At 34.7% G+C, this 72,089-nt stretch overlaps 1 protein-coding gene and 1 long non-coding RNA gene across 9 annotated transcripts; both read left to right on the forward strand.

The window, feature by feature from the left end:
* Positions 1-14,118: 14,118 nt before the first annotated feature.
* LOC116138845 lies at positions 14,119-46,144 on the forward strand. Its single transcript, XM_031424504.1, has 24 exons — positions 14,119-14,436; positions 15,747-15,808; positions 16,287-16,374; positions 16,473-16,534; positions 16,615-16,711; positions 17,186-17,602; positions 18,367-19,038; positions 19,205-19,321; positions 19,411-19,527; positions 19,617-19,703; positions 22,182-22,264; positions 22,359-22,425; positions 22,482-22,524; positions 26,090-26,285; positions 26,386-26,460; positions 26,599-26,681; positions 27,149-27,321; positions 31,506-31,605; positions 31,707-31,804; positions 31,916-32,057; positions 41,232-41,480; positions 44,743-44,945; positions 45,767-45,844; positions 45,962-46,144. Exons 1-24 carry the CDS (start codon positions 14,341-14,343, stop codon positions 46,142-46,144), a joined length of 3,588 nt encoding a protein of 1,195 aa, XP_031280364.1. The 5' UTR covers positions 14,119-14,340.
* A 17,489-nt stretch (positions 46,145-63,633) lies between these two features.
* Positions 63,634-68,226, forward strand: LOC116138936. 8 transcript variants are annotated; one of them, XR_004129365.1, is made up of 12 exons: positions 63,634-63,653; positions 63,974-64,081; positions 65,250-65,336; positions 65,431-65,612; positions 65,695-66,034; positions 66,219-66,316; positions 66,510-66,572; positions 66,650-66,950; positions 67,221-67,314; positions 67,539-67,687; positions 67,795-67,892; positions 67,998-68,226. It is a non-coding gene; the product is annotated as an uncharacterized LOC116138936 (long non-coding RNA). The 8 variants fall into 8 exon arrangements; XR_004129368.1 differs by having other exon boundaries at positions 67,268-67,314; XR_004129361.1 differs by having other exon boundaries at positions 66,650-67,314.
* Positions 68,227-72,089: the final 3,863 nt, after the last annotated feature.

Below are 72,089 nucleotides of genomic sequence, written 5' to 3' on the forward strand. Positions count from 1 at the left end.
AATAGGGTTTTAATTGTTGCACTATATAAGTGCAACTTAAAATTAAAACAAAAAAAAAGGAATTATTTATTCAATTAAAACCCTAGCCACCCTATATCTCTCTCTCTCAAGAAGAAAGCCTTTCTTGTTCTTCTTTCTTGATTCTTGAAGCCCTTGATTATTCTAGCAAAATAATCAAGGGTTTTGCGGATTATCTTCGTGTGGACTTCCGTGAGTGCGATCCTACTTTGGATTGATTGGCAAAAAATCATGTGAACGGTAGACGGTGAACAGTAACTGTGAATAGTAATGGTGAACAGTAACCGTGAACAGTACCGTGAACAATGTTCCTGTCCAAAATCAGAGATATTTGAAGCAGTCTCCAAACGTATGTAAGTATTCTAATCCTTGAATGGATTTACTTTATATAGATTTTTGTTTATAAACATGTAAACGGTATAATCTATACTTGGATCTAGGCAAAGAAAGGTAATTGATTTACCGATTGAATTTTTGTTTTCCTCTGTGTATGGTAGATCAATAACTTACAGTATTGACCACTAGGATGCAAATTATGTTGTAAGAGAAATACACGAAGGAATTTGCAGAAACCATGCAGGGGCAGATCTCTAGCTTACAAGGTGCTCCGCCAAAGATACTTTTGCCCAACAGTTTATGATGATGCAGCAAATTATGTCTGCAGATGTGATAGATGTCAGAGATTTGCAGATATTCTGCGAGCTCCACCACAAGAATTGACCACTCTGACAAGCCCGTGGTCGTTCGCGATCTAGGGCATCGACCTTATCGGCCCATTGCCTCAAGGAAAAAGGGGCGTTAAGTTTGCGGTAGTTACCATGGATTATTTCACCAAGTGGGTAGAAGCCAAACCACTGGCAACAATAACGTTGAACAGGCTAAAGGATTTTGTCTATAAGAACATAATTTGTCAGTTTGGGATTCTTCACACAATAATAACCGATAATGGGAAGCTGTTTGACAGCGAGGATTTCTGGACCTTCTGCTAGCAGCTCAACATCAAGAAGAGTTTCGCTATCGTCTATCGGCCTCAAGCCAACAGACAAGTAGAGGTTGTGAATAAAGTAATCAAGCATACCATAAAGAAGAAGCTCGACGACCTCAATGGGAATTGGGCTGACGAGCTGCCAAAGGCTTTATGGTACTACAGGACGACCGCCAGAAGCTCGACGAGCGAAACCCCGTTTTCTTTATCTTATGGATGTGAGGCGATGATCCCGGTTGAAGTAGGAATCAGTTTGTTCCGAAGAGAAGTCTTTGACGAAGAAGCAAACAAAGACTTTTTCCGCCTAAAGCTAGACCTGAATAAAGAACATTTGGCTAAATCTCAGCTAAGGCTCGCCTCGTATCAATAGCGAGCCAAGCAATACTTCAACACCAAGGTTAGAAACAGAAACTTTGAAATGGGCAATCTAATCCTTAGAAAGGTCGTCTAGGGTATCAAAACTCGAGCTTGGGGGCACTTGGGCCCAAATGGGAGGGTCCCTTTAGGATATCTGAAAAGCTCGCACCAGGGTCTTTTCACCTGAAACGCCTCAACAACGAAGCAATAATGCGAGCATGGAACACCGACTACTTGCGAAGGTATTACCAATAAGAAGCTCGGGTTTCACTCGTTCTTATGTTCAGTATTCATTGTAAGGCCATTCACGGCCAAAACACTTGATTAATAAACGAGGTACTATTCATTATTTTCTTCGATTCATTATTAACATCTTAAGATCGTTAGCGTTTTACTAAATTGCGACCTAAGCAATGATATGCTAAAAACTCGGAGTCAAGAATCTAGGAAAGGTAGCTTATCTCAAACAAGCCGCTCCAAAATCCAACTCACTGAGGGTGAAACACCCCCAAGTCGACGAAGTTAAACTTGAAAATAATTTCAAGGAAAAAACACATCGAAGGAAATTGACCCTAAGCTGGCGACCAAAGAACTCGAAGGGGACAATAAATCTAAGATCGAAGTTTATCGTCGCATTAGATTTTCTCGCAAAAATCAGGATTAAAAAATCCAATTCAATGAGGTTAAACTTGGAAAAATCCAAGAAAAAGCACGTCAGGGAAAATCGTCCTTAAGTCAGTAATGAAAGCTCGAAAAGGACGACAAATCTGAAATCAATGCTAAACATTACATAAAGATTTTCTTGCAAAAATCTGAAATGCTCCTAAAGAAGCGAGCTACGCACAACTTGGAGCAAATTCAAATCCCAAAGTTCGACTAATGAATTAAATGACTCCGCAAAAATATAATAGCCATTGCTCGAAAAAGAAATGATGAAAAATTTTCTTTCATTAATTGAAGCTCTATTACAAATGGGCAATTATAAAAAAGAAAACAAAAACAAAACAAGGAATTCTTCAGGCTGATGGAAGAGCCGGAGCTTTATCCTCGACTTGTCTAGGAAGGTCGACAGCTTGAGGACGAGATGACTTGTCAACAGGAGGAACAGTGACTTCCACTTCGAGATTAGAAACCTCAGTTGGTGGCATCGTGTTTAGGGGAATTTGATCCTCGACCTGGAGCTGGGGTTCGACCTCCTTCTCGCCTCCTTCGGCCTCTCCTTGGACTTTGTCTTCTTCCTCGAACTCGTCCGAGTAAACATAGGTCTCCCCCAAGGCTTCGATCCTTATCCTGTTAAAGTAGGTGCCCTAGAGCTAATCAATTATTGTAGAATTGACTCTTTGTAATAATGTTCATTGATCAATAAAAATGCATGTTATTCTATATCGCGTAAATCATATTGTATATATTGATATATGTCCGTAGAATGGTAAAACTGTGATAAGGGTATCAAGCGTCTCAAATCTTGATAGTGAGAATAAAGGTGGAAAAGTAACCCGCCCGGCCCGGCCCACGGCGGGTTACTTTGTTTGGTGGGCCGGGCCTAACCCGCTCGCCAGCAAAGGCAGGCCGGGTTAGGCCAGCCATTTTCTTCAAAATGGCTGGCCCAGCCCAGCCCGGCCCGCCAACCCTAACCCGCCGAGTTAGGTGGCGGGCTGGGCCGGATTAGCCCGATTTTCCTTTTTTTTTTTTTGTTTTTTTGTTTTTTTATTTAACTTTTCAAATAAATAATTATAAATATAATTGTTTTTAATTAACTTTTCAAATATCAATAATTCAATTCAATTTTTTTGTTTGTTAACATTTCAAATATTAATTCAATTTTGATACAATAAAATTATAATATAAGAAAAATTATTCATTTATCAAAAAATAAAATAAGAAATTATAACAATTATTGCCTCGTTAAAAACCTCACCAAGAAAAACCCAATGGGAGAAAAACTTGGTAAAGAAAAAAGAGTGCAATAATTGACAATTAATTTACAAATTACATTTTACAAAACAACTAATTTGGGGGTGGTTCACTAGGACCTCCCTCATCTGTATCATCTATATTACAAAATTGAAACGATTCTACTAAAGTATTGTCGATAACCTCGTATTGATCTTGATGGCGCGATCGTTCCCAATCTCGAAGACATGTGAGGACTTCAATCATTTTTGGAGCAAGTTTAGTCCTCCTTTCATTTAAAATCCTTCCACTTGCACTAAATGTTTGTTCGGATGAGACGGTTGAGACAGGAACAGCGAAAACATCCAAGGCAAGTCTTGATAATACCGGAAAAATACATTTTCTGGCTCTCCAATACTCTAAGATATCAAAGTGACCTGTTGAAAACATTTCGGGGGTTGCCAAATATTGTTGAAGTTCATTACTCTGCGACTCCATGGAGGACAGTATATTAGTTGTTGTTGTTGTTGTTGTTGGTGGTGGTGGTGGTGGTGCTTCTGAAGAGGAGGTTGCGGCTGTGCTTCGGATTCGGGTCCTCTTCGGCCTATTCAGTGCATTCCAAGAGTATAAGTCTTCATTTGTTGTTTCTTCTGCTACAACTTCTCTGGATATTTCGCTTCTTTGCGACTGCGGGTTCCCATACCTGTTTTCATATTGGAAATATACTTCGAAAAGACTATTTTTTACCTCTCCTATTTGATTGACATATGATTCGGTTTGTAAATTTTCACTTAAATTGTCAAAACCATTTTCTAAACGTGCTAATTTAATTCTAGGATCAAATATAGCACCTAAACAATAAAGAAAAGGAATGGGTTCCCAATATTTCAAAAAAAAAATTTCCATTGCCTTTATTGGTGCATTTAAAATTTCATTGTCTCTGTTTTTTGTAAATAACTCGGAAATTTTTATAATTGTATGTATTACCAATGGACTAGTAGGATAATACACACCAGAAAGTTGTAAAGTGGCTTGGTAAAAACATTTGAGAAAAGAATGAAATACTTTAGCTATCTTCCAATCATTTTCTACCAAATGATGAGGACCTCTATTATTTGCTACAAAATAACTAATTATATTAGCATAAGGTAAACATGAATCAAGCATTAAATAAGTACTATTCCATCTAACAGGCATATCTAATGCAAAAGTTCTAGGAGACATATTTGATTTTATACAAGCTTCTTGAAATTCAGCATTTCTTTTATTACTACTAGTAATCCAAGCTAAAGATTCCCTAATTCTATCAATATTTTTTTTAATTGTTTTCATACCACTTTTCACAATTAAATTAATAACATGACATGCACAACGTTGGTGAAAAAACTTCAAATTATTATATAAAAGATAATTATTTTGAAAAAATTCTATAGCTTTACTATTAGAACTTGCATTATCTAAAGTTAAACTTATCACTTTATCAATAATATCATAATCTTCTAAAACTTCAATAATTTTATTATAGATTTCTAAACCACTATGATCCACATCCATTAATCTAAATCCTAATAAAGATTTATTTAATTTAAATTCATTATCAAAATAATGACTAGTCACACAAATATAATCTTGTTTAGCTCTACCACTCCAAATATCAGCAGTTAAAGCCACACTAATATGACAAGTATGAAATTTATTTTTTAATTCTAATTTCATTTTTTTAAACAATTTTATTAAATCATTTCTAGTTGCAGTTTTAGAATAACTTTTAAATCCTGGAAAAAATGAATTTTGAACAAATCTTTCAAAATATTTATCTTCTGCCATATTAATAGGTTGATCAGATGCAGCAATATATAAAGCTAACTGTTCCCTATATACATCAGAATTATAACGCCAAGTAGTACCCATATTAGTTATTTGAGTTTGATTGCTTTCTCTATTTCCATGTTGATTAATATGTTTATTAGCATGCCTTTTTAAAGTACTAGTACCATTACCTGAATCAGCTTTATAAACATTTGCACAATATTTGCATCTTGCTTTCTTGACTTGAACGCCATTTTCTGTCTCGTAAAACTTGTCGAAATGCGCCCAAACGTCTGATGTGTGTCTGTCTTCGCTTTCGACAGCAGTTGATGATCCCGTTTCAGCTTGAGATGAAGTTGGACGAGGACGACGATTACGAGGACGACTTCTAGAACCACCGGGAGCTGTTGGAATCGACGGCATATTTTGAGGTGTATCGGATTCTGAGACTGGGATTGTGACAGCGGGACTATTTGAATCTCCTACATTCATAGTAAAATCAGCGGGACTAGGACTAGGATAGTAGTTTTCTTCATCATTGAAATTGAGGGGAGAGAAATATCTATCCATTGTAGTTGAAAAAAAAATTGATGTAGAAGAAATAAAAATTAAAGAAAGAGAATTGGAATATGGAAATTGGAATTTGGAAAATTGGAAATATGAATTGAAAATTGCAAAAAGTAATAAAAATTAAAATAAGAGCAAATTGATAACAAAAAGATTAAGAGAATAAATGAATAATTGAGAGAATAGAGATTAGAGAATATGAGAGAATGAGAGAATTTGAGTTGTGAGAAAAATATGAGAGTTTAGGACCAATTTATAGAAAAAAATAGGGAAAGAAAATGACGAAAAAGACCCCTCCAACGGCCATAAAACGGCTATATTTTAAGGGTAAAAGTGTAATTTAAAAAACTAAATTAATTTTGCAGTTTTTTTTTAATTTTTTTTTTTTGCCCAACCCGCCGGGTTGCGGTCCTCCTGCAGAGAGGACAAAATAGCAACCTGCGGGCTGGCGGGTTGCCATTTTGCAACCTGGCCCGCCCGGGGGTTGCTGGCGGGTTGGGCTCAACCCTCTTTTTTTCGGGCCGGGTTAGGGTTGACCCGCCTAACTCGGCCCATTTTTTCCACCTCTAAGTGAGAACCTTATAAGCATATATGGTGGCCATTCCAGAAACGTCCGTAGCCCCAATATTGTTCTGAAGTAAGGGCACATATAATACGGTAAGGCTATCATAGTGTTAAATGACCCTATCGAAAGGCAGTGACTGATCTCACTTGTCAAGGTTGTTTGGTGACAACCTAGTGCAACACATGGGTGCTTGTTGTAGGCAAGTTCACTGGACTGACCCACCAGAAGATTCCATATGGATGGTAACCCTAGTGTCTATGGAACAAATCTTCTAGCGAATGGTGATGCATGTGATCCTTAGACTTGAGATCATCGAAGCGCCTTGTGCACCGATTGGTGTAGTTTGACACTAGCCCAACGCAGTTCTATTCAAAGCTATCAATACGGTAGTGATTAGCTGCATCAAGGAGTGTATCAAGACTATGGTGGATTGAAAGAGGATTCATCACTCCTGAGTACGGGAGAAGTTATCTCACGACGCAATTTAGTAAATGACAATGACATTAAAACTGTGGCTACAGTGGGATTGAGTTATTGCTCAATCCAGTTTATAATTCCGGTCATTAGTCTAGTAACTGAATACATATATATCTAGAGTAACTGAGGTTAACACTATTTCTGTGCCTCGGTTTCGAAGAGATAACAGATAATGAAAAGATTGAATTGTACAGTAACTATATCGTTGATAGATAGCTACTTCATTGAATCCGAATCTATCAAGTGGCCATGATACCTTGCTAGGGGCCAATCTTGGTCTGTGTGTAGTGAGACGATTAATTGGTATTAATTGCGATACTACACACTATCGGTATGATGAGGAGCCTACGAGTCACACACATAGAAGATAATTTAATAATCAATTTGTGTAAGGGGCGTTTACATCTTTTTAGGCAAAAGGGTATTTTGGTAATCTCACAATGTAATTAAATTTGCTAAGGTTGTTGCCTTTATTTAATTTGATATTAAAATTAAATAGGTAAGATTATATTTAAATATGTGTATGCATATATTTAAATGAATTATTGTTATTGTCAAATGTTAATATATTTTTATGTATATTAATTGAATTGAATTGAAATAATATAATTAAAATAAAAATATCTAAATGGGGCTGTTTGGACTTAGCGGCTGTTTCGGTTGGTGCCTAAGCCTATTCCTAAGTGGAATAGGGTTTCACATGCACTATATAAGTGCATATAGTGCGTGTGTTCTATGAATTAAATAACAGTTTTCTTTAAATCATTTTATATTCATTTTATTGAAAAGCTCCAACCCCTTTCTCTTTACCCCACACCACTTTATTTTGATTGAATCAAATTTATTTGATTCTTGAGGCTAAAGAGGATCTAGGAAATCCCTCTTTAGCTCTTAAGGTTATTTTCGTGTGGACTACAGCTAGTTCGATTCTACTTTGAATCGGTAGCGAACCTAGTCAGAGACAAGTTCGAAAGAGCCTCCAAACGAGCGTATGAACTCTTATCTTTACTCTGATCGTTCATATTACTACAGAATATTTGATTTAACATATTATCTGTAATATTTGTATCTTGATCTTGGCTTAAAATGGAATCGATCGCTGTTTTATTTTTGTTTTCCGCTGCCATGGGTTTTGATTGTTTCCTAACACATCCTTTCAACTTCCTTCTGATAAACTCGGGGAAGGAAAGAGAAGTCAATTGAACGATGGACTTCCTACAATTTCCAGACAAGGAAGACGGATGTTTCCCAGGCCTGAGTAGTGATGGCCTAGTTCATTTCGTCAACCTAAAGCTTGAGCTACCTAGTCTCAGCTTTGGCCTCCTAGCGACCATCCACCTTTCGGCCAAGGTCGAGTGAAGACTTTTTGGATTTGGCCTCCCAGCTCGCGGCGGCTTTTTGAGCCAAGGATAGCTCAGAGTTCAGTTTGTTGTTGGCACCCCACTGTTGCGCCAAAGTCTTCATGACCTCTACTGCCTTAGCCTCCGCCTTGGCTCGGGCAACCTCGCTCATTTTGAGCTTGTCAAGGAATTCCCTTTCCTTGACCTGGAAGGTCGCGACTTCCCCCTTGAGCCACTCGAGCTCAGCAAGCCTAGCTTCTTTCTCCTTCTCTGCAAGCTCGACCCTGGCCATAGCATCTTCCTTCACTGTCTCCGTAGCCTTCCATTTTCGGTGGTTCGCCTATAAAGTGTCATTGCATTTCTCATACAGAAGTCTGCTCGCCATGGTAACCAAAGAGGAGACGAGGAATCAACAAGAAACAAGAATAACCTACAAAAAAAGGGGGTGTGAACTATCGGTACCTTCACCGCGTAGCTGCAAGTTAAAGCCAACATCTGAGAGGGAGACGAGTCCCTGATGGCCGCGAATGTTCGCGGGGTGACACAATCCCTAGCCACCGCGACCCCAACACCAATATGGTTAGGAAGTTGGTCGATTAGCCCATCGATCGCGGCCTGGACCGCTTCATCTATTTCCTTATTGTTTGGCTAGGACGAGCCAAGTTTGCTTGCCCCAGAAGCACCTGCCTCGCCAACAGGAGCAGTTTTCTTCTTGGCCAAGCCTTTGGCTGCTTCCTTTCGAAGACCGCCAGCTTGCGTGGCGACCTTTTTACCTGAGCCAATTTCCTACTCAGGTGCTTTATTGTTTCCTGAACCTCCAGTTGGTTTGGATGCCTTCTTCGCTGGCCCCTTTCAGGGCTCCGTAATGCTTTTCCTGCTAACTGCCTTTATGGTAGTTGCAGGCTTCTTTGCGCTTGGGCATCCCCCAAGCTCACCACCAGCATGCTTTGAGCCGGCAGTTTATGTTGGCAACTTTGTCCTCGAAGCAACCGAAGCCTTCGTAGCAGCTGCGGGGGCAATTGCTTTCTAATTTTTCAGTTTTTTGGCCTATATTTCTACAAGGAAAAAAGGCAAGATAATTAGCAATCTATTTTGCGCAAGCAAACAACAACTTATCTTTTCTCCAAAAGTGCTAAGAAATTGGCTTCGTCTTGACAAAAGCCATACGCTTTCAGGTGAGGAAGCGTAAGAAGCTTGTTGACATTGAGCTGATTGTCTAGAAGATCGCTAAAATGCTGCATCCTTTGTGAGCTCGTGGATGGAAGATAACTCTGCTTGGCGTTAACTGCAAAAACAAAACATGACAATCAATTAAAATGTACAACTCGAGAATAATCCTCGTATGTACACGGGAAGCTTGAGCCTTACTCGCTTCTGCAGCGAAGACACCGGTCTCCCAGGCTTTGTAGAAAAAGAAATGTGAATCCTATTGTGGAACTTTTTTCTGAACATCGATCAATCCATTAAAACGTACTCTCCTCGCTTTGGAAAGGTAGTACGTCTGGTCTTGCCCTTTTTTGAGCCTGTACAAGTGGACGAGCTCTTTGACGGATGACTTGCCTAATTCAGCGATCATGTACACAATATACATCGCGATAATAATCATGTAAGAGTTGGCCATCAGCTAAAAAGGAACAATGTCGAATCGCCTCAGTACGTTATTGATGAAGTAATGCAGGGGAATGGATACCTCACACTTAAGGAGAGTCTCGGAGGTAGCTACCCATCTAGGCGGGGGGTTTTTCCGAGAATATTCCCTCATAACCACCAAGTTAAGTTATAACGCGTAGACCGCTCTTATGCGTTCGAGATCCCCGAGGGTAATCGAGGATTGTGGTTTTCTTCGTAGCCTATGGACTGGAGACGGCGGAGATTGGGCTAGCTAAATCAAAGCACGATCGGTAAGCCCGCAACGTCGGGGTTCGAGCTTTGAGTGATGAATTCTTCAAAGACCTCGGGGGACACATCCCCAAGGGCTACCGAGCCTACCTGCAAATCAAACATTCAATCTATTGTGTGACTGCTAGATGACGACATGGTTGTAACTCGACTCTGAGTACCTTAAAAAAGAAGCGAACATGTGTTAGAGCTCGAACAAATCGGCGATCATTCCACATTCGCTTCTATTTTAGGCACCCGAGATAGCTTGCACGATACGGCAAAAATACACAACCAACCTGAGATCACCAGAGATACACCCAAAAAACCCTACTAAAACCTTAAAACATCCAATATGGCCATACAGTAGCCACCCTTGGACATAAAAATCAGAAAAACAAAAGAGTATAAGGGAGAGAAGCTTTACCAGAATGGGGAAAGTGTTGAGAACTCGTAAGAAAGACCACCGCAATGACGCAAGAGCAATAGCGGAGAGTAGTAAGAGAGTCAGAATAACTTTTGGAATGACTATTCTGAGATTTTTCACCACCTTTTATAGTGGTTTGCATGGGAGACGAAAGGGCAGGGTTTAATCATGACCGTCGACTTAAAGTCGATCCCCACCCTTCATTTATTGAGCAAACTTGGCCTTTAGACGTAGCCACGTGTTGACCATCCACGGGGAGTGACAAACCATCAGATTGTAGTAATGATAACTATCATTGCACGTCACCTTGACTTCGCACGTGAATAGCTGTTGTTGCCCACGCGCGACGAAATGTAACTGACAAAGGTTGCCGCATTTAATGCGACACGACCACACATAAATTACCTTTATAACTTGACTTTTCATATTCTAAATTTTGACAGGTACCATGGCGAGATCCAAGTATGAGGTACGTCGGTCAAGCATAAGGTCGACCATAGGAGCCCGTTTGGACATGGACTCAGAGATTCACTATTGAAGTCGAGCTTGACATCAAATTGAGCAATAGTCTTCGAAACCCGAAGCGAGCATTTTACACTAGGGGCAAATGTTGTGTGTGGCTTTTCCGCCAAGCTCGGGCCAACGCGAGGATATAGCTCGACCCAGAATGAGCTCGGCAACAATGATTGATTGACCCAGCATAAGCTAGTCGCGGACAGTTCAAGGAATCATTCAATCAACCTCCAAATTATTTCAGATCCCAGATATTACAGGAATGACTAAATCAACCGTGATCACTACGCAATCATAGCGCCTAATTGCGAGAATATCGGAATTGCGATTAAGATCAATTGTAATCTCCTTGATTTCGCTCTTTTCTTTGTACAAATCTTGTCTATAAACCCCCTCAAACGATGAGGAAGGGGTTACGAATTTCACATAGGAACTATATTGTAAGCTGTCACAGCAAATACAAAAACAGTGGACTTAGGCTTCAGAGTTAACCTCGCCGAACCACTTTAAAACTCTCATTGTCTTCACTTTATTGCAATTTTTACATACATTGTTGATTATTCTTAATCACGCACACATCAGTTTCGATCTCGGTAAGGTCGATCGGATCTCGCTGGTTGGTGCAGATTTATGTATCAATAGTATCCTGCCCAAGCCATAGGTTGGTGGTTCCTCTTCAAGTTTTTCCAAAATTTTAAATTTTTTATAAAATTATTATTTAAATTAAAAAAATATATTGATTAAATAATTTATATTTAGAAAATAATTTAATTTAATTTAACATTGTTATAATATAAAATAATTAAAATTTTGAAAAAATTGGATTCAGACATCAAAAGAATTTTATTTTGAAATAGGGTCAAATTATACATTTGAGTCCATTCTTTGCCTCTAGAATGACATTCGTCCCCAATCTTGGAATCCCATTCCTTACTCAAGTCATTTAAACTAAACAAGAGAATGAGAATCTCATTCTTATTCCCTTGTTCGTTCCGTCAAACTAAACAAATAAACAACACCTTTGTCCAATCTTATTTTAGAGGATGGCGGAAAATCCACTCTACTCATAAACACTGCTCCGTTTGGTTCGGTATTTTACACTTTTGAGAATAGTTTTCTGAAAAAAGTTGGTTGTGTTGAATTGAGTTGTATTTAATAGTTTTCTGAAAAAAGTGTTTGCATTTAAAAATGTTGTTTATTTATTAGAATTTCTTGTGGGGTCAGTAGGTCACTTTGGTTTCACTTTGGCATCTGTGCGCCTGCGTCTAGTGTTGTGTATTACGTTTATGAACTCCCACGTCACTCGCGCCGTCAGTAAGTTAGCTGAACGCAGGGGTATTTTTGGTTGTATCTGGATCTGAAAGGAACTGGAAACGCAGCAGCGATTCTTGACGGCAGGATGGAGAAAGTGTTCTATGGGTTTGGGCTGAGTCTAAAACTTTGTTGTATGATCTGAAATTTTCAGTGAAGAAGGAGAAGAAGAAAAATGGGTGCTTTGTGCTTGGTTGATGGACTGAGAGAGGGGAAGGGATTCACGGCTCTGCTTTGGTGGAGAATAGTGGAGTAAATGAAGAGAAGAAGGAAATAAAAAGCTCAGTAGCAGTTGGGCGAGAAGGAGGAAAAGTTATTTCAGTGTGTTTTGTGCTTGGTTGATGGATTGAGCGAGAGGAAGTCACGGGTGTGTGCAGTAAATAAAAAGAAGAAGATGCATTAAAGATGTCAGTTGTTGTTGGGCGAAATAATAGCAAAAAATTCACAAACAGTCAAAAAAATACTGAGTAATATTAAGAATCTTTGGATGGATATGTGAACCAAACGCAACTTTTACTGTTACCTTTATTGAGAAAAGCATTGATAGTTTTTTAAAAACTAAACCAAACGGAGCCTAATGAATTTGGAATGAAGTGTGAAATTCCCAATATAAAACTTTTCTGTAAGGCCTAAAGTTTTACAAACCTTGTTTAGGGCATGTAAACATGACAGTCTATTTTGAAACTTCTCAATTTATTTATTTTTTAACACTTTTAACAAAGATGAATGATTTACAAGAAATGTCAAAAAATTAATGAATCCCAATTTTCTTTTTCTATTATTTATTTCTTAATGCTCATTACAAATCCAACAAATGGCAACAAGAGTCTTAAGTACCTATGGGTTTTCATTTAATTTGTATTCATGAATAAAAAAGACTCAATTGTCTTTTGAGTTTGTAGAGTGATCAATAAATCCTATAATTAATTGAAGTACATATAAACTAACATAAACATCTTGATTACTAGAAAAAAAAAAAAAAAAAAAGACTCAATCGGTTTCATTTATTTGAAACATTTTTAGAACTTTTTAAAAATAATTTTAGATATTTATCTCAAAATATCCACACGAAGCATGCTTAAAAAGTGTGCCATAATATATGTTTAATAATATTATCGAAAGGTTATCTTTAAATTAGTTAAATGATTTATAGTATGCATTTCAGATCCAAATGCCTTCACTGTCATACTCAAGAAAAAGACCTGTAACTTCCACACTGCAATAAAGAACAAAAAGCAATTTCCAAAGTTATAATTAACTATTTTGAAAACAATGAGCCTTCTTCTGTTTTCATTCTTTGGAAAAGCAACAATAATAACTCATTACCAATTTTTTTTTTTTTTTTTTTTTTTTAAGACAGAATATTACTTGGCCAAAACTTATTATGCACATATATTCCTAGTTTGAAATACAAGTAAAAATCTTATTAAAGTTACACTTATTTTTAATTTGAACTTTTAAATTGAATAATATTGTAATGTTATAATAATTTTGGTTTAAATTTCCATCAATCTATTGGCTTAAGTTCTATTGGTTAAAATCAAACATCAAAAAAAAAAATAAATAAATAAAAAAAAAAAAATTATATTGAACGGTTGAAAAGGAGAAGCTAGGGGGCAATTACAGGTAAGCAACTTCTAACTCAATAGATTATTTTAAATCAATGGATAAAAATCTGTGTTATATATTTGCGTAAAAAAATTGAATTACAGTATAAAGTTGATATATTAACATATTTTTCTTATTTCAATACAATATTAGTTTAAAAAAATTTCAAAATATTACTTTAATTTTAATTAAATCAGGTGAATGGGGTGGGAGAAAGAGTACACTAAGTCAATCTAAGAATAGAAAGTTATGGTAACAAAATTTGAACTGAAAATTATGGGATGAAATCGATGTGATGTTAATCAAGACTTTGAAATGACATAAATCCCAAAATAAAAAATTCTAAAAAGAAAAAAAAATATTAAATTCAAAAAACTAAAGGCACTCAGCGTTTTTGTCCCCAATTGAGCTGATTGAGCTTCTCCTAGACCCAGTCTGCTCCTCAACGAAATTCAAAAACCCCAAAAAACCCTTCTCCTTTCATCGAAATCTTTGATTTTTCCTCAACTGGATTCTGGTCTTTGAGGTCGAATTTCACGAGGAATTCCTTAAAATTTGAGCTTGATTTTGAAGGTCTGGGTTTGTTTCAGATATGGGAAGTAGAAAAGAAGAAGAGAGGAATGAGAAGATTATAAGAGGTCTCATGAAGCTGCCTCCTAATCGACGTTGTATTAACTGCAACAGCTTGGTATTTTTCGTTTTTTATTTTTATTATTTGCTCTTTCTTTTTGTTTTTGTTTTTGTACTTTTCAATATTTTTGAACTGGTAGCTGAAGGGTTTGGTGCTCAAGGTCTGTTTGGTTGCTGAGAAAGTGTGGAAAGATGGAGGGATTTGGAGTATTTTGAAGAGAGAGATCGTGATTCAGTGTTGTTGAATTTTCTTGGAAAGTAGTTTGATGAAATGGGTTTTTCATTTTGTGTTGTTTTGAAGTGAGAGAGAGAGCTTGTGAGTTTTTCTCTGACTTGTGATATCAAAATTTGTAAAAATATGATTTTTTGGAAGTGTAAATCTGTTTTATTTTTTTAGGCATGTTTAGGATGAAATCACTTGGCGAAATTTTATTTCTGGTGTCATGTAGTATGAATGATGAAACCATGTGAGGAATTTATCACAAGTTGAATTGTTGGGGAACACTTTTGGAGTCCAGTGGTTTGAGTTTATGGAGTACTTGAACATAAAATATGGGGTACCATTTCTGCGACACTATGGTTATAGGGGAGAAAATGATGAAAAAATTACTTTGCAGAAAGCAAGCAAGAGTAACCGTCTTCGGTATCTCTGAGATTGAGGATGATACCTATTAAATTAGAGTTGGATGAATGCTATGCGATTGTGGGAATGTCTGCCAAGTTGAGAAATGTACAAATTGTAGAACAAGTATTAATGTTAACTTAAAGACTAAAGAATGTTGGGAATAAAATGAGTATTGCTGAAATGCAGATGTTAGAATTGATGTGTAATAACATAAGAAAAAATGAGGCAAAAAATGAATACCTTTGTAATTTTGTTAGAAGGTAGAGGTAATACTTGGCATAAGTTGTAGAGAGAGTTGATTGAGATGGTTTTGTCATATGTAATATAAAGCTATGAATGTGCTAGTGTTATAGTGATTTGATAGAAGTTGTACGGACTAAAAAGTGAAGGAATAGAAAAACAATTACGTTAGAGAAAATTTTAATTTTAAGCTTCTTAGACAGAATATGAATCTGTGACCAACCTGTGTAGCTCAGGATTGAGGCTTAGTTTATTTGATTTGTCTTTATGGTTGCTTAATAAGGTAACCGCAGTAGTTCTGGAAATAGTTTAAGAATGGGCATTTGTTATTTGGAGACAATTGAATTAAAGTCATCACTTAAATAAGCCTAATATTATCATTTCCCTTGTGTTGAAGATATTGACCATATTTATTTGGTCTTCTTGCCCATTGTTTTCCATTTTTATTTTTTTTTATTTTCTCAGAATGTTTATTGATTTACTGTATAATATCATCTGTGCAGGGTCCGCAATATGTTTGTACCAATTTTTGGACTTTTGTTTGCATGACTTGCAGTGGGATACAGTGAGTACTTTTGTGTTGATTTCTTAATTTGTTGTTTTTTTTTTCTTTTCAGTTTTTAGCAGTTTCATTGCACAGGTACTGGTGTTTTAAAATATGTATTCTCATGTTCTGAGATAGGAGTAGTCTGGTTCTTCAAGTTAAATGAACTAGATTTATCCATTATTTATAATAAACTATTATATTCTGACATTGTTTAGATAGGTGTTTCATATGCTTATATGTGTACAAACTTGGGTCAATTTGTTATATATTTTACTTTAGCCTACCTATGAAATGGAAGTTGGACTAGAGTCAGAGGAGTGACATTGACCAATATGAACAGTTCCATACACATAGAAAAGGTGACATGTTGATGGGTTGGTTTGCTTATCTTTTCTTTTTGGAGAGGGAAATTGTCAGCAAATGTTCCATTAATCCTTTTGAATCTTCATGTTCTTTTTCTTACATATATTTTTCTTATATTTTTGGTGACATACAGTCGTGAGTTTACTCATCGTGTGAAGTCCGTATCGATGTCTAAGTTTAGCTTGCAAGAAGTTGAAGCACTTCAAAATGGGGGTAATCAGGTACAAGCAACAACAAAAAAAAAAAAAAAAAAAAGTATTCTTTCTTGGTGAAAATGTGATGCTTGTTGTTACTTTGATAAGATGTTCGCTTTTTTCAGCGTGCAAGGGAAATATATCTGAAGAATTGGGATCCACAAAGGCAAAGATTACCTGATAGCAGGTGCAGGATAAATAATTTGTTGCTGAAGGCATGTAAATGGAAAAAAATGTAATTTTTCTAACCTTATTTTCTTCTTGCAGCAAAGTTGATAAGGTCCGAGAGTTTATAAAGAGTGTGTATGTTGATAGAAGATATGCTGGAGGAAAGACATCTGAGAAACCTCCAAAAGATATGCAGGCAATATGATCTTAAACACACATCTCTCTTTATTAAATATTTGCTTTTATAAATTTTAGCTGAACCTTAGGGAGTATTCGTCTTGCTTTCTGAATCTATTTTTCTTATCATGAAGTGAAAAATAGAATCGATGCTGTGAACTTGTTCTAATTTTTTTTTCATGAACAGCCTTCTTAAGTCCTTTTTCTTATGATATGAAGAAATACTTGCATTGAATGTTGTGTTTTTCATTTATCTTTATTATTAGTATGATTATTAATTTTGAAAAAAATTTCAAATGTACAATCTTTGTTTTTGTAGCTATTTGGATGTTTAAAAGACACTTTGAGAATTCCTAAAAGAAAGGGTACTTTCAGAATGGAATCAAAAGGCACTAAATCATCTATGCCATTGTCCTTTTGTTCCATTTCAAATTATCTCACTCTAACCTTGGGTGGAACTGTTACATTTAGTATTCATAGATTAATTTTACAGGGCCTAGGAAGTCGTGAAGATGAGACCAGGCGTGCCAGTTCTTATCATTCTTATTCCCAAAGTCCACCTTATGACTATCAATATGAAGATCGGCGTTATGGAAAGCAAAATGCTTCACTTACCAGGAAACCTGGTTCAGATAGAGGCCACTATGTTGGGAAGATCTCAAGTTTTGTCTACAGTCCTGGTCGGATGAGTGATCAAATGTTTGAGGACAGGTTTGCTAATGAGGGCTCTGGTTCTAGGGTTTCTGACTTCTCTGTGTCTAGTGGAGGTGATCCATTCAGGTCTGGTACAGAATCTCCTAACTTTGAGAAGGATGTGGGATTTAACAGCCCACCTGTTCAGCCTTCAAGGGATATTTCATCCTCGATGGCAAATTTCAGGAGAGAAGTAGATGGCATTCCACGTCCACAGGTCATATATCTTACAATTGCTTCAGTTAGTAGCAAGATGCAGTTTTCCATAGTTTTCCAATTGTTTCCATATGGAAGTATCCTAATTTAAATGGTGCATTGACATGGCATATATTACTTTTAACACTTAATGTAGTTTGTTTTTCGGTGGGTGTTCTGTATAAAGTGATTGTCAGCTACTGAACATATGAATCGGGTGAATCTTTGAATTAAGCTTTGCTGTAATGTTAACTGTAATGTTAATTTTGTTTGATATGCACATATTTTCACTATCTTATTGAATTTATTAAATATGTGTGCTCTTTGCTTGAAAGAAGGAGATAGAATTCTGTCCACAGGTTCTAAAGGCTTGGTTTACAATTGACTAAATGTGAAAGTGAAGCATCAATGCCATGTTTGATACATGTCTCTCCTATCATGTTTCCTAATCCGCATGACCGTTGCTTAGTGATAGCATTAGTGAATTTTTCATGTTAATATTAAGGTTTTATTGACTTCTAGCAATGATTAAATTGTAATAATACATGAACAAACACATGTGGTAACACATAAACTGAGGAACTTTTCTTACACAATGCGATGTCAAGCGGTTGAAATATGATTAAACTATAATGTTGGCATATGCTTTGTTCAGGCTTTTATTTAAGTTGATTTTGGGTACATACTGTTACACAGGTTTTTTTCTTTCTGCAAATGTTTCATCCTCTTTCCTTTTCCTGTTCTTCTGTTTCTAAAAAGTTGGCATTTGTTTATTGTTCTATTCAGAGAACAACATCCTTGGGAAGCTTTGGATCATTTGACAGCAACTCTGTGTCTCTCAAGTCGTATAATTCAGGTAGCTTTTTAGATGTTGTCTCAGAACCCGAACAAGCTGCTGTAGCCCGCCAGGATAAAATATCCACTGTCGCACAACCCTCTGGTCCAGTGAATTATGGTGGCTTGGACCTTTTTCAGGCACCGGTTGTAGAAGAATCAGTATCCTCTGCTGCTCCAATTGATTTGTTTCAGCGACCAGCAACATCAACTCGTGTGAATGTGTTTCAAACGTCACAAGCATCTTCTGCTCCATCTGTCAATTTTCATCAGCCTCCCCAAACTGCACCTAAATCTTTAGATTTCTTTGATATTCCTGAGCAGTCATCCACTTCAACCTTGGATATAAAATCTCAGGAGTTTTCTGATCCAAAAAATGAAGGATGGGCAACATTTGATACACCACCTACAGCATCCATTCCAAAAAATGAAAGTCTTTCCCCTCCTATAGTTCCTTTTAATGGAGTTTCTTCAGTCAAATTTGACCAACATAGATCCTTCAATACAACTTCTCAGTGGCCAACAGTTCTAAATTCTGGTGCTCACCCTCCTACTCCATCATCTGATCTGTGGTTTGATGGTTTAAACAATGGTCAAGCTCCCACTATGGCTACAAACACTCAGGTAAGCAACCTTTAATTTTCCAATATGCCTTTGTAAAATAGTTTAGGAATACTCTTTTTGTTTTAAGTTTTTTGTGCTCCACTAGTTTCAATTTGCTACTATGTGCCATCTTTTGAAATTTATGATTTGGGGTATGTAATCAATTTTATCTATTATTTCTTAGCAGTCATGGAAAGCTTTCAATGATTCTACCGGCCATCTTCCTTTGGAGGGGGTTGAGCAAAATTTTGAACCACAATTAGCAGCTAATCAGCCTTCATCAAATACAGATCAGCATTTCAACGTAATAATTTCAACAGTTGCTGTCTCTGCCTTAGAATTTTTGTAAAAGCCCTGCTTTTCTGTTTCATTCTTACAGATTTATATTTGCAGGACTCTAATCATGGTGGAAATCACAGAGCTTTCTCACTACATGGACCACAACCAATGAATTTACCGTCACACATTGATGTGGGGCCACTATGTACACCATCAGTGCTTCCTCTAGTGGTTTGTACTACTATTTTTCTGTGTGATATTAGCCATTATATTATTACTGATTTATCTGTGTGTTTATGAATATATATTTTTATATGCAGGGAGAGACACAAACACATGCCACTGATCTTAAATCAACAAACCCATTTGATTTTCCTTATGATTCTGATTTGGAGCAGAAGAATATGGTATGCCATAGATTTTCTTTTGTCAAGAAATAGTAGTACTGATCTCTCTTTTAACTGAAACTGGAAATATATTTACCTTTACGTTTAAATCCTATTACTCTCTTTGTTTAGCCTTGCTAGTTAAGAGCTTGAGTGACATTCTAGGTAAAAGCAAGGATTTGCTGACAGAGGAGGAAAAGTGTGATGTTAATATGTAGCATGGTTAGAGAAGAAATATATTCATTAGCTGTGGCTAAATCCCCGTGTCTTATTAACAGACAACTAAGAAGTCTATCAGCATTAGGGAAAGTAACTTGATGGTTATTGAATTCTCTGCTTGTTGCTGGTTCAGTAGTAGTTATGTTTATTTGTGCAGGGAGGTTTAATTATATACTATGTTTAGCTATTGTTAAAAGTTCCTAGATATTTTGCCATGCTGACCGGTGCTATGTTAATTTCTAAATTTGATGTCAAGACCACTAGATTCATAAAGTAAGGTGCAAACAATCAAATCTTCATTGGAGGAGATAAGAGGAAGCTAGGGAAGGTTGTTGACTTTTTTATTTTCTTTGTGTGCATAATTTGTTGAACTAGGTTGTTAGGATCCCACATTGAGAGGGAAAAGGGGTGGGCATGTGGTTTATAAGGGCTTGGGCACCCTCCCTTGACAAGCCGGTTTTTCAAGGAGAGTTCTACCCAAGCCCTCAAAAAGACTATTGTCCAGCCCAATTCTTATCAAAGGCTCATTGTCCAACCCAATTTCTATCAATTTAGGAATGAGTTTCTATCAAATAGTATCAGAGCAAGCCCCACCTTCCAAGCCCACGCAAGAGGGCCCAGTGGGCCCCTTAAGGGGCTGAGAAGGAGAGTTGCTGACAGGCTTCTAGGGCCTGATAGGCTTCTAGGCGAAGTAAGACCGGAATGGAGGCAATAAAGCTGATGAGGTCGGGGTAGCCGATGAGGGCGGGCACTCTTTGAAAAGAAGACCAACGAGGACGTTGGGGCTTGAAGCGTGGGAGAATGTTAGGATCCCACATTGAGAGGGAAAAAGGGTGGACATGTGGTTTGTAGGGGCTTGGGCACCCTCTCTTGGCAAGCCGGTTTTCCAAGGATAGTTTTACCCAAGCTCACAAAAGGACCACTGCCCAGCCCAATTGCATCAAAGCCCCACTGCCCAGTTCAATTCCTATCAATCTGGGAGTGGGTTCCTATCACAGGTCATGTTTAACTTTCGAAGTCTTCCAGATCTGGTCCAAGTTCAGTCCCAATGCTTCAATCAAACATTTAAGTTATGTAATTTATATTCCTTTGACTTCAGGAATCAGTCATGATCTCTTTTATTTATTTTGAAGTCTTACTTTCATGAATCAGTTCCACTCTTATTATCCTCCAAAGCATGCATGTATCAAAAACTTTGCTATATACTGGATTCAATAAAGTAATTGATGTGGAGATTCCTGGTTTTTCTAAAAGATAAATAATTGTGAAATTGCTGAAGATTTGGTACAAATGTTTTAAAGGAGCATTCGGTAGTGTTTTGTGTCTTCTTGTTTTCAAAGAATGAACTCAAATTGAAAATAGAGAACTCAAAATGAAAACAGAATTTTAAGGGGTTTCTTATGAACTCAAACCCACTTTTCCACTTTTTTCGTTTTTTTGTCTTTTAGAAACTGAAGACTTTGTTTATCATTTATTTTTGTATTTCCATAACACAAAATTCAATACTAACTGTTATTTAAGTAAATTTGTGAACTTTTTTGTAGAAACAGAGCAGTATATTGTCAAATTTGTATAGACATACTTGATTTGTGTATCAGGGCAGGTTGGTATATAGTTGTGCACTTTTGGGGCTATACAAAGCTTCATGTTTAGTAAGTCCAAGCATCATTTTGATTTATCTCCGGGCTTGTATGATACTAATGTGTTGTTTAATTTTCTCTTTCAATTCCCTTTCTGTTTCTGTCTATTGTAAGAGACTAAATGGTGTGAAGTAGGGGATTTTGGTGCAGTAGGCAGGAAGGTTCTTCGTGTGTGAGGTGTTAAGAGTGGTTATGGGAAGGGACAGATGGCATTAAGGGAGTGGACGATTGAAGAATTCTGTTATGAGGAATAGAATAAAGGGGAGACAGCGGGATATGGGGGATACTCTGGAAAAGTAAAGGAAAGGGAAAGGAGGTTGTGGCCCTCAAAGTCCAGCTGTCTATGTCCATTTTTGTTATCCTTTTACTGTTCTTTTGGTTGTGTTAATTTTCATTTTGGTTGTTTTGTCTGATACAGTTCTCTTATATATCAATATACTTACATCTTCTGGGTTTTGGCTGTGCTCAATACTGTTTTGCTGGTTTTTGCTATTTTGGTTTGCTTGGAATTGTGTTGGTTCAGTTGGGAAGAGGGTTCCATCAGTGACCAGGCTGTTTTCAGTTGTCTAGTTTCTGCCAGAGAATTTCAATTTTTGATTTGTCATACCTAAATTTGTCTTGCAATGTATCATTTTTCAGGTTCTTGGACATGAGCTCCTTGCAAACTGCACTCCCAAATGCACAGTTAACATCCACCTTCCTTGGTGGTGCAACTCAATCATGGTTCTCTCAAGATCAGTGACTCCTTTTATCCTGCAGATCACAGGGTAATTGTTCTTTGCCTCTTGCTACTGAAATATATTCTTACTTAATACAGGACTGCTGTTGTTAGTGTTGTGTTTGTTTCTAGTAGGTTGAAGCTTTTATTGGATAATGAGCAACTTGTAGACATGAAACATCTTTGACAATGGCATTTTTCATCTTTCCATCCAATGTGCAGGTGGCTAGCCTACATGTCGGACAGGCACCAACCCTCAATTACAGTAAGTTTGTAATTTGCTCTTGTTATTATTTGGGCAGTGCTGGAATAATTGTTTTGAAATGGTGAAATCATTTCTGGCAATTCTCTTGTCATCATTTTACTCAAAAGTTATGAATTGTGATTTTTTATCCAACATTTGAATTTAGCAAGAAGTTTGGGCAGAGATTGCCTGAACACTAACATGCTATTGCTTGAATTTGGTCTTATGTGATTAGTCACTCGCTGTTCGCTGTAGTACAAACTTTTTTTAGTTGCTGTGGTGGGTATGAGGGTTTGCCTTACCTAAAACCAAAGCAAGACTTCACATCTGTAGTGTATCCTAGTCCTGCTATGCTTAAACCTTCATCCAAAACCTAAACATTACCTGTTAATAATTGGAGAACCTCAATTTATTACGGCGGTTGACAGCCTTTTGTGCCTCCAACCTGGCCTAATCTAAATATAAACTAATTGTTACTTTTTGGTATACTTAATCACCTAATGAGCAACATGCAGAGTTTATAGAGTCTCTCTTAAGATGAGAAAATAAAATTGGGAAGGTTTCATATAAGGTGGCTATTCGATCATAATGTTCATTTTAGATGCCCCTGGTTGTAAACTATGTGATTGAGTTGAAGTTGCTTTAATCTTTGTATCTTTAACCAATGTGGGAATAGCTTCTTTGGCTGCACTTTGTTGAAAGGTTTTCGATTTTATGAATCTACATATTATTTTCTAGAAATGTCATTTCTTAGAACATTAACATTCTGGTTGGGATACTCTTTTTTCCAAATATTTCCGTGGTTCTATACCACTCAAGTTGATTAAATATGAACAGACCCTTAAGCTGTTACCATTTTGAGTATTATATCAGAAATAGCTAAACTTGGTTCCCTTATTTTCAGGAATGTCCCAGCACAAGGGCTGTTGCTCTGTTGGAGGAAATCCATTCGCTTAGAATTCCTCCTGCAAACTGTGTTCTTCGTAGTGAAAATTTTCTTGTGACTAATTGTAGCGTGTTATTTATTACACTATTATGTCCTTATTCTGAGCGTATTCGATGTGAAAATAAAACCTTTACGTGAATAACGGCACCAAATTTGGAAGGCCGTGAAAGTATTTATTGCATCTTTTTCAGGCCTAATATTTGTATTTGAATCACGTTGTTAGAAGTTAGAACTAGTGATTGTAGCTCAAGAATTGGTTTTGTAAGGTTCTTATATGGATCAAAGATGTGAATACCTTTCTGGTTTTTATTACTAGATGCTCCTTGTAAAAATCCAAGTATTTGTATTTTACTATGTGAAAGGTTTTTATACTATGATGCTCCTTGTAAATTAAATATCAAGTATTTGATTTGACTATTTTCATTCATCAGTAGATTGAAAATATTTACAGATAAAAATCAAATTGTGATAAACTGTCATGTTTTACGGAAACCCCTATTTGGTTCATTTTCCTCAACTAAATCAAATTATCACAAAATACAATTATACGTATAAGTATATCCAAAACTTTAATTCACGTAAAACAAGATATGGTGTGTGTCTTGTATGACTAATGAGCAAGCACATGACATATTAGGGTGATTTTTGAAGATGTAATTGTAGAATGTCTGTCTTCCCGACACACAGTGTGCAGGAATGTCTTTATTCTAGCGCTTGTCTTGTACAAATGCAAGACATGCTCAATTATTTGCTTGACTAAATATAGTACAAAATCTTTAGATTTACCATTTAAAGGAGTCCAATCCAAAACAGATGACCTCCAGTAGAAGAAACTACTATCTATTATAGGCTAAAATACAAGATAAAACAATAGTTAGACAGTACTAATGAGTACCAATTCGTCAAACAGAGACTTTTCTGAACATTGAAATGACTTATCTCTTCTATGGCTAAAACAGATCCAACCAAGAGTAAAATACAATAATGTTAAGCGTGTTGAGAGAATTGAATTGTTAAGGAGATATGTTTACTTCTTGATTTATATAGAATCTTTTCCAAATGGGCTAGTTTCAACAAATGGGTTAAATCGGCTTTATTTAATATAATTTCTGAAAATCATCTTACACCAACCATCTAAGAACAAAATACACAATTATTGATCAAAACAAAAAAAACTTCAATGATCAAACGAGATTCTCAAAAAAAAATTATGAATATAAGAAACATACATAGTTTTCTTGGTAGATGAATGTTCCAATTCCCCAAAGAAAATTTCAAATTGGATCCTAGAAAAACCATGAAAATGACATAAGAGTCATCTATATATTAGCTAAGAAGATTCAGTCAGCAGATAAATTTAGGTTATAATTTTATCTTTCAATGAAATTACTAAAGGATTAAATAAAATGAACTTATCTTCAACTCTAATTTATCTTTTGCACTCTTAATGCCTTTATCTTAGATCAGATTTTATCTAAATCTATTAGATGATAGAGAAAGAAAGTATCCCAAAGGACAAGGGACAATTCGGAAATATTAAGAAATAAATTGATATGGTTTTTTAAGAAATGGATGAATTCATATATGGTAATTACAAAAAGTAAACAATTAAAATTTCATTTCATTTTTCCAAAACTAAATACAAAGAGGAAAATAAATCCTGCTTTAAGCAACCTTATTCTCATCCTTGTGATTCTATGATTGTATGCATGGAATATCAATGATAAACCAAGAATGAAGAGAACTTGTATAAAGGAGAAATTTAATTCAATTATTTGAGGTAATTAAGTAGTAGCCTCTGTAGTCCCTCACATTTGCTACCCAAATCATAACAAAAGAAGCAACATATGGATATGGGATTGCCTTTAAGCTATAAAACGGTTTCAAGCTTTTACTTTCAGGCCACAATTCTCATGCTTAGCTTAGCTTGCATTATTCCCTTGGCGTGAATATCTTATATACACAACTATACGACCATTTCTGGCATTTGGCCTTCATGTGGAATGTTACGTATATAAACAATGCGGCCTTACCTCCAGCCATATTATTCAAGTGTTATAGAAAATCAAACGTGCATTAAGAGTGTTTGAGAGATGTCTTCTAACTTATGCCTCCAAAACTTTTTTGTGTTGTGTTATATCACTTTAATGGAGAAAATAATATCTTTATAATGGTTAGGCTAGCGACTAAGATAACTCTTATAAACTGCTTTTAACCTCCCATCAAAGATAAAAAAACCTAGTTAAATAGCTCTTTTAAACCACCTTGAACTGCATAATTGTGACATGTGACCACATCAAGTCTTACACTTCAAGCTTTCCCAGTGACGGATCCAACCACTTTTTGGGTGGGCCCTCAATTTTTTTTTTTTTAATATTAATATGTAAATTTATATATTTTGGCCCACCCTAAAAAAAATATTAATGGACAAAAATAGTAATGTATAATAAATTTTTATTTTGGCCCACCCTAAAAGAAATTCCTGGATCCACACCTTAAATCCTTTCCCCAAACTACAAAGCTTCCTAAATTATTAATAAACCTTCAATTCTCCAAATCCCAATCAAGATAACGCATATAAATACTCATTCAAACACATACTTAAAATATATTCAGTTAATTGTTCAATATGTCAACTAGAGGTTCTTGGCAAAGCTTTCTTCAACTACTTCATCGTTTACAGACACACCTCCACCTATAATTCTCCATGCCATCTTCCGGCCGGCCGTGTTACTGTCTCTAATCTTGGACATGGCTTCTCAATGCGTCAGACTCAGGGTCTCCTTTTGATCTGCAATGGCAACAATGGAGCATGTAGAAAACTTGATTCTAACATGTGATTGAATATTGCTACCAAAAATTTGTTATCACTCGTTTTCGACTACTCGAAAATAGAATATTCATGTCTAATAATTTTTCTCTTAATTTTATTGTAGGTTGAAGGATGATATAGACAAGGTTAAACCAGCACCAGTAACATCTCCACCTCCAAGGTTTAACTTCGCCCTCTGGTATGAATTTAATTAAGAAATTGTCTAATTGCATAATGTAGGGTTGATAATTCATTGTTTAGATGATTTTAATAGTCAAATAAAATACACTAAAATCAAATATGAAGAATCAACAGAATTAGTTGAATTACCATGCAGGGCAAGATGGATTTTGGGATCTATACTATCTCTGTTGCTACCTTTCTGTAAACAAAAATGGGAGAAGCTACAAAAAGTAGAAGGTAAATTTTATGAAATTATAGATATCTTCAGAGTAAGTTTTTTTTTTTTTTTTTGTCATACATGCAGCTTGTTACCACCAACTGAATTTTAAATTACCATAAACTGAGATTTCTTCATCTAATCCTTAATTTAGTGATTGTTCAAATGATATACGGATATCGTAGAGACTATGAAACGAAATGATTTAAATAATTAATACGAGAACAGTATGTAAAATGCATTTGTGCGTCTGGCCCGTCTGCCCTCTCGTATTTATAAAGATAATTAATCTTTTTGTATTTAAATATCAAAAACAATCTACAACAGAAATACCATAATTCGAGGTTAAATTTTTACAGGCAAAAGGATTTAATTAGTCCTAAAATTTTGTGGAATAAATGAAAAACATGATTATGTACATTAGCAACCTTACAGAGATTAATAAATTCGTGAAATTAATTAGTTTATAATTTGTAAATCTTAATAGGGGAGGCAGAAATGGTGGTTGAGGAGATAGAAAATGTAGCAGAGGTACTAAAAAAGGTGGCAACAGTGGCTGAGAAAGTATCAACACAAATGGCAGAGAAGCTTCACGATCATACGAAACTCCAAGAAGCTCCATTGTTGGTTGAACGTGTTTCCAAGCAACTGCTCAGGATGGTATTCACAAGGTAACCCTTTTTATTATTTATTCACCCAATTACTCAATCTAATATATAGTTATTGTCAACAAAATATTAATATATTATCAAATTGGGAAAAATAGAGCTATATTTAATTTAACAGTTAGTCTTCAATAAAATAAAATGTTAAACTTGTTCAATTTTTATTTCATATTGCGTACGGAAACCGTGTTTCTTAACATAAGCCATAATTTTGAACTATGTTTTAAAGGACCCTAATTGAGTTCCAAACTAACCTTGCATTACTTAAACCTCCAGTACTACAGTTGTAGACTGTTTCTTGTACGAAATAAATTTCTTTGAAGAAGAAGATTAAAAAATACTATATTTTAAGAAAGTTGAGATTTGACTCCTTATTTTCCCGAAAAACTTTTATAAAGGGTCACCAGGAAATGGTTGCTCAAAAGTTTTTGATAATATATAAACCTAGGAGCATGAAACTGGTCACTGTACAAGATTATTAGGGATTCAGGGTCAATAAAATGGTGCTTTTCAAGTAGTTTTAATTGAAGAAATTTAAATGTAGTTAATGGGGCCTGTTCAAGAATTTTGTGTTGACTAAATAACACCACTATTTTTTTTTTTTTTTTTTTTAAATTCATTCCAATGTGTAGAATAAAATTTGATATGATGGTTTCACACAATGGCGTTGCCAATAAGATTTAATAACATGAACCCCAAGAGACAGTGGCGGACCTAGGATTTTTGCCTAGGGGGCCCCCTCGCTCTGCCACTGTTTGCCAATCAACTAATGAAAACATAAGAAAATAACATCCAATTCACAAGGAAACACAAGAAAATTGTATACCTCTTTCGCTTAAGGAGCAAGCCCTAGCAAGCCAAAACGTGTCGTTTTATTTTTCACATCTGACGCAGTTTCGCCGTGGCGAAGCTTTTTCCTTGCCGTAACGAGAATCTTTCGGACCAAATTTGAGCATGAAAGAGTCTGAATATAGAAAAGTGTTAAACATATGAATTGTAGCCCTTTAAATTATATTTCTACTAGTTTAAGAATCAGCACAATATGAGGTCTACAACTCAAGTTATGGTAGAAATACTGAAGCACGTCCAAAGACGTTTTTCTTCAGTTTCCAACATACTGTTCACGACTTCAAGCCACGTTTTCACCCTTGTTCAGTCAGAATTAGGAAAAACCCAAAACATGAAAGTTGTAGCTCTGCTTCTTAGCTTTCCAAAGCTTCTAAAATTAGGTCATTCTGAGTTTCCAAGCTCAAGTTACGCAATTTACGCTCAAAACTATCATTTATGTTCAAAATCATCGTTTAGGCCTGCAAAGATAAATTAATAGAATTAGGTAGCAATTATGACCCAAATTGTATGAGAAGTATCTTAAATCCTATCGAAATTCAATGTAAAATCATAGGGAAAAATAGGATTATCATTTTCAACAACCACAAATCCACTAAAAATATTCTGCATAAATTTAGATCTCAATCACAACTCTAACAAAAATAAAATACACAAAGATTTACAAAAATATGGATTACAATCACTCCAAATCCAGATCCGCATGTAAAAAGGAAGTTGGGAATTGGGGAAGAAAAACTTGAATATAAAAAAGACAAAACCTAACTTTTTACTTTTTTTTTTACCTTTTAAAAAAACTTTAAAATTTTTTTTTTAAAGTTGAGGGCAGGCCTGGGCTTACCCTCAAGGGGCCTAGGTTCACCCCTGCCAAGAGATTGGCCTAACGGTCAAGAACGTTTGCTCTCTTTCTTGAGTTTTTAGGTTCAAACCTTGGGGCCACCTACCATAATAATATTGTGGCTTACTTGGTCCTTAGAGCTTGTAGGTGTTCAATGGGCCTTGGGGATTAATTAAGGTGCGCGCAAGCTAACCTAGACACCCCAGTTACCAAAAAAAAAAAAAAGATTCAATAACATGTAAGATGTTGGATCGTCTAAATGTAAAATTTAGGATACATTTTGAATAAATATAGTATTACTTTTATTTTTCATTTTTGATAAATATTGAAATGTATATATTGTGAAAAACAAAGAGATAATTCGAAGAATTTGAGAGAGAAAGGAAGTAATTATGTTATTGATTTTTTTTGGTTAAAGATGCAAGAAGAAGAATCCTTTTCTTTATATAGTAGCAGAGGTAGTAAAGGTAAAGTAGTTCAGCTACTCAGCTCAAGCAGATACCATAACTAAAAACGACAACATTTAACTTCTTAATCAAAACGACATCATTTTGAGTTTATTGAGCTCAATTGCAATGAAGTCAACAATCTTTTATTCTTGACACTCTGATCTACATTCCCCCTTAAGCTGAACCGGCTTCATTAGCTTCATTTCTTGTCACTTTGATCCACATTCTCCTTTAAGTTAACCAGCCTTCATTTAGTGACATTATGATCCACATTCCCACTTAAACAAGATTGAAGGATGTGAACCTTTCACTGAATTCCATAGGCAGATTATGGACTTTTTGGAAAAGCATATTAAGTCAGCAGAGGAGCAAGAGCCACTACAGCAGGATCAAAGCAAATGCAATAGGGAATCAAGTTAAAAAAAAAAGAAAAAAAAAAGGCAGAACCGAGAGCAAATGCAGAGCCAAGAGTTAATTCAGAGTGGAATTTCGAGTAGTATTGTTGATGAATGCTGAGTGCTAAAATAGAAATCAAACTTTGTGCTATAGAACTGAATGCAGCAACATGAAGTTTGATTTGGAAATGCTGAAATAGAACTTATTGTTGAAGAGCAGTGAGTGCAACAACATTAAGCTTGGCTTTTAAGTTTTGAAATTGAGTGATGGAGAGAGCCTTGGTGAGAATGTCAACAATTTGGTGCTGCAAAAGGACATACTAAACACTCAATTTTTTGGCAATAACTTGTTCTCTAACATAGTGAGTATCCAACTCAATATGCTTGGTTCTAGCATGAAAAATAGGCTTTGATGCCAATGCCCCTGCACTAAGATTGTTACACCAAATGACAGGAGAATTCTGCATTTTCAAACCCAATTCAGAGAACATGCTTTGAAGCCAAGCCATTTCAGTTGTTGTGTGTGCCAAGGCTCGGTATTCAACTTCTATTGAAGAGAGAGCAACAACCTTTTGTTTTCGAGAGCTCCATTGAATAAGAGTGGGTCCCAAATAAACACAATAACCACTTGTTGAGCATCTATTATCCAAGTTACTACTCTAATCAACATCGAAATAACATTCAACACACAATGAGGTTGTTGGTTTGAAAAGAAGACTATGATGTTGTGTTCCTTTGAGATATCTCAGTATCCTTTTACAAGCTTGCCACTAATGCTTAGTTGGTGCTTGAAGAAACTGACTAAACTTGTTGACAGTGAAGCTTATGTCAGGTCTTGTTAAAGTTAAGTATTGTAAAGTCCCTATGGTGCTTCAGTAAATAGTAGGATCCTGAAAAGTAGCAGTATCAGTAGAAAAGAGCTTTGTCCTAATTGTCATAGGTGTGGGACATGAGTGAGCCTCTGACATTTTAGTCTTTGCAAGTAAATCTGAAATGTACTTAGTTTGCTTAAGATGAAGACCTTGAGTTGTTTGAGTAGCCTCAATACCAAGGAAATATCAGACTGTCCCAAGAGCTTTTAAAGAGAACTACTCATTCAATTCTTGAATAAACTAATGGATAAATTGAGTATGGCTGCCCGTGATTAATATATCATCAACATAAATGAGAAAAGAGATCATTTTACCATCATTGAGTAGCGTAAAGAAGCTAGTATCAGAGATAGAATTCTGAAATCCTTTACTTAGAAGTGCTTGTTTCAATTGATCAAACCAAGCCCTTGGTGCTTGTTTGAGGCCATAGAGAGCTTTATTGAGTTTGCAAACAAAATTAGGAGCATGAGGATTGACAAAGCCTTTTGGTTGCTTCATAAAAACAGTCACACTAAGAGTGCCATTGAGGAAGGCATTGTTGATGTCAATTTGTTGAATGTCCCAGCCATTGGAGATAGCAAGAGTAATTCCTAATGGTAGATGGCTTCACTATAGGACTAAAAGTTTCAAAGTAGTCAAGTCCAAGAGTTTGTTGAAACGCTTTTGCCTCAAGTCGAGCTTTATACTTTTGAAGTGAACTATCAACATTGAATTTGGTTCGAAAAACCCACTGATTACCAACAATGTTCATATCTGTAGTAATTGGTACTAATGTCCAGGTATGGTTCTTTTCAAGGGTAGCATATTCAGCTTGCATGGCTTCTCTGCACTCAGCACAAGCTAAGGCTTCTCGAACTGAAAGTGGTTTAGAGCGTACAGGTGTTTGGTTGGAAGAAAGCAGGGTATATTTTGGTTGAATGGTTGCAGGTGTTTTTGAAGTGTTTTAGCTCATGTCATCATTGGATGACTGTTTGTGGAAGGTTGGGAAGTGTTTGGTTTATTAGGAAACTATGATGAAGATAACTCAACTTCAAGATTACAAATTGGTGGAGAGGTGTTAGCAATAGGAGAGGAGGAGGTAGACATCTGTAGTGTTATTAAGTTTATTTCAAGGGAGTAATTTGTGCAGGGTAATTTGGAAAGGTTTGGATTGTTAGAAGGATTAGTAGTTTGACTAGGTGATGAATAGGATATTGATGGCATGGTAGATAAAGAGGATTGTGAGGAAGAAGAGGAAGGAGCAACATATGCATTGGAGAAATTATGCTTACCAACTGTTGGAATAGGATTGATTACTGAACAGGGAACTGTAGGAGGAGCTTTGCCAGGAGGTGATTCAAACGAAGAGTGAGTATTATGTGCAGGTGGTTGTATTTGGTGAGGAAAAGAAGTAAAAGGGAATTTGACTTGGTTGGCTTGACTAGGCTCTGAAACAGGAATTGGTTGGGAAGAAGAGGCTTGGGAACTAAAACCATTTTTATAAGGAAACTCGGTTTCAGTGAACCTCACATTTGGGGCAATGTAAACCTTCCCATGAGAAGATAAACACTTATAGCCCTTATGGATCAAACTATAGCCTATGAACACACACTTAGAGGAGTGAAAACTGAACTTATGATGATTAAAATCCCTTAAATAAGGAAAACAAGCACATCCAAATATTTTTAATGAAGAATAAAGAGGAGATCTAGCAAGCAACACTTGATAAGGAAAGACAAAATTCAGTACAGAGGATGGCATTCTATTAATTAAGACTAACTGTTTTGTCAAAAGCACACCACCAAAGATGCATAAGCATAGAAGCATGAGCTAATAAAGTTAGTCTTGTTTCAATAACATGTCTATGTTTTCTCTCACTCCTACGTTTTGTTGATGAACATAAGCACATGAGTGTCGAAATTGTATTCCAGTATTAGTTAGATAGGAATGCAAGCCTTTATATTCTTCTCTTTGGTCAGATTGTAAATATTTAAGTTTATAATTAAACAGTCTTTCAACCAAGTGATGAAATTTAATAAAAACAGAAGCAACTTCAGCTTTAGTTCTTAAAGGGAAAAGCCAAGTAAATCGACTAAAGTCATTTATGAATTAGATATAGTATCTAAAGCCTTCCAAAGACACTATAGGTGCTAGGCCCCAAACATTACTGTGAATGAGTTCAAGGGGATTTGTTGCTTGGGAATGTGAAATGGGAAAGGTTTTTTTTGTGAAGTTACCAAGTTGACAAGCATCACAAAAGGTTAAAGTTGATTTGAACTTAGATAGTGGGAGATTAGGTATTTGATCTAAAATTTTGTGAAGGATTTTAGCATGGGGATGCCCTAATCGTTTGTGCCAAGTTGATAAGAGTGTAATTTATATATATTTTTTTATTCCTTCCATATTATGTTTTTGTTATGTTTTATGCCTAGTTGAGTTGATTAGAGTTTATTTTGTAAGTTTGGCATATTTGGATAGACTTTATGAAATAATTGAGAAAAGATTAGGAAATTCCAGATTTTTGTTATTTTGACCAGTGCTGCGTTTTTCAGGTTTTTCATGAAGTCAGATTTCTCGATTGCAAAAGTGTTCTTCAGAAAAAGGAAGGTAGACGAATCAAGCCTTCCAGGAAGGTATTATGGGTGAGAATTTGAGTTCGTTTGGGCCCTCATTAGTTGTTGCAAAACCGGACCTGGAATCCTATTCGTGGAAGGATTTCCTGGCTAAGTATTGAGTCTTCGAATGGGCTTAACTGGAGCTTCAGATATCGAAACCAGGTGATTCAAAAGCCAAAATTCATCTACACATCTAGGACTACAACTTTTATGAAGTGACCAAGCCAGAAAAGTTCTTTTACATTGTGAGAATCCTGGTGCAAGCTGGATTACGAATTCTGTTTTCCATATCTGATAAGATTTTGACAGTTTTGAAAGTCTATCGTTTAGCAAAGATCTAGGAAAGTAATTTCTGTGATTCCTGGGGCAGAATTGAGGAAAAAACACATTATTTATTTATGAGTTGTTAGGTTAAACAGGGGAGAGCAGCAGTGGAGTGTTGTTTTTAGTTTTTTACTTTCTACATCAATATGTGCGACTAATCTTTCTTCTTCAGTTCAAGGGGATTTTGAAGCCTGAATTCATATCATTGGTGTAACTTAACTTCAGTAACATTGTTCTCAATCTCATTCTTATTGGAATTGTTTATGTTATTCTGTTTCAATTGTTTATGATTTTCTGTTTGGGTGATTTAGTAATGGCCTGCTGAATTGTTTAATTGGAATTTTATCTGTTAGAATTAGGAAGTGTGATACGTAATTGTCCTTTTTCTATTCAATGAGTAACACATGATGATAGATGATTACGGACAAGTTTTTAGTCTGTCACCTTGAATAACATAACCTAAGTTTAATAATCCGATCTTGCGTGATTGTTGCTTGGATTGATCTATTTTCCTAATTCTTAAGGCTGCCATTGAATTAAACTTAGAGAGCTTATTCTAGGTTGTTCAAAGGTTAAGATCTAGTTGAAGAGCTTATTTCAGTAGTGATAATTAAGGGAAAATTTGGGTAACAGAGCTTGTTGTTTCTTAGGGTTAATAATTCCATAATGACGAGATAGAATGATGTTACGGTTAGTTCGTGTCCAATGCATGTTTAGGTGGATCTTGAACCGAGAACTGGGTGTTTTTAATCTGATATTTTCTACCATTAGAGATTTATTTGCTTCACTTTAGATTGCATTGACTACAACCCCTTTCATTACTGTTGTCATGTTTACTATTTAGGATTTTATTTTATTTTATTTTTCTTTTGTTTTCGTTGTGGTTATTGGATAAAATATAGGAATTAATCTAATCATTCCCTGTGGGATCGACCCTTGCTTACCCTATATGTAATTTAGTAGTTACGTTAGTAAGGTTATTAATTTGGAGCATTCGGCATGCTACCACAAGTTATAGGACCATGATCATTATTATGACTAACTTGAGACACTAGAGCAAAGGAGGGTGTTATAAAGGTAGGATGTGCTTGGGTCAAACTTGAAATATCTGAAACTGATGACCCTAAGGTTGTTGTATCAGGAATTGATGTAATACTATTATCCATATGAGAGTACCAAATTTAGATGCATTATGATTATTATTATGCAGTGGAGGAAAAGTATCATGTGAACAAACAAAACAAAGGCAATTTTTATTCAATGAATGATGAGTACAATCACTAGAGTCATCCTTAGTATTAACACTATTGAAATTATTATAAGCATTAAAACAACCAGAGTTTGCATCAATACAATCTGAATTATCAGCAACTGACTTATTTAAAGTAGTATCTAATAGTTGTGAATTGGTTTGTGGACATTTGGACTCAACTGTATGAACAAAATTTGTATCAATACAATATGAATTATTAGCAACTGACTTATTTAAAGTAGTATGTACTAATTGTGAATTTGACTATGGACATTTGGACTCAGCTATATGAACATAAGACTTGTGAATGGAGGAAAGAGGCAGCAGAGGAGAGACAGATGATGAGTGAATTGATGATGACTAAGATGGCAAAATAGAGGAAAGGTTCAATTGGTATAATCCAGTTTTAAGCTCTCCCTACAGTAACACTGTATTTGTAACTTTGTCCTTAACTAAGCAACAGCTAGAAGAAAACTCAACCACAACATTACTATACTTAGTAAACTTGGAAATACTAAGCAAATTTTTTGTAATTCTAGGGACACACAAAACATTCTTCAAGTAAAGGTGAACATGTAAGGATAACATGAGAAATATGGAGGAACTCACCACTGCCTACTTGAAGTTGCTTAGCTCCATCATAGTTATGACTGATATTAAGTTGATTTAGGTCTACAGTAACATGGTCAGTTGCTCCTGAATCCATGTACCAAGTAGGGTCTTGCAATATGGTTGGTGTGACAGTTATGGAGGCTCCATTGTTGGCAGATCTGGGGAATGGTTGATTAGCAACCAAATAAGCTTGACTGGAGTCATTTGGTTATTGGCTGGGAACTTTAAATCCTGGTGCAAGATTGTTACCATTCAATGGAGCAGGGTAGTGCTGAGGAACTGAATAACCACCATTCAATGGAGTAGGGTAGTGTTGTGGAACTGGATTACCACTTGATGGTACAACAACATAATGTTGTTGCTGCTGGTGACCATTGCTAAAGTGGTGTGGTTGATTAACTCCATAAGAAGAATTGTAATGATGAGGAGCTAAGTATTGAACTTGCTGAGGATGAGGCTCTGACTCAGTGAATACAGCAAAGGGAGCAAAAGAAGTATTGGTTTGTTGAAATTGATTAGCAGAGCTGTGTTGCTGAAACTAATTAGCAGAATTGTTTGGCTAGACATTAAGTTGTAGCGATGATAACACTGTACTGCAGTGTGTCCAACCTTGTTGCATACTTTACATATTGGCTTTCCTTTATTATTTTTCCTCTATCTCTACCTCTTCCGAAAGAGTTAAATCTAAGTGAGTAATTAGGTGAAAAAAGAGCTCTATACTAACCAATATGAGTTAAGTAATGATACTGATCAGTAGGTACATGATATGAATGAGTAATTCCTAGATGAGGTTCTGGATTTTGTGAGGGATAGTGTTGCTATAAGAGTGGGCTATTTAAAGAGGTAATTCTAGAGGGATAAGTGTATGGTATATTGAGTGAAGATGATGAATTAGGCGGAGGTATTGAATAGTAGGAGGCATTAGGTAAACTCAACTGTTGTCCTGGATTACTGACAGAAGCAACATGAATTGAACTATTTTGAAAGTCTACCGAATTAAATTTTTCAATCCTCATCTCATATTTTTGAAGAAGGTATTGAGCTTCTTGTAGAATTACTGAATCGATTTGGACTCAATCCTAGACATCAAATTAACAACTACAATGTCAAATTCTGGATCGAGACCATTAAGAATGAGTTGAAGTAAATCCTCATCAGAGATTAACTGATCACTTGTTGACAAATTTTCAGCTATTCCCTTCATCTCCTTAATGTACTCACTAACATTCAAATTTCCTTTTTGAGTATTTTGCAATAAACTTTTCGAATGAAGAGCTCTTGCCTTCAAATCATTCAAAAACTCATTTTCAAGGGTTAAGCAAATAGCAGTTGAAGAATGACATTTTGACACATTTCCAAACATGCATTCAGAAATGGAAGCTAATAGCCAGGTAATTAGGAACTTATTAGTTCGTTTCCATGCAACATAATCTGGATTCACTATTTCTTTAATTGAACAGTCCTTTGAACTAACTTCTTTTGATTCAGTAACTACGTTATTTTCAGAACTGATTAAAGGAATAGGGCAAGGAATCAGACCTATTAGATGGTCTTCCAACTCATGAGCCCCAATAGCTGAAAGTACTTGAGATTTCTAGAAATGGTAGTTATCTTTGTAGTTGTCTCGAGTCAATTTGGGAGTAATGACTTGTAGACTTGATGGGAAAGCTGAGGCGAAATTGTTGCAGAAGCTATAGAGCATTTTCTCCATATTATTGTCGGACTGATTTAATCCAGATGATTTAGCCATTGACATGAGTCTAGGGCTCTAATACCATGTGAAAAACAAAGAGATAATTCCAAGAATTTGAGAGAGAAAGGAAGTAATTTTGTTATTGAATTTTTTTGGTTAATGATACAAGAAGAAGAATCATTTTCTTTATATAGTAGCAGAGGTAGTAAAGGTAAAGTAGTTCTGCTACTTATCTTAAGCAGATAACATAACTGAAAACAGCAACATTTAACTTCTTAATCAAAACGACATCATTTTGAGTTTATTGAGCTCAATTGCAATGAAGTCAACAATTTTTTATTCTTGACACTCTGATCCACATTCCCCCTTAAGCTGAACCAGCTTTCATTAGCTTCATTTCTTGTCACTCTGATCCACATATATAAGATTTGTGTTTTGTGATTGATACTCATTAAATTAAATATTTATATAATAAGCATGCATTAATTTGTGGTATCACATTACTAATGTAGTATCATTGTAATGTTAGACATTTTCTCTTATATATAGATTACATCGTAGTTTTACTAATTTTGGTCTAGATTAAGTACAGGTTGATGCATTGAAGGAAGACCTTAATGACTTGGAGTCAATGGTTGAGCCAATTGTTGATAAGATCGTTAAGCAAGAATCCGAAGGAAAGTAATATATATAGGCAATTCCTATATATTGTGCATGTAAAGCTGACAGAACATATGTTATCATGGAGTTCATTGATTTACTCAAGCCTATCAAATTTACATCTTGATGATAAACTTTCTAAAATTTATTTCATACATTTATTATTCATAATTTTAAAAGTTCAAACCCAGTTATAGCAATATCTGCCGGTTAATTTAAGTATAAATAATATAGTTTCAATGAAGAAGGAACTACATGTATCCAAGGACAGACCTAAGATTAATTTTAGACTGTCAAATTTAAAATAATATAACATAAAATAGGAGAAAAGTAAAGGAGTACGGTCAAATCTAAGAATACAAGTAAAAATATAGAATGGCTAAAGTAAAAACCAAACAAAATTAATTAAAAAAAAAATCTAAGTGGGGTAACCAACTCCACTCGTCATTGAGTAGGTCTGCCCATGCATGTATCGCATTGCTGACTTCAATACATGATGACAATGCCACTACGAGACTGCCCTCAAACTTATGAGTCCAATCGTAGTCTTATATCACAAATTTGAGTTCTCTAGCTTGAGGAGTGAATTACACTTAAAGAACCCTAACATTTGTCAAAATAACCTTAAAAATGTCGTATCTTACAAACGATAATATGCAATCAAGTATATAATATACCTTAGATTAACTTGTGAGATGATGTATCCAAACATATGAGATTCGCATAATGAACTTGTATAGTGTCAAATTTATAAATAGTTAATTAAAGTGGGTGGATTTTATGAATTAGGGTTTTTGATGAGGAAGTTATGCCATGTTGAGTATGAACTGCAAATCTTTGAACATGCTTGAGTCTGGAATGTGCTTCAGTATTGTGATGATAACTTGAGATGTAGACCTCAGATTTGGATGATTCTTGGCCCATTGGAAAGCTTACTCGAAGGGCTACAACTCATATGTTTACTACTTTGCCAAATTCAGACTTTATCATTCTCAAATTTGGACATCTTCATCACGGCATTCAAATTTTTCTGTCGCGACATTGAAGTCTCAGGTCAAACTAGAAGTAAAGCAATTTTGAGCACACCATGGCATAATAAATTCTCTACCGCAACACAATTCCTGAAGTCCAAGTTCTAGATGAACTTTTTTAAGTTTTTACCCGAATTTTCTTATCCTAGTTTGAATAGGATTATTTTAATTATGCTCCTAAAACCTTAGCACTACAAGATGTTGTAAAACCTAAATATGGCTAATATTCCTTAGGGGTGGAGGGGGAATAGGAATTAATAAACATTATTGTGAAACAAAAACTATCACCACAAGCAATGACTAATGATGAGTTTAACAAATCAATGTTCAATAAATAAACTCAACAACCAAAGAACATAGACACTCTCAAAGATTTACAATATGAGTGCAAGTGACAGTATTTGATTTGGATTTTGAGCTCTAGGGATTATATGAGAATGTTCTCTGATTTTTTTTATAAGTCTCTTCTCTCTCTTTTGCATAAAGAATTTGAGCTTTTATATCCCTTCAAATTTAAGTCGTTGCTTCATTTAATGTAATTCTGAAAAGTCTATAAAACTTAAAGGAACGATTGTTCCATAATTGCGAACGGTCATTCTTGACACGAGAGATACTTTTTTCTCAAATCTAGGGTTCATGGAATGATCATTCTATCACACCGTATGATTGTGCAAAAGCATCGCAAAATCATTCCACCACGTGGAACGGTCTGACCAAAGGCTCTTCCAAATCCATTAAATTTCTAAAGGCATGCATGGCTTCTCGAAACGTTGTCGTGCGATTAGACAAAAATATGCTGATAGGAATGGTTGTTCCACTTTTGATATTTGAGTTTTGACTTGATCTGCAAGATTGACTTTTGAAGAATAGTTAAGAGCGCGAAGGATTCCGAATTTGTAATATCTTGACTTTTGACTTTAGCAGAACGGTCGTGCCAGAGTGAGCGATGTAACACATTTTGGCAGAGCATTGAATGACTATATGGAATGATGTCATGCAAAATGTTACGTTCATTTGGGTAGTTTTTATGACACTGAACGATCGTGTCTTGATCGTGCACAATCATACTAGTTGAAAAATTTGCTCACACACGGTCATGCTGCCTAACAAGTCTGTTTTGGTTTGGTTATGACTTGTGTCATACCTTAGCATGTCTTGGATAGTGATCAATAAACTTTTAGGTTAGTTTTGGCACATCAAAACACATGAGAGGCCAACAAATGTCTTTAGCTAGTTTTAATGGTGGGAAAGAGGAGAAAAAAGAGAGAAAACGAGCCATAATTTGGAACATCAAAGCAACTATTGTTGTAGCTTTGGTTCATCAACTAGAGAAGTTTTCTTTATTTCTTTTCTTGGTAAGTTTTCTTTATTTCTTTTCTTGAACCGATGTCTGTTATTTTTACAATGGTTATTTCTTTTAATACTATTATGAACTAATTAAATTTTCTAGAGTTAAGGTGTAGCCTGATTTATGAATATGTGCTGATGGATTTATGTTAGATTTTGTTACGCATATTTTTTCTAAGTTTTATTATTGTTCTTAATGCGTTCAATTCTTTTGGAACCAAGAGTTGATTGATATAGTGGACTAGGTTGAGATCAAGAGATGAAATCTAGTTAGTCTAAGTAATAAAAGCATAGATTGAGCGAAAGGTAGAGATAGGTAAACACGATTTGTGTGACTGTAGTAAATTCCAAATGGCTTACTGATCCCTTAAGACCTAAATTCAATTTAGAGATATCTTGGGTTAGTAATAAATGGTTAATCCCATAATTGTTCGAGAGAAAGTTATTGGAATTTCAGCGAATTTGGTCTTTAGAAAATGCTTAATAATGTTAGCATAATTTGTTGAGACATAGGAGTAAATTGGTGTGAAATCTATGCCCTAGGTATAGTCATATTGTTTTACAACTAGTGTTTTATTTGATTTGCAGTCTTATTTCTTTAGTTCTTAGTTTGTTTTCAATTTGATAGTTTAGTTATTTCATCCCATAAAGTGTTGATTAATCAAATAGTAATAGGAGTAATTTATTTTGGTAATTGGTAGTAGTAATTATCTAGGGTTCAATATCCGTTTACTCATACTACATTACTTGCATGATTTCATATGCTTGCGAAACCCCTGTCATAGATTGGGCTAGTAGACTTCATGACTAAAGATCTAAAAGTGGGTATTGTTTATTCCTTGGCTCAAATTTGATATAATGGTGTTCTAAGAAGCCAAAAATGGTTGTTTTATCTTCCACATAACTTGAGTATAGAGCTTTAACACAAACTTACACTAAAATAGCTAGGCAGAAGTTTTTTTTTTTTTCTGAACTGGGATTGCATTTTGTAGTTGCTCCCATAATATGGTGTGATAACCTCAGTGCTAGTTCCCTTGCTTCTAACGCCTGCACCAAACATATTGAAATTGATGCACACTATATCAAAGATCAAGTTACTATTAAACAACTTGTTATTCAATATGTTCCATCTAAGTTTAAAATTGCTAATGTTCTTACAAAAGCCTTAGCAGCTAAGAAGTTTGAAGTTTTAAGGAGCAAGTTGAAAGTTGTTTCTCTTAGTGCTTTTGTGAAAGAGAATGGTAAGGTTTCAAATTGAGAGCTCAAAGGATTATAATTGCCTTAGTAAAGGTTAGAGTAAAGGTTAAATGTGGAATTAGGTAAAGATTAAAACGATGTCGTTTACTCTTATTACTCATGTATTAAAATACACGTCAATCATATTCTATCAAGTTAGTTAGAAAATAAATCAATTTGACTTTTGCTTATTCTCTATTCTTTCTGTATTGTTCTCGATTGTTCTTGCCTCCATTAGAGCAGCTCTTTAATATTTTCATGGTATCAAAGCCATTGACACATGTCTTTGGCAAGAATTTAACAACTAGATATTGTGTTCTTTAGCTCAACTTCTTCAAGCTTTTTCCTATTCTGATAATCTTTTAATTCATCAAATCGGTTTTGCCAAAAATGGAGAACAACTCAAATAACTCGGTGCAATAAACAAGTTTAGCTTCACCACCAGCTCTACCTTCTATTTCTATCAAATTGAGTGACCAAAATTACAATTACTAGAAGTCTCAAATTCTTCCAGCTCTTATTGCTCATGGACTTGAAGGTCATCTCACCGGAGAGAAAATGTGTCCTCTAATGTTTACATTTGACAAATCAGATGAATCTAAGCAATCAAGGAAAAGAGGAAATCCTAACTATTTCAATTGGAAATGAACTGATCAGTTCTTGATGAGTTGGTTAATATTCTCTACTATTTCTAAATCCATGTTTCGACATGTTGCAAAGTATACTATTGCCTATGATATCTGGAACACGCTAGAATTGCATTTTCATTCAGCTTCCAAGGCTAGAACTCAACATCTGAGAAGTCTTTTACAAATTACTAAGAAGGATGCCCTTACTATTAATGAATATGTTCTGAAAATGAAAGATTTGAGTGATGAATTAGTAGCTAGTAGAGTTTTAATTAGTGATGAAGAGTTGTTGTTATACATCTTAGATGGTTAGGGCCTGAATATGATTTTGTTGTAGCAAATTCAACGTCAACAAGCAGTCAAGTTACACTTCAAGAAGCTTAGTTCCTTCTTCATAAACATGAAGTCAGGCTTGAAAGACAACATAATACCTACTCCAATTTTCATGATCATTTAGCTTTGGCTTTACTTGCTTCAAAATAAAATGAACCCCTTTTTCTGGTCAATTATGTCAACAAGAATGGCAATACATTAGTGTCTGTACTAGTAAGTGCACCATCAGTATAGTTTGAGACTCAACATGCTCAATTAGTCTACTCTTCTTCTCAGTACATGATGCCACAAAATTCATCCTTTGGTAGTAGTAATATGTTTCAACATGGATATCAAACTGAATATAGACTTGATTTTCATCCCTAGTTTCCTCATTATTCATCTAATCTTGCACATCAACTCATGACTCCTAGTATGATGATGTTTGGCTCCAATATGCAAAAAGGCAGAGGTAGAGGTCGAGGATATTTTAGGCCAAAACTCATCTGTCAAGTTTGTGGAAAGTCTAGTCACTCTACTCTTCAGTGTTATCACTGATTTAATCATGAATATCAGGGCTTTACTGGCTCGCATCCTGTTCACTCAACTAGCACTACAGGTCCAGTATATTCTAATATTTCCACTCAAGCACTACTAGCAACAAGAGTCACGCCGTTTCAATCTTTTCCATATCTACCTTATTCGAATCCTGCCTTGATCCAACCATCCTATAATTCAATTGGTCTTTATCTCAATATCATGCTTCAACTCAGCCACGATAATGTAAAATGCCTTGATCATCTTCCTTGCAAGCTCCAATTAATATTGAAGGCCAGTCTTCCAAGTCCATAGTTTCCTGTCCATCTGAACAACAAGGGTCTTTAGCAACTGCTACTTCTTGTACTCTGAATCATCAGACTTGGTTCACTCAACTTATCAAGGAGGCACATAGGTTCAGATAGGGAATGGACATACAGTTCCTATCACACACACATGTATTAGCTTTATACCTTCTCATTTCTCTTCTAAAGTGTTGAGTTTGAAGAATATGTTGTGTGTTCCTAATATAGCCAAAAACCTCTTAAGTATCTCACAATCTCACAAATAACAAGGGATGATGTTGTTGTTGTTGAATTTCATGCTGAAACTTGCTTTATAAAGAACAAAACAACTAGAGAAACACTGTTGCAAGGGAGTCTAAAAGATGGATTATATTAGATGCAAGTCTCCTTGCCATCTTTTAGACCTCTTAATGCAGCTATTTTCTCTTCAGTTCCTTTATATGAAGTTCCAGATTTCTGTCCTCAGCTTAATGTAGCAGCAAATAAAAGCTCAGTTTCATAACTTATGTCTTGTAGTCATAATTCTATCTTAGCAACAAATGATTGTACTTCTACAAATTCTGTATTAGACACCAAGCTTAGCACTACATTGTTATGGCATATTAGGTTAGGTCATCCTCAAGAGAAAACATTGAGAACTGTAATGAATAAAATGCATGTATTTGGTTATTTTGGCAATAAAACTCCTTTTTGTGAAGCATATCAATATGAAAAAATGCAGCAAGCCTAATTTCCTAAGTCTACTTTTCACTCACAAGCTCCCCTTGAATTGGTATACTCTGATTTATGGGGGCTTGCTCCAATTCAGTCTTCTGAAGGTTTTTGATATTACATTATATTTGTGGATGATTACAGTCGTTTTATGTGGATTTATCCTTTGAAGGCAAAATCTGAAGCTTTTCCAATCTTTATTAAGTTTCACTGTTTAGTTGAAAGGCAACTGAACCATAAACTCAAGTGTCTGCAAACAGACGGGCGGGGGGGAGTTTAGGTCATTTTCCAAGTATCTAAACCACCATGCATCCAATTTCAATACCCCTGTCCCTACTTACATCAGCAAAATGGCAGGGTAGAGAGAAAGCATAGAGCCATTATTGAGTTTGGACTAGTCTTAATTACCCATGTTGTTATGCCACTTTGTTTTTGGTGGCAATCTTTTAGCATTGCAGCTTTTCTGCTAAATAGATTGCCCTCAGCTTCTATTGAGTCCTCTACTCCTTTCACCATGCTCTTTGGACATGAAACAAATTATAGTGATCTAAAGGTCTTTGGATGCTGTTGTTACCCTTTCATTAGACCATATCAGAAACATGAGTTCTCTTATTACACTAAAAAGTGTGTGTTTTTGGGTTATAGCCTGGTCCATAAAGGCTATAAGTGCATGTCCTCAACCGACAAACCATATATAGTCAAACAAGCCAAGTTTAATGAATGTGACTTTTCTTTCAAAACTGATTTCAACTTTAAGAATATCTTATGTGAAGATACTAAGGTTGTTGGTTTGGTTAATGCCCATATCTTTCAAAGTTCTTGGCAACTTCCAACTTGTTCTATCAGTGCATCAGAGTCTTTAACTTCAACTTCATCTGGTTTACATACTTCAATAGGTCTTGAAAACCAAGGTTTTGGGGACCAATTGGCCACTGATCATACTCAGTATACTGCTTCTCAAGATCCTGCATCAAGAGTAAGTATTCCTTCTAAAATGTTGCCTTCCTATTCAGAGTTCACCATTTCTCCATCATATAATGATCAGCCAACTAACATACTCAATTCTAGTTCTTTAGAAAATTTGTAGTCTAAAGCATCAAATTTTCCAAGAATTCAATTGGAAGTAGCTCTTCCATTCTTAAAGCCACATACATAGAATGCTCACCCTATGGTGACTAGGTCCAAAAGTAGATCACAATCATCCAATATTTGTGCCTATTTGTATACTCAAACCATTCTACCAGAACCAAAAACCACTGCTGAGGCTTTAAGTAAACCCGAGTGGAAAGATGTCATGGTAGCAGAATATAATGCTCTCTTGACAAATCAAACCTGGGAGTTAGTTCTTTACAAGCTAGAAATGACTATAGTGGGAAGTAAATGAGTGTGTAAAACCAAGTTGAACTCTGATGGATCCTTGCAATGGTATAAAGCCAAGCTTGTTGCAAAGGGATTTTAGCAAACACTAGATTTGGATTACTTTGAGACTTTTCTCTTGTCATCAAAGTTGCCACCATACAAGTTATGTTGTCTTTAGCAGTTCATAAAAATGGGACATCCAGCAAATTAACATCAATAATGCCTTCCTCAATGGAGAATTAACCGAGGCTATTTACATGGGTCAACCAGAAGGGTTTGCTAACACAACCTTTCCAAGATATGTATGCAAGTTGCATAAAGCCTTGTATTGCTGGAAATAAGCTCCTAGAGCTTGGTTTGACAAACTGAAAGGTGCTTTGTTGTCATGGGGGTTTGTGAATTCCACTTCTGATGTCATTTTGCTTTATTTTAAAAAAGGCTCTCAAGTACCTTTTGGTATATGTGGATGATATCCTTCTTATAGGGAACGATAATCATGTCATTGACAAGGTTGTGGTAGACTTGAATAAGAAGTTTTCTCTCAAAACTTTAGGATCTCTCCACTACTTCGTTGGTTTTGAAGTGACTAAAAATAGTTCATCCTTACTCTTAACTCAAACTAGGTATGCTTAGGAGTTACTCAGCAAAGCTGGCATGCCAGATTCCAAGCCTTGTACCACTCCAATGGCTCTTGGTACTAAACTCAGCAAGGAGGATGGTAAACCATTTGATCAACCTTCTTTTTACAAGAAAGTTGTTGGTAGCTTGCAGTATCTTACCTTGTCCGGGCCAGACTTAGCATTTGTTGTCAAATAAGTTTTGTCAATTCTTTCAATCTCCTACAGTAGCTCACTAGACTATGTGCAAGAGAGTACTTAGGTACATTCAAGGTACCATTCATCATGGTTTAGTGTTCACTTGAGAAAAAAGGTTTGGTTTGGACGGTTATGCAGATGTTGATTGGGCAAGTGACACTAATGATAGAAATTCCACCAGTGGTTATGGTATTTTTCTTGGAGAGATATCTCATTTAGTGGAGCTCAAGGAAGCAAAAATTTGTGTCATTATCTTCCACTGAAGCAAAGTACAGGCCCTTATGTCAAGCTGCCACTAAACTAGTCTCGATTCAAAACTTGTTTACAGAACTTGAAATTGAGATAACAACCACACCAGTTCTTTGGTGTGACAACATGAGTGCAGGGGCCTTATAATCTAACCCTGTTTTTCATGCAAGAATAAAGCACATCGAAATAGATGTGCATTATGTTCGAGAGCTAGTTGCTGATAAAAGAGTGTGTGTGCAATATGTGGGTACTAAATATCAACTTGCAGACATATTAACAAAACCTTTGTCGGGTCACAGGTTTTAGTGGCTAAGGAAGAAGTTGAAGGTGGCTGAGTCACTAGAAGTACAACAAGAAGTTTCTAGTAACTAAAGCATAGAAGCTGGTTTGTGTACATTGAATAGATTAGTCATAGTCTTGATATGCTATTCTGATTACTGTGTTGATGATTTGATTGATACTGTTGTAAGATGCAAGTTGTGATGCTGAATCAGTTAGTAGTATGCTGCTTGTTGTAGCTCTGGTATGCTGATTTGATGAGTATAAGCTATGAAGGTGTTGTATGGTGTTACAAATATGGTGCTGAATTAGTAAGGTGCTGAATGCATCTGTATGTTATGGTAGTATGGTGTTGAATTGTAAGCTACTAAATGGGTTTAGTGTTGGTATGATGTTGTAGTCTGGTGTAGAGTAAGTTTTTCTATTCAGTATGTTATGGTATTATGGTGCTAAATTGTAAGCTGCTAAATGTGTTTAGTGTTTGTATGATGTTGTAGTCTGGTGTAGAGTAAGTTTTTTTTCAGTATGTTATGGTAGTATGGTGCTGAATTGTAAGTTGCTAAATGTGTTTAGTGTTGGTATGATGTTGTAGTCTGGTGTAGAGTTAGTTTCTATTGGCTCAACAATATGATGTTCTGAGTTTTTTTTTTTTTTTTTTTTTAGTATGCTAGTATGCTGCTAAAGCTGAATTATGTTGTTGAATTTTTGCTGCTGAATTGGTCATGTTCAACAAGACAACTGATGTTGAAGGATGGTGCTGATTGTTGAAGTCATTGCCGAAAGTCAAATTTTTCTTTTTGTTTGCAGATTAGAAATAGAGGAAGTTATGTTAAAGGGGAAATATTAAGATAGAATCAGTATTGGAACCTAGAGAGTGTTTTGTTTATGGGGGTATGTTAGAATAAAAGTTAAATGTGGAATTAGGCAAAGATGAAAAACGGTGTCGTTTACTCTTATTACTCATGTATTAAAATGCACGTTAATTGTATTCTGTCAAGTCAGTTAGAAAAGAAATCAATTTGACTTTTGCTTCTTCTCCATTCTCTCTGTATTGTTCTCGATTGTTCTTGCCTCCATTGGAGTAGCTCTTTAATAATTTCAATAAGAAAAAGCTCAGAAAGATAGTTAGAGTAGAGATGATTTTGAAGATAAGCAAAGAAATCATAAAGATGAATTGATGATCAAAGTATAGATGATGATGATGATGAGGTAAGCCAAGTTTTACTTTACTAAAAGTTGAGTTCATAGAAGTTAGAGTGAGCTCACTTATTAAGTCAGAACAAGTCAATGTACTAAGTTTGTTAAGATCGTTAATTTTATTAACGTTTGTTAAAGTTGCCATTAGTTCAAAATTAGCTAAGTTTCTAAAGCAAGCTTAAGTCAGATTATCAAGCTTAAGCTTTCTCTTGTACTTATGTATAAGACTTTGTAATCTCATTCTTCATCCAATCCATGAAAGTATAGATTTTTCATTCTTCTTTACATATGTTGACTATAATTAGTAAACCAAACCAAACCAAACCAATTTGAATCGAATTGGTGGTAAATTTTGAAAGAGTTTATGGACTCTTTTTAACGCACAGCAAAATGGGTTTCAAGTGGGTGTATAATGTCTTTGCTTAAAGATTACCAAAAAACAAATCAATCAACCAACCATGAGCGTAAAAGTAAAGCACATAGAGATTTACATGGTTCGGCTAAAATCCTTTTAGCCTACATCCATGGGGACCTCATCCAGCTTAAGCCAATCCACTGTAACAAACACAATTAAAGGCAATCCAAAGTCAAAGTTAAGTACAACAAAGTAAAAACTCCCTGTTCTACAAGACTCTTAACTCCACCCTTTGATCCCTTAAGTGTTCTGCTACATCAAGCTTCCACCTAAGGCACCGCTTGGTCAGCTTGAGCTCCTCTCAAGCTTCAATGGTTGAAGCTTCCCTTTAACTCCACGGCTTGACTGACTTCAAGTGTTCAATCAAGGAACCACGTTCCATAACTCAAACAAAGATAAAATGATCGTTAATATAATCAACAATCAATAAGAACCTGTGCAAAGATACTTTGAAAAATTCAAAGCAAAACCAGATTAATTCGCAAGGAAGAAGATGACCCAATTTATATCCTTGCATGAACCAATCTCCACTGTACACATGTGAGATCCTTTTTACTAACTGTCTTGGACCACTCTAAGAATAGAGTGACACTTGTAATCATAAAGGAAAATAAGATATAAATATTTTAAGAAAGACACGTGTAGAGAGAGAGCGAGGTTAATAAAATGTTTACACATACATTGGAAATATCCTCACATGCATAAACAATTAAAGAGAATCATATGGCCTGTTTAGTTTATTATTTTATACCCCATTCTCAATTCTATTCTCAAAATAACTGTTTATTTTATTATTTAAGAAATACTTTTATATTATATTTAATTATTTTTAATCCTCTTAAATTTACTAATTTAATTAAACATCCCCAGAAAAAAGTTTAAGAATTAACAAAAACACTTCCACTTATCCATAGTTGCCAGATTCCGATAACTATCGTCGGTGGTAGCCGAAATCTGTTATAACGGTGTACAAATGATCGAAACTCGTCGGTAATTCGTTGATCTGGTCGTCAGCTATAGCCAAAGAAATGACTGACAACGACGGCCAGATCTGACCTTTTGCAACCATTGATGGCCAGATCTGGCAGTAGATCTAGCCTTTTTCGGCCAGATCTGTGGTGGATCGGGCTAAAAAAGGCCAGATTGATGCACGACCGGTCAGATCCGACCAGTCTGGGTCATAACGCCAGATTCCGGCGGTGGTGGCCAGAATCTGGCACTATGGGTGGGTAAGGGTGTTTTTGTCATTTTACAAAAAATCTATATATTGGGGTTTTTAGTTAAATTAGCAAGCCTATGGGGTTTTTTTTGATTAATTTTTAAATTTTACCTCATAATAATCACCCTATCCAATACTATTTCTAAAATTCTATCCAAAATAACAAACCAAACGGACCCATAATTGTGCTCTAACAGTCGAAAGTGCAAACATCACAAATAATGTTCACACATATTTCATTAGTTCACAATAAAGAGCTTACAAAATTGGTTCAAATTGGTTTGGTGCATTAGCATATAAAGCCATGCTCCTTGTTATTATACCTAATGTTACATAAATATTTTAGGAACTAAAAAAGTATGAAAAAATTGAATATGAAAAAAATATCATCATACAATATTTCATATATAGTATATGTCCCACTGTTGCCAATTTTGTTTTAAAGAAATTAGTCTCATGAACATAAAATAATACTTCAAAAAAACTCATATGCATACAACGGGAGCCCTATTAATTAGTAAGGGTTCCTAACACCGACTTTCCTTAAGGTTTCAACGTTTCACAAGCGCGTAGAGAAGATAATTCGGTCTGTTAGCTGTCATTAGGGCATATATAACTAAAAATAAATTGATTGTAAATTTAATAATATAGTTAATTTAAAATTTTAGTGATAAAAGAAGATAACTTCCGTATATTTCAAAACAATAATACTGCTCTTCCCAAAATGTATTCCAAGTTTTACATTCTAAGTGATGTGTCAACACATGTAGTATTGATATGTAAATAAAATAATGATGCATTGAATACATGACAATGTCCATATAATGACATATTATTTGGGATGTGAAATTTGGGATAAATTGTATTACTCATTTTAAAATTGAAATTACTAAAATAACCATTATTTTTTAAATATGATCTAATGGATACTAATGGAATGAGACAGATGTTAGCCTAATCATCTGCTCTCCATGCTTGTCTATAGGTTGAAACCTTAGGGGATTTCAATGTTATTAACCATATTTGCAACTCTAAATTTCTATATAATTTAACCCTACTATTCGAAAGAAAAACTAAAATTACCTGTAATAAAACCGCTTTGGTCTGTTTCAGATTTTTCTGCTTAGAGACGTTGCATACCCTTACAAATAATTTCCTAATTTTCAGATTATTCCTTACTAAAATAGAATCTTACCATATTATGGATTACTATTCACACAAGTTGACAACATTCTTCTATAAATACTATGACATTATTAAAATCCCTAAAGAAAAGTTTGTTGAGCATGACCAGTGATGTTGCCGATGAGGGTACTCGATCAATGTTTTAATAACAGATTCGGGGTGAAACTCGGCAAAGTGGGTGAGCCCCAGGTGCTAGTCGGGACCGGTGAAGTCAGTATGTCCAGAGGTTTGAAATCCAGCAAACACATCTCTGTGATCTAGTCAAATACAAATCGGTGGTCGACTGGTTAGCGACAATGACACCAAATGCTAATCTCATTCATCCTTTGAGCTATTCCCTAGCAAATTTACCCAAGATCTGGCCGCAATTGAATAATTTTCTGCAAAAAACGCCTTTGTGTCCAACTGTCAACCCCTCTATTTGCCCTACTAATCATCGGCAATAGCTCGCTATTGTGTCAACTTGACTTTTTCCTTTTTTGGTCATTTCACTCACTGAAAATCACCTCCGTCGCCACCTTTCAACTCATCGACACTTCCTCTCCAAAACCCCCAATAGCCCCACCACTATCTACTCACTGATCATTGCCCTCCTCTCTAGGGTTTACTTCTTCATAAATTTAGGGCTTTAAATAGTGGACAGGGGTGACCCGGCCTAGAGAAGGCCTTGGGTACCGGTTCAATTGGTCGAACCGATCGGGCTGGATGGGGTTTTAAAACAGTGTACTTGATGACCTTATTACCGAGTTAATCGATTACTAAATTGTGTATGATTGGTGAAGTTACCGATATATGCACTTAGCAACCTTGTTACCAAGTTCCAGAATTACTAAATTGTGTATGATTGGTGATGTTACTGATTTATGCACTCGGCAACCTTGTTACCAAGTTCCAGAATTACTAAATTGTGTATGATTGGTGATGTTACTGATTTATGCACTCGGCAACTTGTTACCAAGTTCCAGAATTACTAAATTGTGTATGATCGGTGATGTTACCGATTTATGCACTTGGCGACCTTGTTACCAAGTTCCAGACTTGAATTGAGTTTGACCGGTAGTGTTGCCGATATTGGTACTCAACAACCTTATTACCAAGCTTTAAAGTACAAACTTCTTTACCAAATTTTAGACAGACAAAAACTCATGTTTTCATTTTTTTACCGAAAAAATCACCATCAACAAAAATAAATTACCAAGTTCAACTTGGTTCGACTATTAAAATTATCTTACCAAGTTCAGACGCATGGATGATCCATCCCAGCGTCACTGATTTGGACACAGAGAATTTGGTTCGATCTTTAAATCTAAGGTCAGATGCAATTTTCCTGGCAATTCATAAAGGTCAACAATGCCAGTTCAAACTTTTGAGGCGGACTTTCCTTGTATGCCAACATTCTGTATCCAGCCTGCAACTGATGAGAATATTCCATAATCGGCAGCTAAATGATGCACTCAATAGCGAAGGAAATTACAGAAAATCAAATCTAAAGGATATGGCAATAATAATGATGAGAAATCAAATATTATTTACTGGGGATTCTAGTACATCATCTTTGTTTTCCCTTTGTATAATAGAGACTTTAGAGCATCATATTGGCATCCCATCGAGAAATAAATACTATTTTAGAGGGAGAGATCTAGCATGAAGATAAAGTCAGTTTTTTAGCCAAATACTTCCTGCTCCTATCAGAAGCTCTAAAACCCTAGGGCTGGTTATGATTTTTGCAAAATGTTCCAAAAACTATTCTCTCAAAATGAAAAAAACAAAATCATTTTTCACTTCTTTGTACACAAATGGACAATTTTGGTATTTTTATACATTAAAATATTAATGTTGTATCATAGTGATTATGTTAAATATTATTTGAAAAGAAATTTTCGCATGCAAAAATATTTTCACTGTTTTCATTTTTAAACTTTGTCTTTCAAAAACATTATTTATGACTGAAATTTAGAGGGTTGATGGTTTCGGAGTCACCTTGGCTAATTTGACTGGTCTCTTTTCGATCATGCTAGGCCTACTCTTCTTCAATGATCGAACAGCTAAACAACCAATGTATGGTGCAAAGGATCTGGCATGCATAAATTATTTGAGGAAGAGTGATCTAACATTAAGATAAGAGTGCTGTTTATTAGCCAAGGATGACTTCCTGCTTCTTATTAATTAACGTTTAGACCCTTAATTGTTGGGTTAATTCAGCAGGCAGTCGTCTTTGGCTACCTGGACACACTCTTTTCTCTTATGTTAGACTTTCTCTTCTTCGCCATTTCCAACAAACCTATCATACAAAGTTTGTTTTTTTTTTTTTATTCAATTAATTTATGTACCAATCGGTGATACATTTTTTCCATGTTTAAATTATTTGAATGGCTTCTTTTGATGGTTTTGATATGAAAGAACGAAGACGGATGATATGAAACATGATAGTATTGAAATGGAAAGAAATATACGGGTGATATCAACATGAAAGTATTTGATAATTAAAAGAACGTAGACTGATATATGAAACATAAGGTTAAACGGTCGTCTCAAACTTTAACCATGAAACATAGGGTTAGCAGTCGGCTTGAAGATAACTAAACAATTAAAAGTTGAATTAAGATCTCAATTTAATAACATTAATTTAACAAAATATTAGACAATTTTCTTTCATATATCTAATGAATTTAGTTTTTATTATTGTAAGCAAATTTGACATTGATGTCTATAACTATATGTTAGGAATTAGAAAATCAATGTCACATGATTCAAGGAGTTTTGTCATTTTCTTTTAAAAAAAAGGTTTTAGATACGCCCAACCATTGAAGAGGCAATAAAAATTGACATGAGAAATAGTCAATGAGATAGAGAGCTCTTGTGTGCTTGGTTTAGTAGGATTCCTTTAAGGTAAGTAAACTCTTGACAAATTAATTGACTGCAAAAAATTATCTAATATTTATTTAAAATTTAAATGTCGAAACATCCAAAAACAAATTCAAAAATCGTCAAAAGATGAATGTTGTGCATTGTCATTCTTCAAAGAGTCATGTTAACATGCCTGGAAAAATGATATTAAACTGCATATACATAACAACAAATTTTTTGCTAGTTTGCATATAGGGTGTGTTTGATTCAAGAATATTGTATTACTAGGAATGTTATATTAATAGAAAGATAGATTACCTTGAAAATTCTGGGAATGTTTAGGGAAATGTGTTTGATTGGTTTGAATTAGAGCTGGGCATTTGGACCGGGCCCAAAGCCCAGCATCAAAACCCGTCCTAGGACTGGTCCTTGAGAGGACCGGTCCTATCCCAAAACGGACCAGCCTAAGAGGAGGGCTCGGGCCCTCCACTGGGCCCTCCTCCAAGGCCCAGCCCAAATTTTTTTTGTATTTTATCCTTTTAGTCCTCTGTAAAATTACATTAAACCCTTTAAATTTTAAAAAGTATAATTATAAGGGCAAAATAAATTTTTACAAAAGTTATTAAAAAAAAAAAAGTATTTTAACTTTTTATACCTTGGCTGCCAACGGTCACAGCAGAGAACCAACGGTTATAATTATATTATTAATTATAAGTTTTTTTTTATTCCCCTCCCCCCCCCCCCCCCCCCCCCCAAAAAAAAAAAACTACACTAAATAACCCTAAAATCTTTTATTTTTTCTCACCAATCAATCTCTCTACTCCAAATCTCCAATCAATTTCTCATTCAATTTATTTTATAATTTATTCATATTATTTTTTATATTATTCAAATTTTTTTCTATTTTTCATACATCATAATTTCATATTATTATTTAATTTCTTTCATTTTAATTATTTATTATTTTACCATCAATTTATAATGTTTTCCCCAAATGAGTTTTACGTTCCATCCACCGAAGAAATTGAAGGCTTCAATCCATTTTCACCATTTCCTCCGAGGAAGCAGCTGCAATTCCACAATCACATTCGGTCGGGACGAGGTGTACCAAACACATGCGAGCTGCGAGTCAACGGACATAGACATAGCCAACCCCCCCGATCGTCAAAGAGGGTCGTGTTCGTGTCGGCGATACTTCACCAAATCAAAACGGCCAAAGACAAATGGGGAGGGGGAAAATCGTGTGGATATGTAATTTTGTGGAACCATTATTGGCGCTGAGAAGGGACTTCGACGATGCGACGACACGTAGAGAAGCCCCCAAATAAATGCATCTTCAAGCGGATCAGGTAGACAAATTTAAACTCAACTTAATTTTAATCCACAATCCTCAACTCTCTCAATATGGCAATCAATACACATGTTGCACGAAGGAATACAAGATATATAGTTGCTACGGACTCTTCCATTTGTTTATCTGAAAATCCTTTTTTTGTTAATATAATTAAACCTGCATTTTGTCCAGCTATACCCTGTTAGTAGAAGTCACAGTAGAAGAGATATACTAAACTTTATAACAAATAATTAATAAACTTAAAAACGAATTTCAAATTTTAGGAATATCTATTGCACTTACATCAGACATATGAGCTTGTAATCAAAACCGATTTTTTAAATGTCACAGTACATTTCTTAGATCATAATTGGGGTTTACACAAAAATTGATAGGTTTTAACCATTATATGAAAACATAGTGCTGAAACTATTTATTTTACAATTCTTAAAGTTTTGCAAGATATTTATTAACTAATAGAGTTTTAGCGCTAATGCTTGATAATGTAGCTGCTAACACCAGATCTTTATTGAAAGAAATTGGATCCGCTTGGTGAGGGCAATTTATCACCAGAGATGTGCTTGTCACATCATCAATTTGATAGTTAAGCAGGTTTAGATGCTATACATTCAAAGATGGAGAGGGTGCGTGAGCTATCCATTTATCATCGGCGTAGCAATAAAAATGACAGGAGTATGTCAAATATTGTAGCAAGAGGAGACACCGGTTCGACCTTTGAAGTTATGTACAACATGCCTACTTGTTGAACTCTACCTACTTGATGTTGGAAAAGCTTTGCCAACCGCGAAACAATTACAGATTTCGTCAATCGAAGGAACTATCCAGAGGAAGTTGTCAACTATGATGATTGGGCGGTTTGTGAACTTTTTTATTAATTTCTAAAATTTTTATGATGCTACTAATACATTAAGTGGTATTTGTTATCTAACTCCTAATTTAGTGTTAGATATTTTAGTTCAAATTGCTAAAACTTTTGCTCAATATAAATATGATAACATTTGAAGTGAAATTGTTTTAAGTATGGAAAAAAATATAAAGATATTGGTTAGATATTCCTTTGTTATATGGATTAGGCCTTTTCCTAGATCCTAGGTTTAAATTATCCGTAGTTAGGGTGTAATTACTGAGTTAGGCCATTATTAGATATGATTATACGTCTTATTTGACTGACTTTAAACATAAATTGGATAGGCTTTTTTCTTTACATGAAAACATGTACAATGGAAGTAGAAGTGGAAGTGGAACGTCTAGAGGGAGGCGATCAGGACCGGATGCGCCCCCCTCAAGGATCGAGCAAGTGGGCATATGTGGAACATGGCGGAAGCCTCCAGCCGTACAACATGGACCAAATGAGATGACTCTACCTACAGGTGACCTGACCTTTATGACAATGAATGACAACTTGACATGGATATTCTCTCAATGGTGGAACCAACATGAAAGTTGATTCCCCATTATATCCCAAATGGCACGTGACATTTTATCTGTGCCGTTTCTACTATTGCATCCGAGTCAACATTTTCAACGAGTGGTCGGATTGTTGAAGACAAGATGTTCTTTAACCGATAGAGATTGAAGTGATAACGTGTTTACGGGATTGGACTCATGCAAAAAGAAGACTTCAACAGCACCCTGAAGATCCGTGAACTACTCGAACTCTTTTAGAATACAGATTTGAATAATGTAACTAGTGTTGACGATGAAATTGAAGATGAATAATTTAATTAAAAAAAATTATTTAATTGTTTGTTTGTGAAGCGTGAATGTGTGAAATGTGAATATTACATTTATGTTAAAAATTAAAATTAACTATTAATTTATTATTTTTTAAAATTAATTAAATTTTTAGAAACTTACTAATCAACCCCTAAAAAATACTAAAAACCCCCTATAAAACTTCATTTCGCCTCTAAAATATAAAAAAAATATCAGGGAGGAAAAAATTATTCAAATCCATAGGACCAGTCCTGACCAGGCCTAGGGTCTGGTCCGGGTCTTGGTTTTTCTCATGGGCCTGGGACCGGTCCTAGGCCCATGAGTGACTGGTCCCATTTGGGACCAGTCCTAAGGGACCAATCCCAAACGGGCCCAGGCCTGGGCTTGCAAGGGACCAGTCCCTACCCAGCTCTAGTTTAAATAAATTGGTAGGTATGTTATATTAATATGTTTGGTTAGGAGGATAAATTGGTGGGTACGTTATAAAGATTACTAAATTTCCATCCTTTTTAAATATTAATATAATATATTTTTTATTATTTTTTGAATAATTTGTTTAACCCCTTACATTTGAAGTTTTGCTAAAACTCCTTGGCCATATAAAACTTTAATTTATGACAAAATCATCCCCACCCAGCCCAACCCATCGTTGGTTGCCAACCACCAGCACGCATGATCGGCCAGATCTGGTCGACTGTGCGTCAATATGGATGTTTTCGGCCATGTCAATGACCGAAAATGGCTAAATGGCTGTGGATCTAGCCAGAAACAACGAGATATGTGGTCGTTGTGTGTCATGGATCTGGCCGTTAATGGCAAGATCTATTCCGGCATCTATGGCTATGGATCTGGCCGTTAATGATTATATCTATTTCGATCGGATAGATTTGGCTTAGATCTGGTCATTAACGGTCATAGATATGGATAGAATAGATATAGCCATTTCCGGCCAGATCTACAGCCATCAATATGGTCGAAAACGACCATATCGACTCACGATGGCCATTTCCGGCGACTCCCTACGGTGGTTGGCTAGTTGCCGACGGTGGTGGCTGACAGGCAATGATGGCCTTGAGTGGCTTGTAATTTGTTTAAAATATAAGGGCATTATTGTCCAAAAACTTAATTAAATAGGGGTAAAATTGCACTAGTAGATTTATTTAAATTAATTTTAAAATAAGGGCATTATTATCCAAAAATTTTATTAATAAGGAGTAAAATTGTAATAAAAATAAGAATACCAAATAATATTAAAATACTTAAGAAAATGGTAATCAGGTTACCTCTTATATTACAAACAATAATTGCTATTGGTTTTAGAATATTACTGAATCTTATATACTTGACAATCAAATGTGATAATCAAGTAATTTTTTTTGCTCTTCTCTTGAAAGATTTGAGAGAGAGAATTAAGAGAAGTATGTTGCCCTATGCATTGGACCGAAGTAAAAGAATGGATTAGCTTGGTGAGCAAAGCTACGTATGCAAGTTTTTTTCTTTTTTTTTAATTTATTTATTTAAGAGAAACTTTAATTTCAAATATATTTACATTTGAAATATTTCGTTAATTATGAAATTATTTTTTTACATTTTAAATTATGTAGCACAAAATGAAAGAGTTAAAAGAACAAACTAAGATGGAAGGAGTTGAACCTATCTAATGCATAAATTTGTAAAAACGTTTTGGGAAATAATTCTTCTTTTAATAAGAATTTGGTACGTCGTTCTTAGTCACCTACCACTCAAGAATCAGTACAACAAGAGGAATTACTGGATAGATTTGATTGCTATGAAGAAACTATTAAAGACCAACAAAAAATCATCGAAGAATTAAAAAAAATAAAAAACTATGCACAATTGATTGAGGAAAGGGACAATACTTCAACTCCTATGATTGAACCCTCTCAATTATTTTTTTAACTAATCTTTTAATTGTTATTTGTTGGATGGTGATCTATTAAATAAAGTTAGTTTTTGATTAAACATACATTTTTAATATTTATTTAATATTTTATGCAACTACACATCTTCTCTCAAGCATATTTAAAAAGTTATTAATAAATACATAACACTTATCATTAGAAATTATGACCCAAAAAAAAAAAAAAAAAAAAAAGTTGTTAAATGTAGCATATTGCAATTAATAACTTTTGTTTGTAATGTTACATTTTCGCTACAAACAAAATAAGCCTTTATAAATCATATGTTAATATTTATCTATTACAAAATAATTTCTTTCATGAGTGTCCTTTATAAATCACATGTTGATTGCTGCAAATTATATTTATATATAATGTAGTATTTTTGTGTAAGACATTCTTTAACTTTGCAAATCAAATCCTTATTTTGCATAAGCCATAAGCCTAAGATCTTTGAACAAGATAACTTTCACAATTCCATAATTTAGGAGAAAACATACGCAATCTCTTTATTTGAAAAGAAATTGGATCCGCTTGGTGAAGGCAAATTTTATCACCAGAGATGTGCTTGTCACATCATCAATTTGATAGTTAAAGCAGGTTTAGATGCTATACATTCAAAGATGGAGAGGGTGCGTAGAGCTATCCGATTTATCATCGGCGGTAGCAATAAAAGATGACAGGAGTATGTCAAATATTGTAAGCAAGAGGAGACACCGGTTCGACCTTTGAAGTTATGTACAGACATGCCTATCTGTTGGAACTCTACCTACTTGATGTTGGAAAAGCTTTGCCAACCGCGAAACAAATTACAGATTTCGTCAATCGAAAGAACTATCCAGAGGAAGTTGTCAACTATGATGATTGGGCGGTTTGTGAACTTTTTTATTAATTTCTTAAAATTTTTTATGATGCTACTAATACATTAAGTGGTATTTGTTATCTAACTCCTAATTTAGTGTTAGATATTTTAGTTCAAATTGCTAAAACTTTTGCTCAATATAAATATGATAACATTTGAAGTGAAATTGTTTTAAGTATGGAAGAAAAATATAAGAGATATTGGTTAGATATTCCATTGTTATATGGATTAGGCCTTTTTCTAGATCCTAGGTTTAAATTATCCGTAGTTAATGGTGTAATTACTGAGTTAGGCCATTATTTAGGATATGATTATACGTCTTATTTGACTGACTTTAAACATAAATTGGATAGGCTTTTTTCTTTACATGAAAACATGTACAATGGAAGTAGAAGTGGAAGTGGAACGTCTAGGAGAGGCGATCAGGACCTTGATGCAGCCCCCCTCAAGGATCGAGCAAGTGGGCATATGTGGAACATGGCGGAAGCTCCAGCTCGTACATACATGGACCAAATGAGATGACTTGCTACCTACAGGTGGACCTGACCTTTATGACAATGAATGAGCAACTTGACATGGATATTCTTCAATGGTGGAACCAACATGAAAGTTGATTCCCCATTATATCCCAAATGGCACGTGACATTTTATCTGTGCCGGTTTCTACTATTGCATCCGAGTCAACATTTTCAACGAGTGGTCGGATTGTTGAAGACAGAAGATGTTCTTTAACCGATGAGATGATTGAAGTGATAACGTGTTTACGGGATTGGACTCATGCAAAAAGAAGACTTCAACAGCACCCTGAAGATCCTGAACTACTCGAACTCTTTAGGAATACAGATTTGAATAATGTAACTAGTGTTGACGATGAAATTGAAGATGAATAATTTAATTAAAAAAAATTATTTAATTGTTTGTTTGTGAAGCGTGAATGTGTGAAATGTGAATATTACATTTATGTTAAAAATTAAAATTAACTATTAATTTATTATTTTTTAAAATTAATTAAATTTTTAGAAACTTACTAATCAACCCCTAAAAAATACTAAAAACCCCCTATAAAACTTCATTTCGCCTCTAAAATATAAAAAAAATATCAGGGAGGAAAAAATTATTCAAATCCATAGGACCAGTCCTGACCAGGCCTAGGGTCTGGTCCGGGTCTTGGTTTTTCTCATGGGCCTGGGACCGGTCCTAGGCCCATGAGTGACTGGTCCCATTTGGGACCAGTCCTAAGGGACCAATCCCAAACGGGCCCAGGCCTGGGCTTGCAAGGGACCAGTCCCTACCCAGCTCTAGTTTAAATAAATTGGTAGGTATGTTATATTAATATGTTTGGTTAGGAGGATAAATTGGTGGGTACGTTATAAAGATTACTAAATTTCCATCCTTTTTAAATATTAATATAATATATTTTTTATTATTTTTTGAATAATTTGTTTAACCCCTTACATTTGAAGTTTTGCTAAAACTCCTTGGCCATATAAAACTTTAATTTATGACAAAATCATCCCCACCCAGCCCAACCCATCGTTGGTTGCCAACCACCAGCACGCATGATCGGCCAGATCTGGTCGACTGTGCGTCAATATGGATGTTTTCGGCCATGTCAATGACCGAAAATGGCTAAATGGCTGTGGATCTAGCCAGAAACAACGAGATATGTGGTCGTTGTGTGTCATGGATCTGGCCGTTAATGGCAAGATCTATTCCGGCATCTATGGCTATGGATCTGGCCGTTAATGATTATATCTATTTCGATCGGATAGATTTGGCTTAGATCTGGTCATTAACGGTCATAGATATGGATAGAATAGATATAGCCATTTCCGGCCAGATCTACAGCCATCAATATGGTCGAAAACGACCATATCGACTCACGATGGCCATTTCCGGCGACTCCCTACGGTGGTTGGCTAGTTGCCGACGGTGGTGGCTGACAGGCAATGATGGCCTTGAGTGGCTTGTAATTTGTTTAAAATATAAGGGCATTATTGTCCAAAAACTTAATTAAATAGGGGTAAAATTGCACTAGTAGATTTATTTAAATTAATTTTAAAATAAGGGCATTATTATCCAAAAATTTTATTAATAAGGAGTAAAATTGTAATAAAAATAAGAATACCAAATAATATTAAAATACTTAAGAAAATGGTAATCAGGTTACCTCTTATATTACAAACAATAATTGCTATTGGTTTTAGAATATTACTGAATCTTATATACTTGACAATCAAATGTGATAATCAAGTAATTTTTTTTGCTCTTCTCTTGAAAGATTTGAGAGAGAGAATTAAGAGAAGTATGTTGCCCTATGCATTGGACCGAAGTAAAAGAATGGATTAGCTTGGTGAGCAAAGCTACGTATGCAAGTTTTTTTCTTTTTTTTTAATTTATTTATTTAAGAGAAACTTTAATTTCAAATATATTTACATTTGAAATATTTCGTAAATTATGAAATTATTTTTTTACATTTTAAATTATGTAGCACAAAATGAAAGAGTTAAAAGAACAAACTAAGATGGAAGGAGTTGAACCTATCTAATGCATAAATTTGTAAAAACGTTTTGGGAAATAATTCTTCTTTTAATAAGAATTTGGTACGTCGTTCTTAGTCACCTACCACTCAAGAATCAGTACAACAAGAGGAATTACTGGATAGATTTGATTGCTATGAAGAAACTATTAAAGACCAACAAAAAATCATCGAAGAATTAAAAAAAATAAAAAACTATGCACAATTGATTGAGGAAAGGGACAATACTTCAACTCCTATGATTGAACCCTCTCAATTATTTTTTTAACTAATCTTTTAATTGTTATTTGTTGGATGGTGATCTATTAAATAAAGTTAGTTTTTGATTAAACATACATTTTTAATATTTATTTAATATTTTATGCAACTACACATCTTCTCTCAAGCATATTTAAAAAATTATTAATAAATACATAACACTTATCATTAGAAATTATGACCCAAAAAAAAAAAAAAAAAAAAAAGTTGTTAAATGTAGCATATTGCAATTAATAACTTTTGTTTGTAATGTTATATTTTCGCTACAAACAAAATAAGCCTTTATAAATCATATGTTAATATTTATCTATTACAAAATAATTTCTTTCATGAGTGTCCTTTATAAATCACATGTTGATTGCTGCAAATTATATTTATATATAATGTAGTATTTTGGTGTAAGACATTCTTTAGTTATGCAAATCAAATCCTTATTTTGCATAAGCCATAAGCCTAAGATCTTTGAACAAGATAACTTTCACAATTCCATAATTTAGGAGAAAACATACTTTGATCCATGAAGATTCGCTTCAGAGAAATTTGAATGTAGATGAGAAAGGTTTCTCCGTCTTTTCCCCTGGAGTGGAAATTGTCAATATGTGGGTAGAGAGAGGACTATTATCAATATAAATAGATGACCATTATGATGCTTTATAATTCTTCCATTTTGATATGGTAGAATATTATTGGACACGTGACATCATGTAATTAGAGTATTCAAAGGTCTTGACATAGTGGAATATTACTAGACATACGACATCATGTAATTGTGACATCTAAAGATCTAATCAAAACTTGATTAATCTAAATATCTACATGTAATATTATGTAATTGAGGTTTTAAAGGTTTAGACATGTGATATTGTGTAATTAGAGCATTCAAAAGTTTAATCAAAACTTGATTAATCTATATATTGACATCCTATAATTGTAGCATCCAAGGGTCTAATCAAAACTTCTCTATAATTTCTTTATTTCGACTTGGTAAAATATTATTAGAAAAGTGATATCTTATAATTGGAAATAAAAAATCTAATTAAAACTTAGATTAATTTTCACACGAACACGGACGTTTCACGTTCCCGTCCGCATTCAATGCTTCAAATTGACGGTATGTGTTATTAGTCGAGAGAGACTGAGCAAAATAGAAAAAAGATTTAAATAAAAGGTGAATACACAAGGTCGTGAATACACAAATCTCAGTGACCCACAAGCGTCGTGAATACACAAATTTCAGTTCAGATGTGAGTGTAGACTGAAAATGGCAGGAAGAGAAGTTCGTGAATACAAAAATCCCCGTGACCCAAAAGGTCGAACAAGCTTTTTAATCTAATTCAATTCATTGATTTTATCAATTAATTGATTAACCATACTATGGTTTTGAATTGATTTGGTTGCAGATAAGAAGTGGGGTAAAGGCAGGGATAAGATTGACGATGAAGACATCACCTTTCAACGAATGGTTGCCAAGGTTAGAGCGTCCACTTCTCCCTCTCTTTCTGCATCTGGGTCTGTGTCCTTTTTGGATTTTATTTTCTTTTGTGGAAGAAAGTTTAAAACTTTAAGTGGTTGTGGAGAGATTTCTCGTAATGTTTGAGAACTTTATGTGCGTAGAGAGGTTTGTGATGATATTAGTTATGTTTTGTGAAAGAACTTGAAAACTTAATGTGGTTGTGGATAGTTTTCTGATAACATTAGTTCTGTTTTGTAAAAGAATGTTGAAAACTTGAGTTCTCTTTCTCTGTGATAATCAATTTCGATTCACCCAATTTTTTTTTTTTTCCTTTTTAGGGTCTTTTGACTACCATGTCCGTTCCTTATTTTATCGCCGCACCTCAACCTCGCCGCAGAAACCAAGCCAAGAAATCTTCCGGCTTTCGGAAGCGTTGTTTGCAAATGGTAAAGCAACAGAAAACCCGTTTCTACATCCTTGGCCGCTGCGTTTTTTATGTTGGCACGAATACCATCATGATGTCTGTGAATCAGTATGATTGATTTTGGTTGTTTAATCTTAATCATGTTTTTTTATTTATTTTTTTTATGGTTATATGGTTTCAAGCTCAACTGCGCGAATGCATGGGAAATAAGAGACTTAATTGGAGGACATAAATTTTTTTTTTTTTTTTTTTTTGGTAGTTTTAATTTGGGGTAGTGTAATTAAAGAAGAATGATTATCGATTTTTATTACTGTAAATCTCTGTTGGTACATAAAATATATATTAGAGGGAAAAAAGGAAGAGGAAATTAGAAGCTAATGGTTATTTCTGTGAAGTTTGATGGAATGAATTAATTATTTTGTTATATGCTTCAACGGAAAGTTTAGTATAGCAGTAGATTTCAAACAATTTGCAGGTACCAACAGAAATTATTTCTATAATACAGTCGCTTCTATGAGAGATGTTAATTCACCTGATGCTTTGCCTTCAATTTTTTTAAATTTTAGTAACCAAACTTCATGATTAATATCTGTTGTTATTACTGGTAGGCGGTACGTAAATCAATAACGTTGCTGGAGAACGTGGTGGCTATCTTCATGGGCGAGGTGGTCACTTGGCCATTGCTATTGTTAGAAATTTTGAAACGAATGCTTAGTTTTTATACGCCAACTCTGTGTTATATGTTATGGATTGACGTCCAAGTTTCTATGGTGCCATTAGAAATACGTTATGTTGAAATTTTTGAAAAGTAGACTAAGGTAATTTATCTGAATGGTCTTACTTTGTTTTTATGTATGGAAGTACCTATTTAGCAAATCAGTAATCACCATTCATTCTTGCTGTTCTAAAATCAGTTATTAATTTGGAAAGTTATGCTTCTATTTTTCATAATATAATGTCTCTGTCTCATTTTCATTCTCATAGTCTGATGGGTCAATTTGGATTGGTGGGTAATTATAGGTATACGTTACAGTATGCCAAATATACCATAACTTTGTGGGGGCTAGGCTGGCTACAGTTGAAGCCTGTGTTGTGTGGATGATATGAATCATTCCTGCCATTATGCGAGTCTTTAAAGTTTTTTAAATTTATTTGTAGTTTACTACATGAATTGATCATTATTGAAACAGGTATTGGATGCGACAGATAATGAACCTTGGGGTCCTCATGGCACTGCATTGGCTCAATTCTCAAATAGCACAGGTCACTAAGAAATTGTTAGTTTGTGTAAACTTTTTGCAAGTATTGATGTATTTTTAAAGAATGATATCTTTATTTTGCAATTAACTGATTAGTTACTATGTCTGATAGCTCTGAATGTCAGTTAGTAATGAATGTTCTGTGGACAAGATTGGGTGAAAATGGCAAGGACTGGCGTTATGTTTACAAGGTAGCATATTCCTTCATTATTGCAGTATCAACCTAAAGATTCGTATATAAAAAATCTTTTAATATTAAGAGCGGCTGACTGGGCAAAGCTTGAGTTTGTGCAGGTATGTATGGTTTTCTGGTATTGAATTCCTTGAATGTAGCATTATACCATACTTAATTGTGTTATTTTTTGAGGTTTTGCAGCTTCATGGAGACAGTTCTCAAGCAGCATTTCCAGAATTAGTGCAAGAAAACCCAATAATTTATGTTCTTCATGCAAATGAAAATGGGGACCTTCTAAACCAGATTTATGATAAAAGAGTGTTCTTTGGTGTTTTCTATTTTATCTCTGGATCTGATTCAGATCTGTGAAATTTCCTATTGGATCTTCAAAATTTTGGCTGTTATTTTAATTTTTTTTTTTTTTAAATTGTTTTTCGTTATATATGTGTTTTACCTGGGCGTCAGTAATGTACGGGATCTTTCTATACATCAATAGCTCCGCTGTTCACTGGAGTCTCGGTGTACACATCAGCTTCGTTAGGTAATATTTATGTTCTTCATGCAAATGAAAATGGGGACCTTCTAAATCAGATTTATGATAAAAGAGTGTTCTTTGGTGTTTTCGATTTTATCTCTGGATCTGATTCAGATCTGTGAAATTTGCTATTGGATCTTCAAAATTTTGGCTGTTATGTTATTTATTTTTAAATTGTTTTTGGTTGTAGATGTGTTTTACCTGGGCGTCAGTAATGTACTGGATCTTTCTATGCATCGATTACTCCACTGTTCACCGGAGTCTCGGTATACACATCAACTTTGTTAGGTAATATAGCTGTTATTATTCCGATCTCTATTTTTTTTTTTTCTATTTAGTAAACGTTGTTGTAATTCTTTATTATTTTGTCTTCTTCCAAATGCCCCTTTGTTGCTGTTCTCCTTTAGAAATATGTTTATTTGTTTTGCATTCATGATTTTTTTTTTTTTCTTCACATTATGTTTGTTCATTTTTTCATCAGGATTGAGTACTGGTGGCCTATTTCAGCTCAAAATTTTCAACTTCCACAGTAGGCGAATCCAAGGTATTGTTAAACACCTTTTTTCATCGTTGACAATTGTTTTAAACATCACTAATCATGTTAAGATTGTGTATTTGCAGGTGTAAAGGGAGGGAACTTAGAAATTTTCTTTTAATGATGAGGAGCGTGAAAAGAATGTAGCTTTGGTTAAGATGTGTGGGATTACATCAGCTAAAGATGCTGCTATAGCAGCAGAAGCTGGTGCTAATTTATTGGAATGATTATTTAGCCAAACTCCAAGCGGTCGGTTTCGCCTGCAGTTGCTAAAGAGATTTCAAATTTTCAAGAGAATATGGGGCAGAGCCTGTTGGGGTGTTTGAGGATGATGACGCAGAGACGATATTGAGAGCTGCTAACTAGGCAAAGCTTGAGTTTGTGCAGGTATATATGGTTTTCTGGTATTGAATTCCTTGAAATTTTTGATGGGAATCGACCAGATAAACATCCTTTACCCAAGAATACTTTTTTCTATGCTAAGCTGCTACTGAATTGAATTGCTGCTGAATGAATTGCTATGGTTATTGTTGTTTTTCTATGCTAAACTGCTGCTGAATTGAATTGTTGAGGTTAATTGATTGTCTATGCTGAGCTGTCGTTGATTTGAATGATTGAGGTTAATGTTGAGATTCTCTACTGAGTGTTTATGGACAGAGTGTTTATGCTGCTGAGGAAGAGGGTGTTTGTGTATGATGATGCAGAGACGATATTAAGAGCTGATGACTGGGGAAAGCTTGAGTTTGTGCAGGTATGTATGTTTTTTTGCTGTTGAATTCCTTGAAACTTTTGATGGGAATCGACCAGATAACCATCCTTTACCCAAGAATACTTTTTTCTATGCTAAGCTGCTGCTGAATTGAATTGCTGAGGTTATTATTGTTTTTCTATGTTAAACTGCTACTCAGTTGAAATGCTGAGGTTAATGTTGATTGTAATGACTGAGGTTACTGTTGAGATGGTGTTTATGGGCAGAGTGTTTATGCTGCTGAGGAAGAGCTGTTGCCAGTTGCCAGATTTTTCTGCTGTAAGTGTTGTTGCCAGTTGACAGATTTTTCTGCTGAAGAGTTGTTGCCAGGTGTGATAAGAACGGCGATGGGTTGCTATCAGAGGAGGTATAGGAGGTGAGGACTCATTATATATGCGTAACCAATGAATTGTCCTTAATTTATTTCTTCAATTATTCGGTGCTATTACAATTTAAAATTTCTCATAATTTTTATGGATAAAGGTCATAGTCTTGAGTGCCTCTGCAAATAAGCTCTCAAATTCTTAAAGATAACGTTGCAGCATTTGCAGGCAGATCCTGACCTGAAGGGATATTTAGAGGTTAGCATTTTGAAATGAATAAGTTCACAACTATTATATATATACGTACATATTCTTTTCTAACTTATTATATTTTTACAATTTGTTTTACTTTTAATTGAACAGATGTGACAACTAGAAATTCTACTACGAGGAATTGTCTCGGATAATGGCAACAAGGTGCGCCATAGCAACTAAGGCAATTAAAATATATATTTAGTCATTTTTTAAATTTAACTCAAATCAATCTTCTTGAATTAAGGCAAATATATCTATATTGTATCTTTAAAATTAGACAAAATTAATATTACTCTTTAAATATCAGTGATCTTGATAGGCTATTTATGTTAAAATTCTATATTTACACGCTCCATTTTATAATAAATAGTATAATTTAATATAATTGTCTAATTAATTTTTTTTAAACTTTTCCTTTTATAAAAATTTAACATTTTAGGCTCTCTTATGGAAAATAAAGGAGTTACCTTTCAAAGTTTTTTTCTTCATAATATCATTCAAAATTATACATAGTATTAATATAATCATTTTCTAATGTGAATGTTATAAATCTCAAGACAGTCCTACTTAATATATATATATATATATATATTGTAAAATCTAAAAATATTTTAAATTTAACAAATTAAAATATGCATATTTTTCCTGACATTTTAATCAATTTCTTTTTGCACATATAGTATTCTCTTAATAATAAAAATTCTTAGTTATAAAATTAAACATACAAAGATCTAAATTAAAAAGTTTTGCTCAAGTCCCACAACAGCTGCGGTCGTCTTGAATTTCATAAAATTTCTCAAGGATGCAATGTAATATAATCTAAATTAATGTTTTCGTGTATAAAGAAAGGAACGTGATTTAATTTGTAAGGGTAGTAGATTGTAACATTAGGTGTGTATGTTGGCATCGTTTTTGCTTGCTGGGTTTGATACAAGTCTTTCGCAACTTTTTATTTAAAGGTGAATGAGCAAATCATCATTTTGAGAATTTCTCTTGAAAGTTATCTAGATTTTTAATGTATGGATTAAAAAGGTTATATCTGTCTTTTTCTATTCAACTCAGATTCAAAATTTTTAAGTTTAAAACTTCACTCTGAAACATTCTTACTTTCTCTTTCTATACTACCCATTCATTTTTTAAAAACCAAGGTTATTGTGTCGTACGAGGATCAGTATTTGTTGCCAGATTTTTGTGCACAACGTTTATGCTGCTGAAACATACGGACTAAACTAATAAGAAGAAATGTTCATTATAAACCACACAAGACAAACACTACAGTCATATTCGAATGAATCAGCAACAATACCAAAAGACAAAACAAACGAGGATAGAAACTAATATAAGAATTTCAAAGAAATGATAAATGAAGAAAACCCTAAATAAATAGTAACCCAATTTTCAAGCAAATTGTCAGGTTCACAAAACATTAATTATACAATTTAATATTATTTATTTTGATTAAATGTGTACACATTGACATGTAATATTTATATGAAATTAATATTCTTAATTTCTTTATTATTTATTACTTTAATTATTAATTGAACATTATATTAAATAATATTACAAATATTTACTAATTTATTATTTTAGTCCGTCCTAGGATACTATTTATATTGTATAATTTCTAAATTATGTTAGTATATTTTGTAATTTATAATTAATATAATTAGTAGATTCAATATAACATTTACAACCTATATAATGTCTGTGCAACTATAATAGATCTCAACCAATTGAAACATCCAATTATTTAAACAAACATGGTGTCAAAACAACTTTTTTAAGCATACGGCACAACGTGCGAACCTTTCAACTTGGGTAATCAACCCTTGCATAAAGATGATGCATATAAAGGGAATGAAATTTGGCTTTCATATGAATAACCCCAAACACATCATTGGTTCCTTCCTCACTTTCATTGTAAATTTTCTAATTAACATAATTAGGAGATTTAGTAAATCATTTTCGACCTATACAATGTATGTACCTTTATAGTAGACATCAACAAATTAAAACATCCAATTATTCAAACAAACGTGGTGTTAAAACCAATTTCATAAGCAACCCGTGCAATGCGCCGAACTTTCCTCTGGCTTTATATAATCACACCTTCCATCAAAGTGTGCAGTTAATAGAAAAAACCTCTCTATTGACCAATAAGATTTTAGCACATAAAATAATTATTAAACCAAAGTTATACTTTAACAAACAAACATAATATATAAAATTTAAGGCACGTGGGCCATTAAATAAAAATCTAACATTGAGTTGCAAATTGTGTTTCTAGAAATATTTATTATAAATTAAATTTGATTTGGCAACCAAAATTTTAGTTGTAAGTATAACCCACTTATTATCGCTATGGAATATACATATTTGTCAACCTTATGAGTTGTGTGTGCACAACAGTTTGTGCTTATACACTCGCTTTAGATATTTGTAACCCAGCACGAGTTGCATGTTTGATAAAGTAGAAAATATATTTGTTTTTCTTTGTCTCTAACTTTTTAGGACCTTTTACATGTGTCATATTATCCTAAAGTGGTCATAGGGAATAAAGTCATCTTTCCCGATTTGTTTTGTGGTCCAAACCAAAAGAAGGAATACTTTCCTTATTTGGACAAATATGGGTCAGCCCCTTGTTGGTTGACGTGACACATATGTGTTGAGCAAAAAACCCTACACTATATAACATTCTCTTCTTGCGTATTTGAATCTAACCTTTTGATCTTTTATTTCTAGTACTCTGAAATTTCTTAAAGTATTCTTTCTCTTAAAAGGTTCATAGGTTCATTTACACTTCGTGCCAAAACCTCACCATATCTTACATTGTCTTGATGGCTCTTGGAATGTGGTTCCTTTGCTTTTGCTGATGCTGATGCTAGTGCGTGGCGTCGATGCTTGAAGCTTGGTGGTTCACAAGCTGTTCTCGGGTGTGTTCCTAGAGTGAAGAAGGTCCAAGGAGTTTCAACACGTTAAGGATTTAGAGTGTGGTGCTAAGTGTAAAGTTGAACAAAGAGTTCTTTTTACTGTATCTTAGATCAACTTTGAACTATATCTTGTAATGTGTTTTTAACTTAGTGGATTGCTTTGATCTGGACAAGATCCCATGGATGTATGCTAAAAGTGGATTTTAGCCGAACCATGTATATGATTGTATTCTTTACTATCTGCACTTGTGTTTGATGTGTTTAAATCTGAATTTTCTTAATCAACTTGGTAATACTTCCGCTGCACTTAAAATTGATAACCATACACTAAAGTGAGTAAACAAACTTCCCAACAAGTGGTATTAGAGCTTGTTTTGATAAGTTGCTTTAGTTGATCCATACCCATTTTGGTTGTTTTTGTGTGCATCTATTTGGTCTTGTGTTTGGACGAAATTTGTTCTATGTTGCGTTTTATTTTAGATCTGCTGCATGTCTGTGTGTGCATGGTGTGCTGTCATAGGCAACTAAGATTAAAAAACCTTCCTAACCTAACTACTGAACTGTAAATAGGGTAAGCAAGGGTCTATCCCACGAAGAGTGTCTAATCGAATTTTCGATGATGTGAACAAGGTTGGGGGGTTTTGAGTAAAACAGAAAAACAATCTTAGCAAAAATAACAAAAACAATTCAATTCGAAATCAATTAATATAGCAAAACTTGGTCTCAGTCAACATCCACCATCGAAATCTTACAATTGATCATTGATGCAAAATTAAATCAATTCATACCTGAATATTCACCGTTGGAACTATTTTCCTATCTCTCCTTAATTGTAATTAATTAAGAAACAAGCGATCTTAATTAATCTTGCCATTAAACAACCCTAGACAAGCGCTCAAGATTTAATCTAGTGACAGCCTTAAGAATTAGAGAAATCGATGAAGCTAAACAACACAAACTCAAGCGGTTGTATTTAATTTAGTTGACTGTTCTTCTTAAGATTACTAATTCTTGACGCAGCAAATTATTAACCCTAATTGCTTCACAAGTTAGAGGGATCAAACAATTATGGATTTGATATCTAACTTAGCAGTAGATTGCAACAATTAATAAACTAGTAGGCCTCCCTAGTAATTAAACGAAACAATCATAAAATTAGGCACATAAAAACATCCAATACTCAAACACGAAAATTGAACACTAAGATAAATATATTAGATCTCACAGTTTATTGATTCCGAGGTCTCCGTTTCCTTCGACCAAGTTA

This window comes from Pistacia vera, unplaced genomic scaffold (assembly GCF_008641045.1).
Source record: "Pistacia vera cultivar Batoury unplaced genomic scaffold, PisVer_v2 Contig344, whole genome shotgun sequence".
In the NCBI taxonomy this organism is placed as follows: Eukaryota; Viridiplantae; Streptophyta; class Magnoliopsida; order Sapindales; family Anacardiaceae; genus Pistacia; species Pistacia vera.

Coding starts and splice junctions, on each gene's coding strand:
- LOC116138845 (XM_031424504.1), top strand. CDS start 14,341: ATGGGAAGTAGAAAAGAAGAAGAGAGGAATGAGAAGATTATAAGAGGT. Junction 15,809..16,286: donor ATGACTTGCAGTGGGATACA/GTGAGTACTTTT, acceptor GGTGACATACAG/TCGTGAGTTTACTCATCGTG. Junction 32,058..41,231: donor AGGAGGAGCTTTGCCAGGAG/GTGATTCAAACG, acceptor TGCATTTTGTAG/TTGCTCCCATAATATGGTGT.